This window comes from Eretmochelys imbricata, chromosome 1, assembly GCF_965152235.1.
Source record: "Eretmochelys imbricata isolate rEreImb1 chromosome 1, rEreImb1.hap1, whole genome shotgun sequence".
NCBI classification, from domain to species: Eukaryota; Metazoa; Chordata; order Testudines; family Cheloniidae; genus Eretmochelys; species Eretmochelys imbricata.
In genome coordinates, this window is record NC_135572.1 from 225047759 (window position 1) to 225111612 (window position 63854).

At 49.4% G+C, this 63854-nt stretch overlaps 1 protein-coding gene across 1 annotated transcript; it reads right to left on the reverse strand.

Moving 5' to 3' along the window:
- Window positions 1–11635: 11635 nt before the first annotated feature.
- Window positions 11636–48929, reverse strand: A2ML1 (alpha-2-macroglobulin like 1). Its single transcript, XM_077826412.1, has 35 exons — window positions 48862–48929; window positions 47194–47377; window positions 43154–43316; window positions 41587–41639; window positions 37927–37947; window positions 36889–37048; window positions 36523–36607; window positions 35194–35317; window positions 34705–34819; window positions 34037–34146; window positions 33543–33710; window positions 29779–30009; window positions 28842–28902; window positions 28514–28659; window positions 28093–28242; window positions 27701–27886; window positions 26304–26358; window positions 25914–26058; window positions 25230–25458; window positions 24652–24778; window positions 24081–24202; window positions 22928–22979; window positions 22285–22368; window positions 21552–21728; window positions 21234–21315; window positions 20887–21043; window positions 18992–19066; window positions 18601–18763; window positions 17027–17241; window positions 16495–16710; window positions 16080–16207; window positions 15845–15935; window positions 15353–15421; window positions 12898–13000; window positions 11636–11676 (listed from the first exon to the last, which is right to left on the reverse strand). The coding sequence occupies exons 1-35, from the start codon at window positions 48927–48929 to the stop codon at window positions 11636–11638; spliced, it is 4356 nt and encodes a 1451-aa protein (XP_077682538.1).
- Between the last annotated feature and the right edge of the window lie 14925 nt (window positions 48930–63854).

Genomic DNA, 63854 nt, shown 5'->3' on the forward strand with positions numbered 1-63854 from the left:
TCCTGGCATCCCAGCCATGTTTCCCTTGCCCAGATGCATCCAGGGTAGGTGATCCCTGCAGATCAGAGCGAGCCACATTGCTTGGCAGTGTGGGTGCTGGGTGGAGAAGTTTGTCTGTGCTGAACTTGTTCTGGGAATACACTGAGTGCTTTGGTCTCTAGTGGCTGTTGATCCACCAGCTGCTAAAATTCACTCATGAAAGTGAGAGAGAAAAAATTATGAAGAAAAGATGTTCGGGAAGCTAGACTCAGGCCTGGCCCTCTGTGGACTGCCCAGCAGAGACTCTGCCTCTGGGTCTACAGTGAAGTGGAGGGAACGCAACTGGACAAACAAAGCAGCAGGGACAGAGAGCTGCCTTGGGAACAGAGGCAATCCACTCTGTTCCCTGCATGTGTTTTAGGTGGCACGGACACCGGCACTGGCAGCTCTCATGGGTCGCTCCCAGCCTTTACATATTTGTTGGTGATAGACCAGTGCCCGGGCTTCCCGCTGCAAAACTACCAGTGAAAAGAGATATTTACCAGCTGGACACCATGGTTCCCTCTGATCTTCCTGCATCCACAACTGCCCACTTGTCCCTGAGCCACTTGCTCTTGCTCTGATGCCTACGGCTGTCTTACTGGGCTGTGGAGCTGGGGCCAGTTCCTGTTCATTAATACTACCACACATTTGGAGCTAGGTCTTTAAAACTCCCAAGGTCAGAGATGGCCAGTCCCTTGTTTTGGTTCAGACAGAAGCCAGCTGTAGTTTGAGAGTCAGGTCTGAACTCTGAACTCCTGAACTTCCAGGTGTTTGGAATCGACCCAATGGTCGGTGGGCCAGTGGGAGATCTCTTGGGTTTGCAGAGTCAGAGGCTTGGAAAGCTCAGGCAAGAACCAGGCTTTTCCTCCCAAGCTGGGCTGTGGAGGCTGAATTCCCCCGTAGTCCCTAGTGTTGGGCTGCTCCGGGGTAGGGCTGAGACACACTGGCAATGGGTAGCACATGGGGCGGAGCAGAGTTTGCACTTCTGCTGCCTTTGTTTTGGGTGAAGATTTCACTGTACAGTCTGAGCTCTGGGTCTGCTGTCTGAGTTTGGGGATGAAGGCTGAGGCTCATTCTCATCCAGTCCAAATCATTTCTCTCTGCATCCGTAGACACTACATCATGAAGACAAAGTTACGTTCTCTTGGGGAGGACACATTCTCCAGATTCCATCCCTTCATAGAAAAGGGACCTCTTACATTCTGAGGGCCAGGCACTGTTAGACCCACTTGAAACCTGCCCCTTTGCCTGAGGTCATGATTCTCCCATGAAAACTGCCAGTGTGGCTTGGTCATGAGCTAATAAATGACAGCTCATGGGGAGCACCAGGGGCCAGCACGGGTGTGAGTACATGAATAGAGTGAGGCTGGACATGCACCTGCGAGAGCTCTCTGACCTGCCCATTCCTGCTCCTGCTGCTTTGTTTGCCCAGCTGTGTTCTCTATTCATTCTCTACCCAGTGTTCTGAACCAGTGACCAAGCACAGCTCTCAGTTACAGCGGTGTAAATCTGGAGGTGCTCCAGCGAAGTCAGTGACTGAATGAATTATAGCAGCGTCACTGAGAGCTTCAGTGCAGCCACTACCTACACCAATGGGAGGGGTTCTCCCATCAGCATAGGTAATCCAGCTACCTGAGAGTTGGTAGCTAGGTCAAGAAAGAATTCTCCTGTCAACCTAGCGCCATCAACACTGGGGGTTAGGTTGGCTTAACTACAAGGCTCTGGGGTGTGAATTTTTCACACCCCTGAGTGACGTAAGCTGGGCTGACCTAACTTTTTACTGTAGACTTGGCCTAAGACCTCAATGTGGCTGGAGACTCAGAACTGGATGGAAACAAGCAAAGATGCATGTGACTCATGTCTATGTCATTTCTTTCTACGACTGTGTTTAGCAGATTTCTTCCGTGTGAAAGTTGCTGGATAGACAGCCCTGGGGAGTGAAGGCTGCAATTCCCCATCAAGAATGTGAGCAAAATAAATACACACAAACTCAAATGAACATTTTAATTTAAAAATGAAAAGGCAGAAGAAGAGGAGATTCAAAGTTGAGGTCATATGTAAATATGAAGGGCATCATTTTATGGTCCAAATTTAAGACTGGGAGTCCGGGAATGTTGGCAAATCAGTTCACATCTCTATGCTTTAGTTCTCTGTGGTTAAAGTGGGGATAGCATCACTGAACTACCCCATCAAGGGCATTGTGTTTGTAAAGATGGAATATGCCAGAGAAAGGCAAATTATTACTATTTTTTAAGAACCAAACAAATATCAGAGAGTCTGAAAGTGCAGAGTAAAAGTCACTAAACAACCAGAGCAATTTTAATTGTCTCTCATACCCTCAACACATCCTTATGATGGCATGTGGAGGTTATCCACCCTTGTCTCCTTTGCCCGTCTCTCCCACCACAAATCCATCCTACTAACCTCCAACACCTGTTGTTCCTTCCTAAATCTCTTCCCACTTCACCATCCTCTTCCCCCTCTGTGAAAGACCTTGCCAACTTCATCAAAGAGGAAATCAACATGATCTTCCCTTCCTCCCTGAACTCCCTTGTTTTGCTTAATATTAAGTGGAAACAACACAAATAATTTTTAAGAAACAGATTCATGATATTCTGGGGTGTATTATTGATTTTCTAATATGGTATTTTTCTCTAGCAGTGAAGTATTCATGTACTTTAAACTAATGTTGGAATCCGTACACAGTTTATACTATCTGCAGGATCCATAAAGTTTCACAGTCCACAATCTGGTAATTATAACTATGCAAATGTCTCCATTTCTCCACAGCCCCCAGAGACAGCACTGGTACAATCCCATTCATATTATTAACCCTCACATATGTGCCTCACCCAGGCATTCTCCTCTAGCACGAAGATAGGCATTCAGTATACATGACCAATTCAATCCTTGACCTCTCAGCTAAAACTGCCAGTGAGGGCGGGGGGGAGGAGGTGCTGACTAACCACAGCCTGATTAATTTACAAACACAGTAGGTGTTTCACTGGTCCCCAGTTGGCTCAGAGTTTGTGTAGCCCCAAGTAGCTTAAAATCACCTCTGCTCCCTCTCCTTTGGTCTGTGCTTTTTGTGCTGCACCTCTTAGACATGCAATGTAGAATATGTCTGTTTATCACCTCTGACTCACTCTCCTCCCTAAATGGCTCCTGGGTGATCTGCCCCTCTCCTCTGTTCCAGCACACAGGGAGGAGGAGGTCAGATGGAAGTCGTGCTCCCAGCAGCAGGCCCTGCCCCCGTTCAGCAGGATTCCTGAGTTGTCCTTGCTGGGCTGAGGGACAAGGGATGCCCCAACAGCCCCACCTGTGAGGGTTTGGGTTATCAGCACTGGGTGGGTGGGTGATGTCCAAAGGGTGCATGTTGGATTGCAGGGCTAGGTGCAGGCTGAGCTAACGCTTCTTGCCCCAGTAGCCATTTCCTGGTGAATTTTTGGGGTGTCTGATTATTTTTGATCATTTGAATCTGGGAATTTTCCTGAGTGTGAAAAGAATGAAAATAAAGGGGAAAATCATGGACCTGGGTGCTGTGGTATTTGACTGGGCTCCAGAACAACTGTCACCCCAGAGGAGATTTGGGGGAAACTTTCCCATGGGGGACAGTGTGGCTGATGCTACTGGTGTGACACCAACATTCACCTCCCCTTCACTCGGCACCTCCAGCCCCAAACATTGAGTGGTTCTGTAAGAGTAATAATGTGCCCTTCTCTGGCCCCTTCCATCCATGGGTCTCAAAACACTTTGCAAACATGAATAACTTATACCCACCCCACCCCCCTGTCTGGTTACTATCTCTGCTTCTAATATGGGGAAACTATGGCACAGAGAAAAGGGATTTGCTCAAGGTCCCTTTTCACTCAAAGTTGGGGGCAGAGCCGGGATTAGATGTTGGTCTCTTGCCTCTCAGTCATGTGCTTTAATCACAAATGTTGAAATGCGTCCTGCACTTTGACTCTCCTGGTTTGCTGACTTTTTAATTTTTGTAACTAGAATATTCATTCAAGAGTTTGTACGTACTTATATTGTTCTCATTACTGATATGTCTTTGCTCCAGTTTAACAAAGATTCTTTTTAACAGGGATGCACAGGGCCCTTCACTCCCCATGACTGTTGCTCCAGGAACATTCACAAGGAAGGAATTCACTAAAAACATTCCTAGAAAGACAGACATGACACTGACAGGGGCCCTGCTGGGCTCCTGCCCTGACAGTCTGGCTACACTGAGACGACAGTGCCACTTATGTAACTCAGTCAGGCCCTGATTTCAGTGGAGCTCCTACTGCTTTATGCTGCTGTAATGGAGCACACCGTCTCTGAAAGCCAAGTAAAGGGTGGAGAACATGCTAGGAAAACAAAGCAGCAGGAGCAGGAACAGGCAGGTCAGAGAGTTCTCTCAGCTGTAGGCCCAGCCTCCCTCTGTTCATGGCTGGCACTCTTCAGCTGTTGTTTATTGGCTCATGGCAGACCTATGCTGGTGGTTTTCATGGGAGAATCACAGATTTCAGGCAAAGGGGAAGGTTTAAAGTGGGGCTACTGGCATCCATCCCTCAGAGCATAAGATCTCTTTTATGGAGAGAGAGCAGCTGGAAAATGTGTCTCACTTCCTCCGCCGCCTCACGTGAAAGTAACTTTGTCTTCATGATAGAGTCCCCAGGGATCGAGTGAGAGAGAGTTTGGACTGAATGAGAACACATCTCAGTTCTCACTCCCTAAACTCAGACAATGGCCCCACAGCTCAGACTGAACAATGAAACCTTAACCTGAAACATAGGCAACATCAGTGTAAACTCCCCACATCCCTTGCCAAAGAGTCTTCGCCATGACCTGGAGCTAGAGAGGAGTTCAGTCTATGTCTACACTGCAGTTAGACAATTGTGGCTTGCCTGTGCCAGCTGACTTGGGTTCTCGGGCCAGCTGTTCTTGGGTTATCATAACCCTCCCACACCGCAGGATCCTAAAGTCCAGGCTCCAGCCCGAGCCTGAACATCTACACCTCAAATAAACAGCCCCTCAGCCTGAGCCCTGTGAGCTAGAGTCAGCTGACCCAGGCCAGTTGTGGGTTTTTAATTGCAGTGTAGACATACCTTCTGTGGCCCATTAATCCTTGGTTCTCTACTGAGTCCACACACAAAGAAGCTGAAACCTGAAACCAACTCAGAAACCTTCATCAAAATTGAACTCAGTTGTGGTGGGGCAGTGTTTCTGCCCAGTCTGCAAAGAGCTGAAAATCACTAACAGACTGATGTACAGAGGTCATAGCAAAAAGGCAGCAGAAGGTAACTGACAGTCAGCTGTTGAACGAGCGGCTGGTGAGGCAGGGAGGAACCGTGGCTGGCGGGACGGCCAGCAGAGAGGAGCAGCAGCTGGCGGGGTGGCTAGGTAGCGAGAAGCAGAGGCTGGCAGGGCAGTGAGGAGCAGTGGCTGACGGGGTGGCCAGCCAAAGAAAGTGCTCTGATGGCAGAGCAAGCAAGATGCCTTCTTCCCTGAGTGGGAGGTGAACTCACACAGATGCGCCTCTGAACCCTGGGTCCTCACTGACCAAGGACAATCACTGTGAGTGGGGTGTGGTGAGTCAACAGAGAGGGGCACAGAAAAGGAACCTTTGGTTGTAGAACTCAAGAACATGAGGCGGAAGTCACTGCCCCATGCATGCTGGGGTGGGTGTCCTGCTCACAGTTTTATGATTAAGAATCCTGCTTGTGGCATTTTCCCTAATTAACATCAGGTGATTTCCCTCCTTTCATTAAAAGTTTCTTTTCTACGCTCAGACTCTGTGTTTGTGAATGGGGAAGTATTGTCTCTCAGAGGCGCCTAGGGGTGGTGCGTAATTTTCCCAGGTTACTGGGTGGTGGCTCAAGCCAGTTCTGTGTTATGTCAATGGAAAGAAACCCCTAGATATTGAACCCGGCCCTGGTTGCTGCCGGCTTCACCTGGCAGAAGGGTTACACACATCCCGAGGGTCCCTGTGAATTCTGTGTAGCCTGATTCTGGGACACAAACCTTATTATCTTCTGATCAGATTAATTGGTGATCCTATAACCCATATTATCTAAACAATATTATTCATCTCCCATAAAATCAGGCAACACTCTGAACCCTTCAACTGGAACTGCCCAAATCCCAGACAGGAAGCCCCAAATCTTCTGCCTAACTCAGCTGAAGTTTGGAAACCTTCACCCAAAAACTCAAAGCAAAGTCGAAAACCAGCCACCCAATCCCTGGAATCTTTGTCCCAAGCTTGAATGTGAATACCTAAACTTTAAACCCAAACCTTTGCTACCAACCCCACTTTGTCATACTGCTGTGATCCCAAACCCCGTCCACCACATTACGTTCCCATTTCCACAGCTGCCTCTGCACTGCCCGGGACTGGAAATCCAAAAATATCAGAAGGAAAAAGCCTATTCCTCAAGGGCCTCCCCCCTGCAGCTGGAGCATATCTTGTGAGGAAGAATCCTTGTTCCGGGTTGAGATTTCCAGAACTTGAACTTGTTGATCTGAGAGATTCTGACCAACACCTCAACAGCTGCAGGCTTCTCTGAACCAAGCCTCCCAGCTGTGAGCCACAAGATTCAGAGCTGGATATTAAACAGCTGAAGGCTCTGCAGAAGTTCAGATCTAGATCCAGCCTGTGAAACTGGTATAACAGGCTAACTCAAAAACACTGGATCTGGACACCCCTGAACTTGGGGATGCTGAAGACCTACATCCAAATCTGAATGTTGTGCCTTGGGACCAACCCTAGTACTAACGAAGAGGAACTGGAACCAGGTCCAGAAATCCATGGGAGAAGCAAAGCTTCTGCCCACATGCAGAGCACGTGGCACAAGGATAGTGGGGGCTCAGCTGTCAGTGGATGCATCGGTGAATTGATCAAGTGCACTGGGCTGTGTCCTATGTGAGATCTGTGGTTCTGGGGAAGCCATGTGTGCAGATCAATCAAATAAGTTACAGCTAGGAGTGGCTGCTACACAGATGGCACCATTTACCAGGGAAAGCATATATGTGGGGAACAGACTGAGCCTGGCTCTGCTCCCAAGCCTGTTCCTGCTCCTTTGTGTGTCTAGGTGCATTCCCCTCATGCCACTGTTGATCCAGAGGCTGAGATTCTGATAGACGTAGGTCTTAGGAGAACCAGCTGAACTGGGGCAGATGCAACCGTTGTGGCTACCCATCAGCACTGGGGAAGAAACCATTCTAGAGGGTGCCAGTTCAATCAGATCTAAGCTGAAGGCCTGATCCCAGGCACTAAAACCAATTGGTAGAACCAACACTTGTAAAAAGCCTGGGATGGCTGATGTGTGTGGACACAAGGCGATGTACAGGCTTTACAAAGTCAAGACATTCCTAGCAACAGCTTGTTGCAATGCTTTTTCAGCTGGTATAGACAGTGCCTGGAGATGAGAGAGGAGTCCAGTTCATGGTGCCCATTCCACCATTGGTTTCTTTCCGAAGGACTGCCAACAAAGGGGCCTACTTGAACCACTAGGAATTCGATCAAAACCCACACATTCACAAAGGCAAGAGAACTGTGGTAAGAAAAGGGAAACATTTAGTTACCGCTGTGAGGAGTTTGACTAGACCCTGGCTCCTATAGGTGACCCCTACCCCATTCCCCAGGATCCAGGAACCATCCAGTCCCTGCACTAAATTGCATGACATATCTGCCATCTTTATCCCAAGCACTCACAGCAGGGGACACAAGGGGCAATTCATCAGCAGCCAGAACGAAGGGACAAGTCACCACTGGTGGGGACCAGGCCTGGGTCACTGAGCAGCAAAGGCCTAGAAGTTGTTTAAGAAAAGCCAGCTTGGCCATTGTAGCAGGGTGCTGGTGCAGAAGCACCTAATTAGCCCCTGCCCGGTCAGCTCCAGTCAAGGGAAACAGATTGGGGCTGATGGAAAAGGCCTGATGCCGGCCTAAGGATTGGCAACACCTGCTGGCCTGACAAGCCACGGGCAATAAAGGCTGAGAGGGAGCCAGAAAGAGGGAGGGCAGCAAGGGAGAAGTCAGTCAGGGAGGGAGCTGAAGGCTGACTCTGCCTGTCAGGGAAGTAACCAAACCTGTAAAGCTTGTATATAGATGGACACTGGTGGTGGGACAACCTTAAGTAAATAAAGACTCGGGTTTTGCACAACCCTGAGGCCTCTCTGAGCCTGCTTGTGGAAGACAAATGGGGTGGAACCCTGTTACACCATTTATAGGACTGTTGCAAGTCAATTGGTGGATGGAATCCAGGACAGCTGTCATTGGCTAATTCTGCAGGATATGCCCTCCCCCCACCCCCCAGCAAACATGAGGAGATGGATGAGGAGAGAGACCAAGGGGATTCTCTCCCAGAAAAGGCAGCACATAGGAGTTACAGGTGTCAAAGGAACTAGAGTGATCACCCCTCCTTTCTCACCCTCCCTTCCTCAGACCCTCCACCAGTACGCTGCTCCCTCTGCTGAGCTGTAGGGGTAGACATCTAGCCCCACTAAAGCGAACAGGCTCAGGAGAGGGGAATCAAGATTCCCCAGCAGTTGAAGGGGGAGTAACTGTCAGTCAGGGTAGCCTCCGGGCCAGGGCAGGAGCTGAAGAGTAGCACGCTTGACAAGGGCTCTAGCATGTGTTGTTTTTAAAGAAACCCATTTCTCTGAGTTCAACGTTTATCCATTTAAGAGTTTCTTTTTCATTTTGTCTCCTCACTGTATTGAGCTCCGAGGGTGTGCTCCCCAGCTGAGGCACTCGCTAGTCCAGATAGCATTTGAACCTGGGGGGGGATTGTGCACACGAGCGTGCAGCTCCATTACACAATAGCTCATCTGTGAGGACATGATCCCAACATTGAGCAGATGGGGTGAGACTTCAATCAAATTGAAATCAACACCCCCAGTTCCCCATCCTAGGCATGTTGTGCCCACCTGGAGCTCTGCCACCTCCTGACAACACTTATGGGATTGAATTAATGTCTCACTCAGGGATATTTATTGGTAGCCCATCTAGCTGTGTTGGTGGGTACCCAGCAAAGTGTATAACTCCTGGGTATTTATACAGTAAGCTGTGGCATTACCTAGAATAGGTGAAGCTATGAGAGTTTTACTGAGTAACATGGGTGGTTCTGTCCATTTCCCTAACGGTTTGATATTTGCTGTTCAACCCTACTCCCCACCTACACCCTCGACGAGCCGAGTTGTGGGCCCGCTCGTCAGGAAGCGGAAGGCAAGTCGATCAGGCTCCTGTGGTACATCATCCCCAGTTGGCACCCTCCTGTCCAGCTCTTTTCCGTTTGCCTACAGGAATCGCAGTGCAGCAGGCAGTCCTCCTCCTCCTCCTTCCTCTTTCCCTCTAGTCAAAAGACCCAGGAGAAGATGAAGGACAAGGAGAAGAAAAAGGGAGACCTAGATAGGAGCCTTTAGGGAGAGGAGAAACAGGGAGGAAAACAACATGGGCATAGGGAGAGCTACTTCTTCCCCTTCCTACCTCCTCCTGAGCCCCAGCAATCCAGAGACAGCAGCCCATTATCTGCCATTGCAGGCCTCGGCTTTCATCCTGGGGACAGTTCCCACCACCATGTGGCCATTTGATGGGTATTTGTGCCCCTGCCCTTTTGCTAAGGGGCCTCTCCCACCCCACAGGCAAGACTTAGCCCCTTGTCAAGTCTCCCAACCCTGCCTCAGCAGCAGTAATGTCCAGCCTTCAGGAAGTGTCCAACTCCCAGCTGGAACTGGCTCCGTTGTCCAGTTCTAGGCCTGCATGGCAACCAACCTACTCTCCCTTCTGAAGACAGCAGGGCCCGTCATTACTCCAACCTTGGGATTGGTGCTTCATTTGCTCCCCCTGGGGATGGGTGCTGGACAGAAGTGAACAACAGCAGTGAGGAAGAGTCTGCCCTCTTGGTATCACTGGTCCAACTGAGAACACCAGAAGTCACACCTCGTTCTCAGCATAGAATTCCCAGCAGACTCCAGAGAAGCACCATCACCACCTGCAGGGATTCCACAGCTGCAGCCCATCCAGCCCAGCCGTGTCCTGCGGGGGACCCCGCTCCGCATCCCTGAACAGGACTGTGGGACAACCTTAGAAGAGGTTGCCCTGGGCAATCCACCACAGGCTTTACACGGAGGGCAGTGCAGGCTGGACCAGGATTTGGTCAGTCCTGTAGGCATACCCATACTGCGGACATAATCCACAATGCTCACAGCCATATACTTCATTGATGCTCAGTGCCTTGATTTGAGGAGGCAACAAAGGTGCTGCCAGTTCTGGGGAGACTGCAGACAAGGGGGTAACAAGTGAGCACAGACATATCCCAACCCTGGCTGCCCTCACAGGAACAACAGGATTAGGGTCAGCACCAGACATATATGCCAAAAGACATCCAAAACTGCAATTTATTAACAACTCTCAATATGTAAATCGATTATATGAACATAGTCCCATGATGTGAGATTGACCCCTCCTAGCAAACTAACCCTACATCCATCACACTCTAATTCTCAGTAGGTATTTTCTAGCCCTCCCAGTAGCTCCATCAACCCAGTACCCAAACATTAACTGCCCTGCATTCTCCCTTTGAGTGCATCCCCCAGATTCCTCTTTTTGTAGCTTCCTACCCCTCTCTCTAGGAGAATGTTAAAGGGGGTTACCTAGCTCTCAACTGGCCCAGGCCCCCTGTGTATTCCCTTGAGATTGCCTTCTGTGTGGCACTCAGTTCTTCTCCTTTTCTTTCTATACAGAGAGGAATGAAGGTTTCTTCTATTCACCCTATAACCTCTTCCTTCCCCACCCCCTTACTGGATCGATGAGAGGTTTAATTGATGCATTCTGGAGCTGCATGTGAGAAGTGTAGATAGAGATTCTCTTCCCCCTTGGCTCAGAAGTTAAGTGCAATGGAAGAACCAGGAATTCCTGTGAATTACACCAGGGACAAGGTGTGTCTATCTCATCCCCTGAAAAAGAGGGGGGAAAAGTAAGTTTACACACATTTCCCTAGTGCCTTTCATTCTGAAGGGTCTTAAAGCACTTTACACTCAGGGGCTGGATGCAGCCACTTCTGGGGTGGAATGTGGCAGCTGTTTAGTAAAACTGCACAACAGTCTAGGAGATGAAAGGAGTTGCCTGTTCTTGTACATAGTACCATGGGATCTTTTATTGACCACAGCCAGTCAGTTTTTCATCTCATCTCACAGACAGCACTTCCATCAGCACAGCTGCCCTTGGCATCATGCTGGGGCACCAGGGTAGGTACAGACTCGGGAGGAGACCACCCTCTACTACATCCCACACACCACTCTCTGTAGCACAGCGCCCTTAGCATCACATCGGGGCATTGGGCTAGGTTCTAACTCAGAGGGGAGAGCGCCCCTCCTGAGCCACCCACAGCACCCCCTGCAGCACTGTGCCCCCTATCACACACTGGAGCCCTCGGGTCAGTAGTGACTCAGATGGGAGAGGACCTCCCTACTGAGACATCCATACCGCTGCCTGCAGCACAGAGCCTCCCGGGATTGGGATCAGCACTGACTCAGAGGGAAGTGCTTCTTTTCTTCACCTCATGCCTGTGCTTATATTAGGTTGCACAATAATGATGCATACTACTCCATGAAAGCCATGCTCACCTCACTGGCATGGATCTGAGTATTCCACCGTCGCCTGCTCGTCTGTAACCGAAGAAAAGAGACAATTACTTTCAGCACCAGACACAAGCTGGGGGAAAAGAAGAGAAGCCCGATTCCCAGATGAACTACAACCCTCCCCCAGGTCACCGAAGGTACAGCTATGCTCTGGATGGCTGAACTTTCCAACATCTTCAGACTGTACCATTGGTTGAGCAAAGTAAGGAACAGGGGGAGGAGACTCAATAATAGTTTAAAATTAATATGAGCAAATAAATGTTCGTGTGGTGGGGAGATTTTACTGGCATGCATTTGGGATGGATGCATCATGCAGGTTGTCTCAAAAGACTGTCAATTAAATCTTTATTCCTAACATCACCATGAGGTATTGTCTACGTGCCAGATGTGAGAAAAATCTACTTTTGAAATGGTCCGAGAATTTCTGAAAGTATGACTGGCTGTAAATCAAAGTGTCTTAGATATCTTGAGTCACAATGGGGTGGGGGTGGGGGGGTGGGAGAGAGACCGACTAAAAACCAAACAGGACCTAAAAGAGCTTTTCTGTAGGAGATCTCAGGACCTCCTAGAGCCAAGGGTGCACTAGGTTCCACTGAGAAACTGTGAATCTTTGTGAGGCTCCCATTTTTAGTGCTGCTCAGCTGTGACATCCTGGACTTTAAAGTGATGACATTTTTATAGCCAAAAACCTGCCCCTGGGCAAGGACTGAATTTGACTCTCCAAGTTTTCTGCAATTTACTTGTATTTGTATTTTGGAGGGGAATTAATTCCACATGTTGCAGGGGGAGGAGGAGAAGGAAGCAGCATTTTGATGGCAAGGTTATTTTATGTTAAAGGGGGCTCTACAGTGCATATGGAACAAATAAATAATAATCCCTAGAGGTGCATGAAATATTCACAGTAGAGGTGAAACTACTTCGTTTGTGAGACTTTTCGCATTTTGTCACCCATTCAAAACTGGGCCCATTCTGCTGAGAAATACATTGTGATTTTCTGAATACTTTTGCCCTGAAACGGGTCTTTTTCACAATGGAAAAGAGCTCCTTTCAAGCAAAAGGGAATTTACATTTTCCGGTTTTGTTTTTTCATTTTGGGGGGAAATAGTTGTTTTACTGAATTTCACACACACACAAAATCTGAAAATCAAAAGGGTGTGAAATCACCTGAAATGAAATAGCTAAAATCTGCAAGCAACGTTTCCTCGGCAAAATTGCCAGTAATTTGACACAAATCAGATCCTAACCCACCTGGCTGGTAGTAATCATAGACTTTGACTGCAGCTGGCTTCAGATCCTTCACTGGAATGTATTGGCTCATGGTGAAGGAGTATGTCTGAGTCTCCTTATTCAGCTGTGAGAGAGAGAAAGAAAATAAGAGACAGAGGGACAAACAAGGTCTGGTTTGAGCATGCACTAAGGAAGCTCCCCCACACCCCAACTCTGCCAATGTCACTCAGTCCTGCACTGTAGCCCCCGGCCCACCCTGCTATTCCAGTCCTGGGCTCCCCACACAGCTCTGCCAATGCCCCTTTGTCCTGCCCTAGAGCCCCACCCCTGCTGTTCAAATCCTGGGCTCCACACACAGCTTTTGCAGATGAACTTCCTATTGATGCACCTGGAGGGCCCCCTGCTGTTACATTACCAACAAGACATGAGCAGAGACGTGTGTGCTGAATATCAGGGATGTTTTGGTTTTTTAACGATAGACGGAACTGGCTATTGAGGCAGTGGTAAGATTTTAACTCAGGATTTCAATAATGTTTATCTAGCTATCTATGAATGTTTGTTAGATACCATGGTATTTATCTGAGCCCAGAGTATGGACTGTAGAAAGAGCAGGATCCGTCCTGAAGTGACAGGCACATTCTCTGCCCTGCTCTTTTATCTAAACATTGCTACTATGTTGGAGCCCATTGCTCTTGTTTATTAGCTCTGGTTCTTTCAGGGATGTTTTCCAAGAAAAGTGAGTCTTCTAGCATGATCTGATGTAGCTTTTCTGATCCCTGTGGGAGGGTGTTCCAAAGCCTGGAGGTTATTCTTGAAAAGGCTCTTTCTGATTCTCGATTATACACATTGATTCAGTTAGCGGTCATGTCGAGGAGCGTAGCTGCCATGGTCATTCCCTGAAGAATGGAAGGATCTTGATGTAACAAAGCTATTAAGGGGACAAGACCAGGTCAAGTCAGCATTAGAAGCTTGAAATGGATCCTGTATCAAACAGACTGCCAGCATAACAGACTTCTCAGTTCATCCTGCTCAGAGACGGGCTTGCTGTGTTACGCACCAGCTCTGGCTTCCTTGAGAAATGTCTGTCTAGATTCACACACGAGTGACCTTTTGAAGATGGGCTGGATTATTGCATGCTTCTGAGTGATAGGTAAAGTGCCTTCTCTGAAGGAGGCTCAGCAGTGGGCCAAGCATTTTCCCACCAGCTTTGACCAGATGAGAGACAAAGGAGGAGATCACAGGTGATAGCATAGTTCTCTCTCAGGTGCCTTCTAGTGTCCTAGACAGAGACACGAACTCAGTTCTGACACAGTGAGAAGGACGCTGTACTTGCTGCTCCAGCATATATAATGCTTGGCCCCCCGCAGGCTGTCATGGCCTCAACTCCATCTTCTCAGCAAAGCAGGAGGAGGATTCTTCAGAGCTAGAGGCACAATCCCCATGCTTGCACCCTGAGGGGTGCGGTTTGAAGCAGTGGTGAAGAGGAGCCAGCCTGTGTTTATGAAGCAGCTCTGAATCAGCACATTTACCTCAGATGGGATCTGATGAAGGTGATGGTTCCGGAGAACAATTTTGTTTACTGCAGTCACCACTGTGACATCAATACAAGTGTTTTCATTAGACTGCAACTGGTAATTCGGTATGATTTGGAGCAGGTACCCTCCCTCCCCACACTGGCACTCCAGCCACCAGCCCTTGGTGTCAATTCATCTAAGAACCATGATGGCCAATGTGGGCAGCATGGTAGTGGCAGGGAACATTTGGATGCCAGTGGGTCAATTGTCACAGCTGGTAGGTAGTCATAGTGTTCTGTCAGATCACTGACCGTTGCTGCTGGCGCGCGGGGGTGGTGGGGGGGACAATGCTGTTCCTTGAGGGTGGGGGCGGGGTGTTCGAAATATAAGTGTGTGACCAACTGAATATGTGGAATTGGGGAGTGCTTGGAGAATGAGGTTCTGAACAAAATTATTGAGGAGAAGGGATGAAATCCCAGAGTTTAGGAGACTCCAGCAGCTGGCATGACACTCAGTCTCTCTCATACAGTAGGTAGCTGTCAGGGGGTCTGTAGACCGTACTGGAGTTGTCCCAGATTAGCATGCTAAGGGAATGCACACAAAAACTTTTGTTTTAGGGGGTGAACCTTGCTTGAGTCAGAGGCTTGATGCAGTTAGTACAGTCATTCCTCCTGCTCCTCGTTTGCCAGTCCTGGGAATATAATGAGCTGGGTAGCCAGCTGGGTGAGCTGAGAGAGTAAAGGGTTGGCAGTGTCTCAGAGATGCACAGGAGGATGGGACTCTTGTCGGAGATCAGGTCACATCCTCCAGTTTAAACTCCCATATAAACTGCCTGGGACCCTCAAAACTAACTCAGGTCCACTGGGACCCAACACTCTCACCTGCTGGTATGAGACCTACAATGTAGGTGTTAATTAGTTTGTGTAGACGCAACAAAGCTACTACCTTGTTCCAGCACTGACCTGGTCCAGATAGATGGTGAGATCCTCAGGCCCAGTCTCCACTCTCTTCACAAATGGCTGCTGCTGGAGCTGGGGACGGGGAACTGCAGCATTAGAGTCTCACCCCAAAACACCCCAGCTCATTCTCCCAAGAGTCTCACCCATGGAAGACACGTTCTAGGGATTGGGGTGTGTGAAAAGTGTCCCCTACCTCTTGACCAGCATCTCCTCCAATAGCCCAGCTCATTCCCAGGGAGTCTCACCCACACAGGAGTGAATGGGAAACAACCCATAGAGTCGGGGGGGGGGGGGGGGTTTAAAGTTTTATGGGGTCAGGGAGCAGTAGAAAGTACCCCCAGGAACTGACTTTCACCCCAGTGACAGAGCCAATGGTAAGTGCCCGCACTGAGACCATCGTCTGCGCTCCCTGGCTGTTGGTTGAGCTGGCTTCCATGCAACACATGTATCTGGTCACCAGGGACAACGGGCCAATGGTTATGGGAAGCGACTTACAAAGTAGTTGGTGCCCCGGACAGGCGTGAATCCAGACAGGTTCTTCACCTTGATAATGACCATGTTGGAGGTGCCACGGCTCCCCACATAACTGGAGATGAAAGGCAGGAGGTCATGTAGGTTACATCCACCTTAACTTTGCCCTTTCCCCGATCTTGCTGCCTCTTTTCCTTCTGCCCTCCTCCATGTCACCCTGCCCCCTCCATTCCCTTCCTCTCTAGCTCCTCACTCTCACCTGACGCTGATGTTGAGGGACAGGAAGCGAGGGAGTGTTTGCTTCTCACACTTGTTCTCTCCTACTCCCACGCTCAGGGTGAAGGTCTCTGCATTCTTTGAGGGAGGCACATTATACCTCAGAACTGTCTGATGGGAGAGACACAGAAAAGTACTCAACAAATAGAGTCACGCAAGCCTGCAAGAGACTATATCCTTGCCACTGCCTCCAAGAGGATCCTGAGCTAGCCAGTGCTGACCTGATGCCCTAGAGGTGAAAGGATCCATACCCCATTCTGCAATCCCTCCAGCCCTCCGATCTGAGGCTCCATTAGAAGTGAAAGGCTGCATATCCCATTCCCTCATGACCCTGAGCCAGGCAGTGCCCCCTTCCATGACATCCTCCTGGCCTCTCTCATAAGAGAGCCACCACTCACCTGCACATACACACAGCCTGTGCCAGCTGCTTGTATGGTGTAATTTCCAGGAATGTCAGGGAGAGGCTGCTGCTGCAGCACCAGTCGGTTGGTGGCCTCCACATGGAAGGACTGCTGGAAGTTCTTTCCTGATTTCACTGTCACAGAGACGTTTCCGGATTTGATGAATGTCACTGCTCCATATCTAGCAAGAGCTTGGAGAGCAACCACAGTGTCCTGGGAAAGGAAAGGCAATCTCATCACTGAGTGCAGATCCACTCCTCAGGGCGCTGGCACATGGATCCCCACCCCCTCCATCAGAGCTCAAGAACCATGGGATCCTTTCCCCGGGACATTAACAGTGGGATTCAAGCTCCCAGCCCCACAGTGCGGTGGGTTCTGTTCCTCAGGGCACCAGAAGCTGGATTCTCACAGACAGCCTCTGAGCATAGTAAGAGTCTAGCACAGAGATTCAGGCCTCAGTGGACATCCCAGCCTGTTGCTCTCCCTGACTAGACATGGTGTCTGGCTCTGAGAGAAGCTGGTTTGTTACCTGGGTAGAGGCAAAGCCCCCATAGGCATTCTGCTGCCTGGCCAGCCATGCCACAATGCCAGTGGCAGAAGCAATCTCTTCCTTGGACACTTTTTCTGTAGCGAGCAGAGCCAGTAACACATAGGCGGTTAACTCCACATCCACAGACTTGGGCTCGGACCAGCTGTACTCAGTGGGAGGCTGGGCTGGTTTCCTGCTCCAGTGTATCTGCCCTCCTGGAGGAGGATAAACAAGAACCTGAGGCTCAGAACAGGACTTGCTTGGGTCCAGGACTGCAATCCAGGTTGAATTTCATGGTTATATCCCACCTCATGTGCGACATTGAAAAAAGCCCATACCCGAAATCTGGGTGGGGAAATCCTCACGGGAATGCTATTGTGTCAGTGTACTGAGTGATTAAGTAGTATTCATGATAGAGATGCCACATCACATCACTGCCATGATCAAAAGAGAGGGATCACCCATGCCTTCCAGCAGGGAGTGTGATGCAAACAGGTCCCATCATGATGCAACATCAGTAAAGCCAGTTGATGGATGGGAACGAGCAGAATTTAACACAATAAGACTAAACTGGGATAAATCAACAAGGGGGAATCATCCCAAATACAGATACTCTCTGGGGACAGAACCAGTCTGGCAGGGACAATAGACAGCAAATTAGATATGAGTTTGCAGAGTGACAGGCTTAATAAAGCTAAGGGGGGGAGGGATAGCTCAATGGTTTGAGCATTGGCCTGCTAAACCCAGGGTTGTGGGTTCAATCCTTGAGGGGGCCATTTAGGGATTTGGGGCAAAAAAATTGGGGATTGGTCCTGCTTTGAGCAGGGGGTGGGACTAGATGACCTCCTGAGGTCCCTTCCAACCCTGATATTCTATGATTCTATGAAAAAGGCCAGTACAGTTTTGGATAGCACATTCACATTCCGGAGCAGAGCAGAAAAATGATAGTTCCCCTACGCAGGGGGGACTGAATCTAGACTATTCCTGCTTTGGGCACCACATTATAGGAGAACTATATTGACAAACAAGCAACAGATTATCGGGGGCTGGAGGGAGGGATTGATGAGGAAAGAGCCAAGACCTACATTTTCAAGAGCAGCCACTGATTTTGGCTGTCTCAACGTTTTGATGCCTGACTTGAGACACCTGAAACTTAGAGGCCACTTTTGAAAATGTAGGAGTAAGCCTGTATCACTTCGCTAAGAAATGATGAAGGGGATGCAGGGACTTGGTACTAGTTGCAGTGCACTTAGGAGGAGAGGAATTACTTAGTGTGGTGCAAGGGGATATGACTGAGGAGGATGAAATGGAAAGAAGAAAGAAAAACTGTATTGTAACGGAGGCAGGAAAAAGCACATCAGTCGCTCAAGGGAAGGGGCAAAAGCCCCAGGGACAGGACAAAATGCTAGAACATGTGCTGCAAGGACCAATCTTGCCTGAGCTCATAGGGCTTTTCCACCAATAATGTTCTTGGTTCTGTGGAAAGCATCCTGGCCCTAAGCATTGGTGGAATTTTTGTTATAGTCACGGGAGTCCTAGTGCTTTGAGTCAGGCAGCTTCTTGCCCCATGGTACCTGACTTGATGGCCTGCTGGTCCAGCTTAGTGAGCAGTAATTGCCTTGTCACGGTGTCTCCAGCCAGTGAGTAGACATACGCCAGCAGTGCCTGGGTGTAGAGATCAGTGGCTTTGGAGGAAGCATTTCTGAGGCACTGCAAACTGTTCTTCACCATTGGGTCCTGGAACAGGAAGAAACATGGAGTTCACCTAACATAGGAGATGGAGCAGAGAAAAATGGAGACAGCTCCATAGTGACCAAATCCTGACATGGTCATGAAGATTGGGTACGTTTCGGCTATAACTATCCGCTGTGCATGACAGAGGAACAGGTGGGCCCATGGAAGCACTAGAACTAAGACAAGAGGAGAGGAGTGAGCGAGGCCGTGTGTAGGCAGCACTGTACTCACATTGAGTGGCTTTCCTGCCTCCAGCAGTGCACCAGTGATGTAAGCAGCCAGAGAGATGTCGTCATTTATCCCACCCTGCAGATCAGTGAGAGAAAGAGGTTGGTGGGGAAATGAACCTCCCAAATGGTAGCTGCTATGTGGCACCTTGTGATAGAAGGTACCCATGACCACATTCCACACACTATTGTAATAATCTTTGTACGATGTATGCCTTGTGAGGTACCATTTGAAAACTCATAATTCGCAGCTCATTATTGCCCTAGTAAAATACATATGGCAACATTGTATGTGAAGTTAGAAGATTTCCCGAGATGACATTATTAACCCATGTGCCAAACCCACAGCCCTACCGATGCTGAAGTTGGGCGGGGGGAGGGGGGAGGGAACGGTCTGTCCTAAACAAAGGAATGTGTGATCTGCTTAATTTGCATTTAAGCAGTAAACAGAGTCATCAAGCAGGAAGGGGAGAAAGGAAGCTCAAGCAGGTGACAAAAAAGCAGCATGGAATATCTTTCCTCATAGACTTTTTATCTCCTGGTACCCAGCTGGAAATGTTTTTCAAAAGGCGGGCTGAAACTATAAAAAGGAAGGGCAAACACCCCAAGACACACCCGCTCTTTCTGTCCATTGCGTTCATGGCACCTGAAGCGACAAAGCAAGCATTTGTTGGTTTCTGGGAGAAGGGATTCTGACCTCAGAAGTTTGGTCAGTGAGACTGGTGAGAAAACTTTGCTTTGAATTTAACGTAATTTGTTACGTTAAGCACCAGTTGTGTTTCATCTTTATTTTCTTGTAACCATTTCTGACCTATGCCTCATTACTTGTAACTTACTTAAAATCCGTCTCTATGTAATTAATGAACTTGATTATTGTTTTGTCTAATCCAGTGGGTTTAAATTGAAGTGTTTGGGAAATGCCATTTGGGGTGGCAAGTTGTGTGCTATTATTTCTATTAAAGAAATAAACGGACTTTATATAAACTTGTATTGTCCAGAAGAGGACTGGGCAGTACAGGACATAGACTTCTGACGGGGGAGGGAGAGGGGGGGAAATCTAGGCCTGGGGGTGAGCTGGGGTCACCCTGCAATATAACCTAGTGTGGTAAGAGCAAGGTGTGGCTGGCTGAAGCACGCACGCATGCACACACACCTGGGATGCTGGAGGCTGTTGGTGAGCAGTCTAGGCTGGAGGCTACAGCAGCAAGCTTAGGTGCTGGAACTAGGGGTGCAGAAGCACTCCCTGGCATGAAGTGGTTTCCATCAGACACAGGGTTTACAGTTTGGTTCAATGGCTCTCCGCTCCCCCACTATACAAATTGTTCCAGCCCCCTTGGCAGCAAGGCACTGTAAAGGGCACCCCAAGTTACAGGGCTGGCGGTCACACAGTTACTTATTAGTCTGGATTGTACCTTTGGTATGTCACACAGCTAATGTGGCATTACCAGAGGGTAAGGTGGGACAGAACATTCTCCTCCATCTGTGAGAGTGAGCCTCAAACATGGGAGAGATCATTAAAGTGCTGGGGGAAGGGGAGTTTATTGGAGAGCCCTAGATGGAATAGCCCATTCTCCTCCGTGGTGGGGGAGGAGGTGCTGGGGAAGTGGACTAGGAGAAGGTGGGAACAGTTGTGGGGAGGGGCTTCTGGTTATTTAGGATCACACCGCTAGCACTAAAAAGGGGATTATCTGGACACAACAGCCATTTCCTTCCCACCTAACTCTGAAGAGGTGAGAACAAAAGAGGAGTCACGCCAGTAGGCCCTACATTAGAGTCAAGGGTAGGACCATTGGCCTTCCATCAGGGTCCAGGTAGTGTCACCGGGCCACTCCCTTAGAGTTAATGACAGCCCCACTAGGAGGGATTACTGAATGAGGGCCAGGCCTTGCTGGCTGTTACCTTCATTGCCGTGTGGAGGAGTTTCCCCACGTTGGCGTAGCAGCCATTGGCCTGCTGGTTCCCTGCTATCCACTTCAGAGCATCCTCAACGTTCTTGTCATCTAGGAAGATGTGCTGCTTGGCTTGAATGAAGCATTTGGTCACGAATGCGGTCAGCCTGGGGGAGAGGAGGAGTAGAAGTCAGTGAGAGGAGGGAGAGTCAGTGCCAGGGCGGGTGGGTATGCGTAGTGGGATACTGACAGAGTGAGGGCTGCGGGGGGGGGGGGGTGCTGGGTGTCGACAAAGGTAGTACCAGCATTGTGGGAGGCAATTCATTACTGTACTATTGAGAAAGGCTAAGTATTCACCATGTGTTGCCTTCTCCATCGCTCTCTCCAAAGGCACTGTAGGAACCATCTCTGTGTTTGTATTGAAGTTGCCTCTGGTACCCTGAGCAGGAGAGAAAGACAACTGGAGACATCTGAGTCAAAAATCACCCAGGCCTGCCCCTTCCACAGAAACTGACCAGCCATGGAACTGGCTCACTCAGAACCAGGGGAAAGCCACAGAGTTCACAGTACCTCTCCTGCCCCAATCCATCTGCCCACTGTTTGGGGACATCTACTGAGCACAGAGGCTGAGATGGACACCATGCATTAGGGAGAGGAGCAAGAAAACTAACTGACCTGTTTGCAGGAAACCCACAGCTCTTGTCTTCAACTCCTCACTCAGCTGCCCTGTCTTCTCCAAATACTGCAGCACGTAGATGATAGGGGCGAACAGCACCATGTTCTGCTCTCCGCAGCCGCTGGGCATCTGCACCAGCTGGTCCAGGTTCTGCAGCGCCGTCCCCATGATGTCACCTGGATAAACAAACATATGTGCACAATGGTGATCCCCCTGAACTGTGCATCTATGTCTGATTAAATATAGTCCCTCCCCCCCCCACATATCAGGCTGCTCCACACATTATACCATTACTCAACCCATAACACTGCCGGCCTGACACCTCTCCAACCCCACACTTGCAGCCACCCAACCATTCATACCTCTCCTGCGCCACCCTGTCTGCATCCTCCTACTCCATGCTTCCTTCTGCATCTGTCTACACCCACTCACCCCATACGTCCCTTCCCACTGCTTACACCCATCCCACCATCAGCCTGTCCACTTATGAACCCTCCCATCCATACACCCATCCAAAGGCACAAATTGTACATACCTACCTGTGTACAAGCCCTCATTCCTCCACACACTCCTGCTACATCATTTGCCCTTCATCAGCACTCTATCCTCCTTTTCCCCCACACACATGCCACCAACCCATGCAGCCACCAAAACACGTCCAGTCTGCTTACACCCTCATACATGCCCCCCACCCTGCTCTACACTAAATCACTCGCCAGACTGATTCCTTACCCAGCACGGACACTTGGGCCCTGGCTGAATCCGGCACCATGTCCTCAGGGAGCTGCAGGGAGACGGAGTCTGAGGCAGAATTCCCTGACAATTATAACAGAGAAAGGAGTGAGCCAACACAGGAGAGGGTGTAAGAGAGACCCCCACAGCTAGAAACACAATAAGCCACTCTCAGCAGTAATGGATCTCCAAGACACTGAGAGCTCCTGGCATATGGACCAACAACTCCAGCAGCAGCAGGAAGAGAGGAAGGAGGGCAAGTCCTTACGGGCACATACTGACTTTCAAGTGTCCATTCCAAGAAGAATGAGGACAAGACACAAGAATCCAGTTCTCGTTTTTTCACCTCCTCTCAGGGTCTTTGCACCCAGAATCCACTGCAGGAGGCAGCAATTGCAGGGGGTAGACACACATTCAGGAAGTACAGGTCCTCATGCATATATTCCAATGGGAAAAATCCCACCTTTCTATTCCCTGCTGGAATCACAGGGCTCAGTGAGCCAAAGACCTACTCTCTTGGTAAGTGCTGTCCAGCCAGTGCTCTCCCTCCCCATATGTCTATGCGTAGGTGACACTCTCTCTCCCCAAACCCAAGAGAACGTGGCCACTGTGATCCCTTCTCATGGTCCAATGCAACCCATACCTTCTGGGCAGAGCAGGGAACTGTGAGACTTCTCCATCAGGACGCCCTCCGGCTGTCAGTAGAAACACAGAGAAACTGATTAAAGACAACACATGTCCAGTCTTCAGATTTATGCGACCTCATGACTTTGGGCTGCATGCTCTGGGGCATTAAGTCACAGAGCAAGAAGTGATACAAGGGTGAAGAGAGAGGGGCAGAGGCCACTCCTGGACTCCTTAAGTCAACTCTGGGCACTTTGGGACCACAGTGGTCACATCTTGGAGCAAGGAAGGAATATGCTATATGGTATATGGATCTGCCTTGGAATAATGGGTTCAGTCCTTGTCCCAGACACCTCAGAGCCAGAAAGAGGCCAATCAACTGGAGGGAATTCAGAAGAGGGCTACAAATGATTAAGGGGCTCTAGATTGACTGATTTAAGAGGGAAGATTAAATGAACTGGATCTATATAACTCAGCCAAATGGCAACTGAGGATGGATAGCCACTTGTCAATGGTTGTGAGAGATATAAACTCTAACACAGAAGAGGAACTGGGGATGAGAGGACAAATAAGAATATAGAATAACATTGAGCACAAGGTGCATGTTTCTGGCTGGATGCTGAGGAAACATTTCCTAACAGGGAGAGATCTAGTGAGATGTGGAAGGGTCTCCCCAAGGGATGGGGTGGAACATCCATTGCTCAGGATATGTAAAACTAGACTGGGCAAAACCCTGGAGAACAGACTGTAGGAAACCATCCTGCACTGGTCCCAGGGGAATGGAAATGGTGACCTAGTAGAGCTTTCTCCAACTATGAGGCTGTGTCTATACTAGATGTACTACAGCGGAGAGCTCTCCCGTCAGCTTAATTACTCCACCTTCTATGAGAGGCAGTAGCTGTGTTGGAGAAAGAAGCTCGCCTGCCGACATAGCGCAGTCTATGCCGGCACTTAGGTGGGTAGAACCTATGTCATTTGGGGGTGTGGATTATTCACACCGTGAGCGACATAAATTACACCAAAGTTCTAGAATTCAGACCTCGTCTACACTAGAAGTCTATGAAATTCAGGACAGCAGATGGATGGAACTGCTGGCAAAAGCATTGGTGATAACAGTGTGGTATCTTCTTGTTCTGCCCCCACCCCCACGTTCTCTGGATTGGCAGGCTTACCCGGACGAGGAGAGGCTTGATCAAGGTGTCACTGCGGCCCTTATTTGGCACCGTCACTTTCCTACCACCACAGAGCTCTCTGCTGGGCAGTGCCACTGTGGTGACGGTGAAGTTCACCTCACCTGGCAAAGAAAAAAAAAGAAAAAAAGAATAAGCTCTTCAGAGCTTCCATTTTAAACCTGCCCATCCAGGCAAAATGGTTCAGTGCACAGGAAACTGATGACATCTGTAGTTCTGTGCAAGCCAAGACAATTATGTGAGAGGAACGCGCTCTCACACCTAAGGGTTCAAAGTGATCTGTATTTCCCAACTCCAGGCACGGTTTTGCACTAACAGTCCTGTGCACTATGAGAACCGGGGTATTGGACCATCATATTCTGAAATATCAGGGATAACAATGGAGTTCTACAGGTGGGACAGTGGTTTCATCCAGTATGGCAGGAGGATACTGGATTAGTTAGATGTCTGGTCTAGGTACAACAGCAAGGTGGGAATCTGATTATTTGGAGCAATGGTCTGAGCTGGTACAGCAATTCCTGTGTTCTCTCCCCTTCTTCTCTGCTCTCCTTACCCAGTTTGGTGGCTGTTACGTTCCAGTAATAGGTCCTGGCTTCATCAGCACACAGACAGCTGGTGTATTCACAGCCCTTATATGACTTCACCTGGTACTCCTCTGACTTGGCCAGCATAATCTGGATCTGCACAAGAGATAGGGAAAGGGTTGAGCAGTCAGGGACATGAGTGGAAAATTAGACAGAGAAGCAGCACAGGGGCAAGGGAGAAAATGGGGGACAGACTTGAGCTTGCTAAAATTCCCTATAAAAGAAACTGAGTAACAGGTGAAAAGTACTGGATCAGCAGAGCAAGCTTCACACACACACACCCACACACAAACAAACAAACACAGAGCAAGCAATCCAATCCCATGGATGTATCTAAGCACCATTCTGGCTTCCTGGTAACGGAGGTAAAACCTGCTCTGGATCTCATGGGATTAGCTCCCATTCCCTGGGGAATATGTAAGGGTAAAATCCACGTGGCTCTCTTGATACTGATTCGGGATCCATTGCGGGCAGTGGGAAGGATTTACAGGCACGCAGGTAAAGCCTGACCCAGATGAGGCTAAATGGAGTGTGAGTGCTTCCTCACCCTTATGCACTGTTTCAGGTAGTTGAAGACAGTGGCAGTCAGTGTAAATGATTCCCCGCGGATCACAGAGTAGGGTAAGGTCAGGTCCACGAAGAAAGGTTTGAAGGCCGTCAGCCCCACTGTAGGTGAGATCCCAAAGCCGCTGCTCTCCGAGGTACAGAACATGCTGGCTTTCCATTCTGTGATGGTGTCAGGGAGAGTGACTGGGACCTGCTTGTTACCTGAACTTCTGCAGAGAAATCAGATCATGATATCGGGGAAGGGAGATCCCCAAGGGACAGGAAAAATTCTGACAATAACTAATGATACTATGATTATCTCCAGTATCTCTCATCCCAGAATCTTATAGAGCTTTCCAGGCATTAATCCACCCAACACCCCCTGGGAGGCAGTGTAGGTCGTTATCCCCACATTACAAATGCAGAAACTGATGCACAGGGAGGGGAAGCGACTCACCCAAGGTCACCCAGTGAGTCAGTACCAGGAAAAGAACCCACAGATCCCTTCTTCTAACCCCTAGATCCCACAGCCCTTCCTAAAACCCAGCAGATTTGTTCTCTAGAATATGAAACATAGCCCAGTCTCAAAGGCCTGTGAGGTTTGGTTCAGAGAAGCACCTCCAAACACTGCCCACACAAAGCCTTGCATTTCTCCCCACCATCCCTGGGATTAAACATCACTTACTCAATGGGATACAGCTCCCAGATCCAGGTCTCAGGGAAAAACTCACGGACTTGGGACGCACTGGATTTCTCCACTGATGGCGGCTGAAACTCCGCTGTAGGGACACGTCCTGAATCCTCCATAATAGGGCGTGGCCTGGGTGCCCCTGGAAGTCAGACAATACCTGCTCTTTGGCTGCTTACTCACAGAAAAGGCTGGCACTGGGATAATAGAGTCCAGTAGGGGCAGTGGAGGAACTCAGGTGGAGATTAACCCTTTATTCCCAGACAGTAATTACATGGATTAAGAGAGCAGAAAGGAAATTTAATAGACCAGGACAATCAAATAAAAAGATAAGGAATTCCTTACCCATTATATTATGTTCCGTGTCATACCAGATGGGATAGGGACGACAATCCAGGGGTCTCTTTATTTTGCCATTTGATAAAATTTTCAGTCCCATCTCCTGTGTTAAATCAGAGATGAAAGAAACAAAATGTGAAAAAGGAAGGGTTTAACGTTTGCTTAGTGTCTCTGCCTGTGTGTCAATATAACTAGTCAACTGCATCACATTGTCCCCCCTGCTTGTCTCTGATCCCCATCTCTCCCCTCTTCCCTTGTCTCTCTCTGCACTGCTCTACAATAAGCTAGGACACTTGGCAGGCATAGGCGCCAACTCCATGGGTGCTCCAGGGATCGACCACCCACGGGGAAAAATTTGTGGGTGCTCTGCACCCACCGGCAGCCAAGCTCCCCACAGCCCCCACCCTACTTCCTCCTCCCCCCCACCCCAAGTGCACCGTGTCCCCACTCCTCTGCCTACCTCACAGCGTTTTCCACCCAGTCGCCGCCAAACAGTTGTTTGGCAGCGTTAGCACGCTCCAGGGAGGGAGGGAGGAGCGGGAACGTGGCACGCTCAGGGGAGGATGTGGGGAAGAGGCGGGGCCAGGGCAGGGATTTGGGGAAGGAGTTGGAATAGGGGCAGGGAGGGGGCGGAGACTTTGGGGAAGGGGTTGGAATGGGGCGAGGAAGAGGTGGAATGGGGGCGGGGGGCGCGTCAAGCACCCACAGGAAAGGGGGGAAGTCGGCGCCTATGTTGGCAGGCACACTGATTTTGTGAGCTCCTCGGTCATCTCGCTCGTCCCTGCCTGGGTCAGCAGCAGCAGAATTGCTGTTAACCAGTTTGGCTGACCAAGACACAGTAGTGCCTTTACCCTAGCACAGCCATGATTGTATTGTGGAACTCATGAGGCAACAATTCTATTCCACCCAGCTATAAATCTGGTGATTTTCAAGAGTTCAGCTTCAACAGCTCTTGTTTAATCTAGCTCCGAGTTCAGGGAGAGTGAAAAACTCCACACACATACTCATCTCTTTTTGCAACTGAATGACTCAAAACTCACCACATACCGATCCCACCTGCTTTTACTCAGAGACTTTTAGATTCAAACACAACCCTAAGTGTCACTCCACTAACTTGAAGAGCAATGTGCCAGGGATTAATTTGACGCACACACCTAGGACAAAATGTGGCCCCTGCAGATCTTTATTACTGCTGATGATGCATGAGAAGGAAAGAACCAGCCTGACTCTGCTTTTATTTCTACATAGAGTAAAACTGTTTTGGAGTCACAGAGATGGAACGACAGGGTGAAATTTTAATAGAGACAACATACAGAGCAGACCTGCACTTCCGGGTACATTGCTGTATCTAATATAGTTCTCTTGAGCCCAGGCTCTCAGAATGGAGGCTATGCATCTTCTCCTCAAGGTAAGGAGAGGCTGGTGATGAGTATAAAGGCACGCACCTTTAGGAAGCTAAAGAAGTCAGCCCCTTGGTCAAACCAAGGTCTCGGTCTGATGAAACGTCTTCTGCGGTCTACTGGCACAGGGTTGAGGACAGGCACTGGAAATGGCCTTGTTATATAGCAGTCATCGTACTCATCAACTTGATAGGGGTAACCTCCATTTGAGAAATCGAGCATCCCATACACCTGCAGAACCACACATGGGCCCAAGGAAGGAAACAAACAAAGGGCTGATAGCAAAGACAGAGACACAGACACCTGCCATTCATCCCTCACCCCAGCTCCTACCGCCAACCCCCTCCCACACACAGATGCCCCCCTTTCACCCCAGAGCCCCAGCTTCCACCATTTCTCCATCATTCTGCCCCATCCCGTCACAGTGAGCCACTCACACTGCTGTTGGAGAGCTCCCTCTCTGGCCTCAGGAGTAGGACGCTCTGGTCCACAGCTCGGATGGCACACAGCGAGTTGGGAGCTGCCCTCAGCTGGAGATTCACAGTTGCCCCTGGCAGGTCTTGCTGCTGCGAGAACTCCAGGTTGACCTGGACAGATGGATCCCAAGATGGGGAGAGCCCGTAACATGGGAGCAAAGAGGCAGGAAAGAGGAAGGGCAAGAAAAGGGATGAATTAGAGAAAAATGATTCCTCTGTTCAAGGGGAAAGATAAGGGTTTAGTCATGGCTCCCCTCAGCACCTAAGCTGCATTTTCTGTTGGCGCACATGCCATGCACTGAAATGGCTTAATCTCTATGGTACCCACCACCCCTCTTCCTGCACCTGTGCCAACCCCAGCCTCCTCAAGCCGGAGCCTCACCTCGTTCTTGAAGCACATGGAGACTGTGAACTGGACTTTGTCAGCAACGACTCCCCCATCAGGGAACATGGCATAAACCACCAAAGAGGGGTTAGGAGCAAAGTGGGAGGTGAAGGTGAGAGGGATGGAGAAAGAGCCCATCAGACCTGGGAGGAGAGAGAAGGAGGAGAGATTCTGTCAGTAGATCTAATATGGTCTCCTCCTGCCCATCTCAGTCCCTCCCACCCCTCTCCATGCTGCCTCCTTCAGGGCTAGATTTGTCACTAGAGCCCATCACTGGAGGGGTTTTACTCCCCCATTTTAGGAGAGGAGGCTGTGGATTTACCACCATTCTTCTTGATGTCGACACGTTTCTGACCATCCCCGATGAGCTTCTGCTTCCCCACCACCTAGGGAAGGAGAAGGAGAGAGATCTTAGAAGGTGTTCAGGTCAGGTACCTTCTCCCATCTCCTCTCATGTCCCCCCCAAACACCACAGATCAAAGGTTACCAGCCATAGGACGGGTGAAGTCACATGGGGGACACTAGACCTGAGAGAGGGAGGGTTTCAGACAGGAAAGGAGGCAGGTTGTCGGAGAGTTTTGACAGCAGGGAAGGGGCTTGCATGTCCAGGGAACAGAGAGAAGAGGCCTGTCCTATGGGGACTGCACATTTTGTAGGGCGAGGGAGATTGGGGATGGTTTCTAGCAGTGGGGAAGTGAGCTGCACTGGGCATGCTGGTTCAGGAACTAACAGGAGGGAAAGGCAGATCATGGGGAAGTGTCCTAGGAGATTGGGAAAGGGGGTTCATATGGGAGGGCATGTCCAGACACAGGGAAGGGAATCCAGCACTGCAAGAGGCATATCAGGTAGCAACAGCATATCTGGGGAGATTGGGATGGCTTCTAGAAGGAAGGAAGGTGGGTTCACCAGGAGCAGATGTTTGTGAGGGTGAGGGCAAGATTTGGTGGGGAGCAGGCAAAGAGGAGTGAACGTGAGCAGAGAATTGCAAAGAAGGTATGAGGGGGGTTCGCTGTCCTGTTGCAGGGGAGAGGGAGGGATCAGCAGCTAGGAGGGGCTGGGCTGTCTGGAGGAGCTGTGAGAGAGGAGGGCAGAACAGGAGAAGAGGAGTTGAAGGAAAAGCATGTGCCTCTTGGTGTTTCAAGGGTTAAGTCACAATTGATGAGAGCTACAGCCATGCATATCTTCCCCCTGCTCCCCAAGACCCTTCCTTGGAACGTTCCACAAGATCTGTCCCCCGTCCCCTAGCCTGCCTGGGCACTCACATAGAAGGAGAAGAGGATTTCTCTGGCTTTGCCTCCCAGATCTATTCGATCAATGCTGTAATCCACCCAGACAACCTGCTTCTGGCCGCAGGGCAGCACCCCTGGCAGCCGCTGGATTTTGAGATAGCTCTTGGTGGTGCTGTAGTATGGCTTCAGGTGGAGGAAAGCATTCAGGTAATACTGACTGATCCTTGTAGAGTCAGATACCAGATCCGGAAGCCTGAACCTTCCCTGGAAGAGAAATAAAGATAATAATTATGACTGCATTTCTCCAGAGCGCTGTAAATGTTCTGGCCAGAACATGTGTATATACACTGCCCTCTGCTGGATGGAATCAGTACAGCTCAATCAGAAGCTGTAATACTTGTACATCTAAACAGCATTTTCCTCTGGTTTAAGCACTAGAGGCCAGTGCTTTAAGAGCAGAAGGGCCCCCGTTCTGTTCTGGGGCCTTCACGCATCTGTTACAATCCCACAGTGCTTTACACCAAGTGGACTGGATTCCAAAAGACATGATTGTATTAGACATGAAAAGGGACCATACGCATCTAAAATGGCATGTATTATCATTACACATTATAATATAGCAGGGGTGGCCAACCTGTGGCTCCGGAGCCGCATGCGGCTCTTCAGAGGTTAATATTCGACTCCTTACCTAGGCACCGATTCCAGGGCTGAAGCTATAGATGCTAACTTTCCAGTGTGCTGGGGGGTGCTCACTGCTCAACCCCCTGCTCTGCTCCAAGCCCTGCCCCCACTCCACCCCTTCCCCCAAGGCCCCTGCCCCTTCCCCTGAGCCTGCCATACCCTCGCTCCTCTCCCCTCCCCGCCATAGCCTCCTGCGCAGGTGAAACAGCTGAATGTGGTGGGTGGGGGGGGAGGGGGCAGTAGGTGCTGATTGGTGGGGGCTGCCAGCAGGCAGGAGGCACTGGGGAGCAGATGGGGGGCTGCTGATGTATTATTGTGGCTCTGGCTCTTAGGCTAAGGTTGGCCACCCCTGTAATATATAATTGTTATCTATGTAAGGGGACTGTTGCCCCCTTACTAACATTCATTGGGGGTGTTTTAGTTGCTAGCTCCCAGTACTAAAAAGGGGGAAGGGTCGATGGGAATCAGGACCCTGAGACTGACAGCCCCCAGGAACAATGGGGAGAGGCCAATGCTCCAGGTCAGCCTGAATGACGGGGCGGGCAGGCTAATCAGGGAGTCAGGAGGCCAGGGAGGTCCCATCCTCCCTGTGAGCTGGATTTGCCTGGGTCAGACAGAGTGGGGCCAAGCTAAGGAGAAAGCAGGGGCCTGAGCTGAGCTGGGGAACGGAACTGTGCCAGACCCAGAGGGACCAGAAAAGCAGGCCAGAGAGAGCAGACCCTGTCCTGGGAGCAGAGCTGCAGCCCCAAAGCCAGAGGCACAGCACAGACAGAGCAGACCTGTCCTGGGAGCAGAGCTGCAGCAACCGGAGCCAGAGGGGCCAGAAAAGCAGCCCACGAAGCACGTCAGTGCTGGGAGCAGAGTCACAGAAGCAGCCTGCAGAGCAGACCTGTCCTGGGAGCAGAGCTGCAGCAACCAGAGGCAGAGGGGCCAAAGAAGCAGCCCAGGGAGCTGGAGGCAGAGCAGCAGAGACAGAGTGGTGGAGCTGGGACTGGAGCAGTCTGGAGCTGGGTGCGGTGAGTAGCTGGGGAGAGTGAGGGGGACCCTGGGCAGTGGGCCCAGCACAGGGAGACGCTTCAGCCAAGAGGCTCTGCAGGCCAGGCTTGGATCGTAACCCCGACAGGGCGGGGGCGACGCTGGGAAGAAGGGTCCTACCACTTAGAACCTGAGAGCGTGTGGCCACCACCAGAGCAAGTGCCCAATCCACAGCATCCCTGCAGCACAGCCAGGGCCTGAGAAGAAGGCCTGGGACTTACAAGGAACAGTCTGTGAACTGCCCTGACTTTCCAGAGACACTGTTTGTGATGTTTCCTGCCACAGAGCGGGTTGATGTGTTTCCTTTCACCTTTCCCATTTTTCCATATTCTTTTTAAAATTAATTGTTGATTAAATAACTTGCATTTGCTTTAACTTGTGTGTAATGGTCAGTGGGCCAGAGAAGTGCCCAGTACAGAGTACCTAGGAGTGGGGACACCCTAGCCCCTGTCCTAGGTGACTGCAGCAGGGTTGGGGGTTGAGCCCCCCAGGAATCCTGGGCCCAGCCTTGTTGGGGTTACGAGGACTCTGCCAGACAGGAGAGTGGAAGGGGAGTCCTCAAGGGCAGAGAAGCCACTGGGTAAAGGAAGAGGGAGCGAGGACTCAGATCCTTTCACTAGCCCACTTCACCGGGGTAGTGCAGAAGCCAGGAAAGTTCCCCACAAAAGTGGGACTATTCCCCCGCTTACATCTATAACAAATGTATGTCATTTATAGATACAAAATGGCTTATAGCCTGAAGCCAATCAACTGCCTGGAATTATGAAGAAACCTCCACAGTGGACAGTTAGTGCATAGCTGTCTGTTACTGAGTAGCAGCCGTGTTAGTCTGTATTCGCAAAAAGAAAAGGAGTACTTGTGGCACCTTAGAGACTAACCAATTTATTTGAGCATAAGTTTTCGTGAGCTACAGCTCCCTTCATCGGATGCATAAAGTGGAAAATACAGTGAGGAGATTTATATACACACAGACCATGAAAAAATGGGTGTTTATCATACACATTGTAAGGAGAGTGATCACTTAAGATGAGCTATTACCAGCAGGAGAGTGCGCCCACCCCACTCTCCTGCTGGTAATAGCTCATCTTAAGTGATCACTCTCCTTACAATGTGTATGATAAACACCCATTTTTTCATGGTGTGTGTATATAAATCTCCTCACTGTATTTTCCACTTTATGCATCCGATGAAGTGAGCTGTAGCTCACGAAAGCTTATGCTCAAATAAATTGGTTAGTCTCTAAGGTGCCACAAGTACTCCTTTTCTGTCTGTTACTGGATTTCTTGCTTCCACTCAAGTGTGTGGTGTTAGCCACTGTCGCAAACAGGATACTGGACTAGATGATGAATCACAGCACTGATCTGGTTTGGAAAGTCCCCTGTCCTCCATGTATCCACTTAGGCACTTATCAGATGTGTGAGATATGCCAATAAGAAAATTTAGCAGGGAGCAGACTAGCTTACTGGATGTCTAAAAACATGGATGTCTATCAACAGACAACTGGCTTCAACAGGAGCCATTAATCCTCACAGCTGGCATTTGTTTATCTGTAGATGGGGGGAGAGACCTAACAAGGCCAGTTTTCAGTGCACAGAGGTAGTTCTTATCTGAGGAAAATTCAGCAGTATCTTTGATTACACTTAGAGCAGGTCCTTAGGCTGGATGTTAGATGACCAGACAGGAATCTTTGAAAAACTGGGCTTTTTATATCCTAGAGTCACTCACCCACTATTGAAATGTAGCTGCCTGTGGGAAGGAGGGAGCCATTCTGCACCAGCAACACTATACAACATGACCACAGGAGGGGAAGGGAATAAAGTCTCCTCCACTTGAAACAGCAGACTTTAGGATGGCAGAATGTACAGAGTTAAGGGACTCACACCTACCTCAGATAAACTCTGTATTATATGGCAACAGCCCTAGTGATGAGAATTACTCTCAGATCAAGGGCCTGAGAGATACAGAGAAGAGAATCTCTAGGGCCTACACAAAGGGGAATTGTGTGGAGCCTTGCTGGTGCCCGATGTCTTTGTCAGCTCCTGGATGCAGCACTGGAATGCACTGTTCTTAATTTGACTCACCTCCAGAGAGACCTCACTTCTATTCCACGTAGCTGTGTCTAAAGTGAAAGTAGCCACCCCAGTGCTATCGGTGGTGAGATTTTGGTGGGACTGGGTGTTCCCAGCATTAATAACCAAGAAAACGGGCTGCTTCTTCAGTATGGAGCCTTCTCGGTCCAGGGCTTTGATCTGCAGGGAGAAGCAGGGAGAGAATCATGCACACATTCAACCAGCAAAATCTGCTCTTGAGGAGAGACTGACCGGAATGGGGAATCTCTATGAGAGACACTCAGTGGGGCCGAGAAAGCTCAGAGCAGGCTGGCCCCTTCTAAAGAGAGGGGTAGGGCTGAGAACTAGACAGAGGTAATCTCTAGGGAAAATTAAAAGTGGGAATTTCTCTGAGACGATGCCACAGGCGCCCGTGTTTTTTTCACCTGCTAGAGGCATTATGTAAAGCACCGTACTTCGGCTGCCCTGGAAGACCACTCAGCAGCTCCACCCCATATTGATTTTACCTTCCCGCTGTAGGGGTACCCCGGGTGGTAGTAATTGTCTGAATCCTCAAAGCTCATTGACCCAGCTTTCTCAGACATAAACGCAACATGGGTAGCGTTTGCCTCCACGCCTATGGGAGAAAGACAAGATGCACAGTGAGCCAATGAACACACGCAGTGGTTTGCCATACTCTGCTACATCAGGTTACAACAGAAACGTTTTGGGACCACCCCTCCCATCTAGCCATAAAGCAAGGGAGGAAGGCCATGACCTCCCCCACCCCGACCTGTTTGCGATCCCCATGTTGACAACCTGTGAATGAGCACCATGGCTAAAGACTCCACTCTGATTGGCAGAACAGTCTCCTGCCTGCTGGTGACCAACCCACTTGTTACAAAAGACAGTTTCAGGGTCCATTAGTGGCCAGTGGAACAGTACACAATCCGAACAGCGTATACGTAATGGGAAATGGCCCAAGCTGTAGTGGACAATGGGGCAGGCCAAGCATGTGCCCACACACACCACAAAAACACTAAGTGTTGGGGTCATTCAGTCCATTTCAGAGATCGCTCTGGGTCAACATTTCCTTCTTTCAGCCCCACGAGAGCTATATTATAAGGAAGAGAGAAGCAATAAACACCCTCACTCTCACGCGCACACACACTATTTTGCAGATGCTAGGGTTTACCTGTTCCAGCTTCCACCAAAGTGGCTACCACATTTATACTGTGGCTGTACCGAGGGCTGACAAGGCTGAAGAATGCCAAGTCCACGGAGGCTGAGAAACAACCGGTTTTATCAGTCTGGAAAAGAGGCAATGAGAATTGCTGACACTTGCTGACCACATACTCAAGGAACAAGAGGAAAGGAACAGCCACCCTGTGATCTCGTTAGAGATCAGAAGCGAAGCAGTGGCAGGCTCTGTCAGAGCACAGAGGGGAGACATGCAAACACCGCAGGGAGTAGAGGAGCGTATGAGTCATCAGGAGGCACTACTGTCCCCAAGTCAGCAGTACTAAGCTAAATGCTCCAGTGCGGTGCGAGGGATACTGTGCAGAAGTGCCCACTGCTCCTGGTTAGAATTTCTCCCTCTCTACCTCGTTCTTTTGCCCTGCCATTCCTCTTTCCCTAGATGCTCCTACATCTCCATTAGACCATTTCCCAGTTCCCTCCTCACCTGGCCTGTGACATTCTGGCAGATGTCTGTGGGCTCTGACTCTGTCCTGTCCATGTACCAGGTATATGCTGTCCGACACAAAGAGACTTGGACTGTACCCTGGACAGACTTTCCGTAGGTGTACCTAGCAGAGAAGGGAAACAGGGGAAAAAAAACATCTGCCACTGATGTTCTTAGTCCACTTCTGCCTTCTTCCTTTGCACCATGGTGTATGTGCCTGCTATTCCAGTCCTGGGCTCCCCACCCAGCGCTGCCAATGCCCCTCAGTCCTGCCCTGCAGCCCCCCTGCTATTCCAGTCCTGGGCTCCCCACCCAGCGCTGCCAATGCCCCTCAGTCCTGCCCTGCAGCCCCCCTGCTATTCCAGTCCTGGGCTCCCCACCCAGCGCTGCCAATGCCCCTCAGTCCTGCCCTGCAGCCCCCCTGCTATTCCAGTCCTGGGCTCCCCACACAGCTCTGCCAATGCCCCTCAGTCCTGCCCTGCAGCCCCCCTGCTATTCCAGTCCTGGGCTCCCCTCACAGCGCTGCCAATGCCCCTCAGTCCTGCCCTGCAGCCCCCTGCTATTCCAGTCCTGGGCTCCCCACCCAGCTCTGCCAATGCCCCTCAGTCCTGCCCTGCAGCCCCCCTGCTATTCCAGTCCTTGGTTCCCCACACAGCTCTGCCAATGCCCCTCAGTCCTGCCCTGCAGCCCCCCTGCTATTCCAGTCCTGGGCTCCCCTCACAGCGCTGCCAATGCCCCTCAGTCCTGCCCTGCAGCCCCCCTGCTATTCCAGTCCTGGGCTCCCCACCCAGCGCTGCCAATGCCCCTCAGTCCTGCCCTGCAGCCCCCCTGCTATTCCAGTCCTTGGTTCCCCACACAGCTCTGCCAATGCCCCTCAGTCCTGCCCTGCAGCCCCCCTGCTATTCCAGTCCTGGGCTCCCCACACAGCGCTGCCAATGCCCCTCAGTCCTGCCCTGCAGCCCCCCTGCTATTCCAGTCCTTGGTTCCCCACACAGCTCTGCTGATATACTCCTATTTCACACACACACACACAAAAAAACACCCCCCCTTCCTACTCCATCCCTGCACTTTAACTGGGCGGGACACTTCATGGTTAATTTTAAAAAAAAAAAAAAGTGTTCTGGGGAAGCTGCAGAATGTATAGACTTCCACATGGAAGAAGAGTTGAGAGCCACTGTAAATGCTTTCACCTTTTCCCTGAAAATCCTTACTACAACTCAGACCCCCTGAGAAACCCAAAGCTAATCCCTTACATCCACTGAGCAAGATGAGCCAATACATTTGCCCGTTAACTGTGCCCTCCCATCGCAAGAGCCCTGTGAAACATACTTGCCACAAACTTTCAGTGGAAAAGATGTATCCGATGTGAAGATCCGAGTTGGCTCAGTCACAACCACTTTGAATTTGGGCAGCACTGGGGAGGGAGAAATTGGATGCAAGAAGTTAAGAAAGGAACATGGTTGGCTCACTGTCACCCAGCTCAGGGAGCAGTGTGTATCTGCATGTTGTGGGGGTGCAGCACGCCCAGAGACAGAATTCCCCTGGAGAGAAGGGCGGGGGGCGTCCTCTCTAAGGCAAGCGTTCACTTGCAGAGTCAGAATCAGGGTTGGATAGGGAGAGGGCTTCCCCTGGGACTGTCAGAGAGTGGAGTGATACTGCTGCCTCCTGGACTGCATGCTGCGCTCCCCTCCGTACCATACTCCTCCACGCTGAAGGTGCTGTAGGCCTTCCCACTGTCCACAGTGATGGTGTACGTTCCCAGGGGCGGTTCGGCTGCCAGCTGGAAGGACAACTGCACGATGCCTCGCACTGGTTTCACATTAAGCCACTGGCCAATCCGGTTATTCTCAGGATCCTGATGCCATGGGCAGAAACAGGATTAAAATGGAGCCCGTTTTCCCTGTTTTACTCCCCATGCAGCCCAGCCCTTGGGTGGACAGGGGCTCGGAGTGCTACAGAGGCTGGGCCCAGCACCCCCTGTAGCTTGGTGGTGCTCTGCATGACCATGCAGGAGACCAGGGTTCCAGGCCTGGTCTCTTGCTCTTCAGGGGCCAGCACAGGCTGCGAGCGCTCCAGAGGCTGAACTCTGTGCCCTAGGGGTAGTGCCCTGCACTGCTGGGCGGGAGACCTGGCTCCCACTCCCTGGCTTGGGCTAGACTTGCTGCTGACAGTTGGCTCGGGGCGCCCTAGAGTTCGCACTGTTCTTCGCTGTTGGTGACCTGAGGCTCTCCAAGGGCTGGTAGGGACTGAGGACGGTGCGGAGGCTGGGCTAGACAACCCCAGCAGATTAGCGCTCTGCACTGCAGGGTGGGAGAGGGAGGCTGGATTGTCAGCCCCCAGTTTGGGAATTCCCCCTGGGCAGCAGGAGCCGCTGCTGGAGAAGCCAGGATCCCCCAGGAGCCGTTTCCCTAGAGATTAGCAATCTCTGCCGCTGTGCGGGAGACCCGGTTTCTAGTCTGTCGGCACTGGTGGGAAGATTGGAATAGAGAGGGGCGTCCAGTCTGGCACCCCCTGCAGGTTGCTACTGTGTATTGCCGCGCAGAAACCCACAGTTCCAATGGTTGCTTCTCACAGCCGAGAGCTGCAGGAACAGGGCCAGCTGCCCTCCAGGGGTGGGTGCTTAGGGCTGCCATGCAGGAGACCTGAGTGAGTCACAGTCTTGCTTGTGTGTGAGTGTGAAGGGAAAGGAATGGAAAACAGAGGCATCTCAGTATGCATATGGGGGCCACTGACCTTCAGCTCCACCAGCAGATACTGAAAGAGAAAACCAGAGAGAATTTCCATTAGCGATCTCTGTACTATTGCAGGGAACAGAACCTGCTGCATGGGCTGGGCCCTCCTCCACCCTGAGAGCTGAGGCCAGATCCAGCCCTACTCTTAACTCCATCAGATTGTGCCCAGGGGCCTGGGCATTCACAGCAGGAGCATCCAAGTTCTAGCCCTGCTGTTGCCATGAACTTCTGAGTTACCACAGTGTGCAACGGTGTTATAGCAACAATAGGACCCTCCAAGCATAGGCACTAACTATGTGGGTGCTCCGGGGTGGAGCACCCTATGGAAAAAAAAACAACAGTGGGTGCTCAGCACCCACCGGCAGCCCCCCGATCGGCTCCTCCCTGCCCAGTGCCTCCTGCCTGCTGGTGGCCCTGCCAATCAGTGCCTCCCCCACCCCCTCCCCCCAGCACCTCCCTCACGCCACTGATCAGCTGTTCAGCGGCATGCAGGAGGCGCTGGGGCCGGGGAGGAGAAAAGAGCAGGGGAGGGGTGGAACAGGGCAGGAAGAGGCAGGGCTGGGGTGGGAAGAAGCCTGGGGCAGTGTGGGGTGCTGGCACATTAGGAAGCGAGTGGCTGTGCCTCCCAGCAATGTGAGCTCAGATCAACCCTTCTTGTTCCTTACAAGGCTTGAAAATATGCAGCTAATGATCCCCACCCACTTTTCAAAACTTCCAAAGTTGCCTCAACACCTCCCACAGCAGAGGCTGCAGGTGGAAGAGTCCCATTTGGCAGCAACAGAGGCGCCTCGTGTGCCTTCCTCAGCTTGGTTGGGCGCTTTTCCCTGTTTTAGTTTAATGCTAATAGCTCTTTAACAATTTCCTAGGCAGCTTCAGGGAAAGTGGTTGGGTCACAGCTCAGAGCAGCTTCCCCTGTTCCCCCTCTGTGGTCCAGCAAGGGCACCTACCCTAGGCTTCCGGCTCCCTGGCTGTCACCTCTCTTGGGTGGAGACACTTCTTTCTCTCTTGCTCCTGACCAGGTTGTTTCCAGGATGAACAGTTCCCTTCCTACACTGTGATATCTCCAGCAAAATCAGACTGCCTAACCAGGCCTGTTTTACCTTCTCTTTAGAGCAGAGGTGGGCAAACTATGGCCTGCGGGACCGTCCTGCCCGGCCCCTGAGCTCCCGGCCGGGGAGGCTAGTCCCCAGCCCTCCCCTGCTGTTCCCCCTCCTCCACAGCCTCAGCGTGCTGCGCCACCAGTGCTCAGGCCTGCTGCTCCTGCCGGGCAGTGCGGTGACGTGGCTGGCTCAGGCGTGGTAAGGGGGTAGGGAGTGGGAGGTCCCAGGGGGGCAGTCGGGGACAGGGAGCAAGGGGAAGTTGGATGGGGCACGGGTTCTGTGGAGGGCGGTCAGGGAACGGGGGGCCTGGATAGGGAGCGGGGGTGTGGATAGGTGTTGGAGAAGTCAGGGGACAGAGAGAAGGGGCGGTTGGAGAGGGGGTGGGGTTCCGGGGGGGGCAATTAGGGGTGGAGCTCCGGGAGGGGGCGGTCAGGGGATAAGGAGCAGGGGGGGTTGGATGCGTCGGGAATTCTGAGGGGGACAGTCAGGGGGCGGGAAGTGGGAGGGGGCAGATAGGGGGTGGGGGTCAGGCTGTTTGGGGGAGCACAGCCTTCCGTACCTGGCCCTCCATATAGTTTTGCAACCCCGATGTGGCCCTCGGGCCAAAGAGTTTGCGCACCCCTGCTTTAGGGTGTAATTACTACAGTTAATCTACTACACAGTTTTTGCTAAGCAAGCACATTTTATACTGAATGCATTACAGAGAAAACATATTGAAAACCACAGAAAACCCTACCTGCATGTTAATAAACTAACCAGAGTTCACCCCCAACTCCAACAAGGGCTCTGGCAGGAGACCAGTAGCTTTTCCTGTAGTTTCAAGTTCCTAACACCCTTTGCTCAGCACAAGAACCCAGTCTTATGGGGGAGTTAGGGGACAAGAGCTGAGGAAGCATTGCTCTAATGGCCCTACTCTACTTGTGCTACAATGACGACATCTTCATCATCTGGATCCATGGGAAGGAGGCCTTTGAGGAATTCCACCAGGATTTCAACGATTTCCACCCCACTACCAATCTCAGCATGGACCATTCCACACAAGAGATCCACTTCCTAGACACTACAGTGCAAATAAGCGATGGTCACATAACCACCACCCTATACTGGAAACTTACTGATTGCTATACTTACCTACATGCCTCCAGCTTTTATCCAGACCACATCACATGATCCATTGGCTACAGCCAAGCTCTAAGATACAACCGCATTTTCTCCAATCCCTCAGATGGAGGCAAACACCTACAGGATCTCTATCAAGCATTCTTAAAACTACAATACCCACCTGGTGAAGTGAAGAAACAGATTGACAGAGCCAGAAGGGTACCCAAAAGTCACCTACTGCAGGACAGGCCCAACAAAGAAAGTAACAGAACACCACTAGCAGTCACCTACAGCCCCCAACTAAAACCTCTCCAGTGCATCATCAAGGATCTACAACCTATCATGAAGGACGATCCCTCACTCTCACAGACCTTGGGAGACAGGCCAGTCCTCGCTTACAGACAGCCCCCCAACCTGAAGCAAATACTCACCAGCAACCACACACCACACAACAGAAACACTAACCCAGGAACCAAACCCTGCAACAAACCCCGTTGCCAACTCTGTCCACATATCTATTCAAGGGACACCATCATAGGACCTAACCACATCAGCCACACCATCAGGGGATCATTCACCTGCACATCTACCAATGCCATATATGAGCTCATGTGCCAGCAATGCTCCTCTGCCACGTACACTGGCCAAACCGGACAGTCTCTACGCAAAAGAATAAATGGACACAAATCAGACGTCAAGAATTATAACATTCTAAAACCAGTCGGAGAACACTTCAATCTCTTTGGTCACTCAGTAACAGACTTAAAAGTGGCAGTTCTTCAAAAAACTTCAAAAACAGACTCCAACGAGAAACTGCAGAACTGGAATTAATTTGCAAACTGGACACCATCAAATGAGGCCTGAATAAAGACTGGAAGTGGATGGGTCACTACAAAAACTAATTTTCCCCTACTGATACTCACACCTTCTTGTTAACTGTTTGAAATGGGCCACCTTGATTACATTGGCCTCATTAGCATTACAAAAGTGATTTCTACCCCTTCTTGTCAACTGTTGAGAATAACCCACTTCCACCTTAATTGAATTGGCTCACTAGCACTGACTCCCCACTTGGTAAGGCAACTCCCATCTTTTCATATGCTGTGTATTTATACCTCTCTACTGTATGTTCCACTCCATGCATCTGATGAAGTGGGTTTTAGCCCACGAAAGCTTATGCCCACATAAATTTGTTAGTCTCTAAGGTGCCACAAGGACTCCTTGTTGTTTTTGCTGATACAGACTAACACAGCTACCACTCTGAAACAGGAAGGGAGTTTGCAGAAGGGAGCTGGGATTTCCCCTTTGGTTAAATTCAAACTCTTGCAGCTGCTGAGAGATCCCAGATTGGTACTCTGGAGGTATAAAGCCCTCTGCCCCCAGGGCAGAAGCAAAGAAAGGCTCTCCCCACACGCTACCTTCTATCTCCATCTCTCCTCTTCCCCTGCCACATTTCTCACCTTGTCATTCAGTGGGATGAAATTGCTGTTCAGAGTGACAATTCGAAACCTCACTGCAATGGGAAAAAACAAATAAAATGCCTTTAGACTAACCTTCATGTGACAATCTAAGCCTATTTCCCCAATCCCGGCTGTATACACAGGTTCGAGGCATCATTTCAACATGTTCCCTGAAGCCACATAGTTTCTGAGGCATTAAGTATTTGAGGGCTTGACAGGCTTTGAAGACAAGGATGGGGGGCGGGAATATGTAGCAAGGAGAAAAAGAACTCAGGAGGTATTTTGGGGAAGTGCGGTGTGGAGGTGGGTCTAGCATTGGTTCTCAACCAGGGTCTATGACCAGGTTCCATTGAGTCCACCAAGGACCAAGCTTCAGCCTCAGGTGTCAGGGCTCAGGGTCAAGCTCCAACTTCACGCGATGGGGCTCGAGGAGGGAGTGCCACCTCCACCCCCCTGACTCACCTCAGTGGGCCACTCAGCCTGTCTGGATGGGGGGTGCAACCCAAAATTGCAGCATCACTGCAGAAGAGAGATCTCCCCCTGCCATCAGAAGGGGTTGCCTCACAACCACTGACTCCATGAGTAGGCAGCAGCTAGCCAAGGAGGCACACCACTCCTCTGCCCTGCTACATCAGCACTGCAGGGAGCACAGCCAATGGAAGGCAGAAATCGGGGGGTGACCCTCTGGGCTCCCCCCCACATCACCTCTGGTTGGGGGTCTGCAGGTTTGTCTATTTAAGTTTAGGAGTCCCTGGGTTTAAAAAAAAAAAAAAAAAGTTGAGAACCACTGGTCTGGTGTTTCCACTTCATCTGCTTTACGTGGTTCTGAAGAGATGAAGCTGAAAGGCAACAAGTGTTTTCTGCGTGAAATGGGACAAGTTTATTTTGGCTGTGTGGGTGGAACCTGTGAAACCTTTTAAGAAAAATAATCCGTTTGTCAGGGGTTGTGAAATGCGAGAGAAAAAAACCCCTCTCCTTAAACAGGCCGTATCTCTGCCGATAGCTGCTCAGCTTCTCAGGAAGCTCCCTGGAAAGGGAGAATGCTAGACCAGCAGATACATTGGCATTGGGTTACTCACGCCAACATCTGTGAACGAACCCCTCTCCAGACATGTGTACACTTGCAAATTCACATATGCACACTGGTGCAGAAACACACACAGCCCTTCGGCTACCATGCACTCGCACACTTGCAGAGCTCTGCACACGCCAACCTCTCGGCATGAATAGATCTGCAGACATGTACTCACCTGAGGATAAACACGGCTTATGTACCAGCTTGTAGCCAAATACCTCGCCATATGCACCTGAAGTGTACACGTATACATCTGCAAACTCACATGCACCAAAAACCACTTGCCCATGCACACGCACCGGCGAATATGAGTGCAAACAAACACATGCAAACACAACACAACAGTCTCATCTGCAAGCTGTGCTCATTTTCACTAATGCAAAGAAAAAACACTCACAACTGCACCTCTCTAGGAATATATGCACACACCCAATGACACATCTGCATGCATACACAGAGAAAGGAAATCCCTCAGGGCAGATCCCTTCTTACCCAACTGTCCAGGCATATAGATGGGCTTGTCAGTCTGCACAAAAATGCTGTTGCTGGCCCTCTCGATCAGGACTTGTTTCTTCTCAGCTATCTTGCTCCTGCTCCCATATCCAGACAGCTGAATGGTAGCAACTTCCTCAGTGCCCCCTGAAGGAGGTGGGACCTGGGGTACACAGGAAACAACGTTAGGAGAGTTAGGCACAATCCTTGGAGGAGGAAATTAATGATCACATTGCCTACTAGTGAGTAATCCACAGAGGAGATAAGGAACCTACTTCTGCGGCCAGCTGAGGGACTTCTCCTTTAGCTGAAGAGGTCTGTGTTCTTGGAGCCCCTTCAACTCCAAGAACACACACAAGAGTGTGACTTATATGGTAGTTGTGTCTGCTAGGTACTGCAAATGGATTTGTTACTGTGGAAGGGTCAAGAAGCTGGTGAAAGTGGGCTCCAGCGCTCTCCCCCCAAGTTATTGCTGGGTGAAGAGTATTTATCAAATCAAAGATGTGCTGAGTTAGGGCTTCACCAGTGCCATTAGCTGCACAGAATTGGCCTTGGTCATCGTTCAATGGACAGGACAATTACCAGCCTGTGGCTCCTTCACCAAGCATCAAAATGAACACACACCTAGAGCAGTACCAAATACTAGGGCACGTGCTGGGAAGAGGAGGAAAACACAGAGAGAATCTATGGGCACTAATAATCAACACAATACCTACTTCATTACATGACCCAGGCAGCCCAGCTCCACCCTGCCAATGACATCAACATCACGTGCTGCCTTCCTCCCAGAAACCATTACACTTCAATTACTCTGTGTTAATGAGTGGGGGGGGATAAGAGATGGAGAGTAACAGCTCGCTTTTCAGTGATTGGCATAGCACAGAGCACAGTCTTGCACTACTGCAAACCAATACCATTTCTCTCTCTCTCTCGTTGTATTCATGTGGGGGGGGGAGGGGGTGTTAAAACAGAGCTGGCTCAATGGGTACGTGACCACGAGCCCATTGCCCAGCTTCCTTATTTATCATGTACCACCACCCAGAGTTTGTTTATAATAAAACACTTTGCAGAACATGTGAATTGCAGTGGGAAGCGTCTAAGGGCTGTGACGTGTGTTGACATTGGCACAACATAGCTTGAGGCAGGAAGCGCTTCTTGCTACTGTGCCACAAAAACCTTTCCCAGGGGCCTTATTATTACTGGACTTGCTCATTAACCACACCTGTTAGTGCACGTGTGTGCACAGCCTGTCAGTGCACTACTCTGTACCACTAGTGAGGATCCTGGTTTCAGGCTTCTAGAACTGAATTCTGGGGCCTGTCTTTGGGCAAAAGGAAAACATATACACACGCATAAGAAAAGAATATGTTTTCATTTGCCTTTCTCATTGCCCCGCATACATGAAGTGGGTGTATATCAAGTGGGGTCCACTGGGATCAGTCCTGGGTCCGGTTCTCCTCAATATCTTCATTAATGATTTAGCTAATGGCATAGAGAGTACACTTATAGAGTTTGTGGACTATACCAATCCGGGAGGGGGTTGCAAGCGCTTTGGAGGATAGGATTAAAATTCAAAATGATCTGGACACATTGGAGAAATGGTCTGAAGTACTCCACTTAAGAAGGAACAATCAGTTGCAGACATCCGAAATGGGAAATGACTGCTTAGGAAGGAGTACTGCAGAAAGGGATCTGGTGGCCACACCGGATCACAAGCTAAATATGAGTCAACAGTAACAATGTTGCAAAAAAAAAAAAAAAAAAAAAAAAAAAGCAAACATCATTCTGGGATGTATTAGCAGGAGTGTTGTGAGCAAGTCACGAGAAGTAATTCTTCCGCTCTACTCTGCTCTTCTTATTAGGCCTCAACTGGAGTGGCACGGGACACAATACATTTCAGGAAAAATGTGGACAAATTGGAGGATGTCCCAAGAAGAGCAACAAAAATGATTAAACGTCTAGAAAGCATGACCTATGAGAGAAGATTGAAAATATTGGGTTTGTTCAGTGTGGAGAAAGAAGACTGAGGGGGACATGATAACAGTTTACAAGTACATAAAAGGTTATAACAAGGAGGAAGGAGAAACATTGTCCTCGTTAACCTCTGAGGATAAGACAAGAGGCAATGGACTTAAATTGCATAAAGGGTGGTTTAGGTTGGACATTAGGAAAAACTTCTTAACTGTCAGGGTGGTTAAGCACTGGAACAAATTGCCAAGGAGATTGTGGAATCTCCGTCACTGGAGATTTTTAAGAGCAGGTTAGACAAACACCTGTCAGGGATGGTCTAGAGAATACTTGGTCCTACCATGAGTGCAGGGGACTGGACTAGATGACCCCTCGAGTTCTCTTCCAGTCCTACGATTCTATACTTGTTACGTAAATTAAATTACCAACAAGACATGGTGTTTTCAGGACCCCTTATCATACCATTTTGCAGCCTAACAAACAGCTGCATACTTATGGTGGGCTTTTCAAGTTGCCACATAGCTGTGATCCAGAATCTCAGCCTTCCTTAAAAACATTAAGCCTCCAGCCCTCATGGTTGTGAAGAACACCTTCCAAACACGAACAGAGTTGCAAACAACCTTCTCATTTACCCAGCATCCCACTGCTTTTCCTCCCTCTCCATCCCACTCCTTTTCCTCCCGTCACTGCAATGGAGTAAGTGAAGAATGACCAGAATTTACCTGCCTGCTCCTTTTTCTCTGGCTCCTACTCCCTCCCAGCAAACTAGACAAAGGCTCAACAGAGATGGCTTGGAGCTCTCAGCATAGGTGACATGAATGTACCCCTGTATTCACACCCTACACACTATTGTAATAATCTTTGTATAAAGTATGCCTTGTAAAGTATTGTTTAAAACCCCAAATTACTGATCAGTATTGTCCTGATAAAATATGCGTGGCAATATTGTATATTAACGCCATACAGTGGAATCTTATAACTTATTAACACATGTTCCAAACTGTGGCTGGCAAACAACTATGTCTCAGACAAAGGAATGTGTGCTCTCCTTAATTTGCATTTAAGCAGTAAACAGAGTCAAGCAGGAAGGGACACAAAGGAAGCTCTAACAGGTGAAAGAAAAAAGCAGGGAACATCCTTCCCCCATAGACTTTTTGTCTCCTGGTAACCAGCTGGAAATGTTTTTCAAGAAAGAAACTGAAATTACAAAAAGGAGGGACAACACCCCATGGCACCCCCATCCTTTTCCATTGCTTCATTGCACCTGAAGCAATAAACAACATAGCTGTTGGACTAGGGGGAGTGGTCCTGACCTCACAAGTTTGGTCAGTAAGACTGCTGAAAGCATGTGATGAAAAAACTTTGCTTTGATTTTAACGTAATTTGTTAAGTTAGGCACCTGTTGCATTTTATCTTTCTTGTAACCATTTCTGACTTTTATGCCTCACAACTTGTACTCACTTAAAATCTCTATGTAATTAATTAACTTGTTTTATCTACTCCAGAATGTTTAAATTGAAGTGTTTTGGAAACTCCAGTTGGAGTGGCAAGTTGTGTGCATATTATTCCTTTTAAAGAAATAACAGACCTAATATAGCTTGTATAGTCCAGGAGAGAGCTGGGCAGTACACGACATACATTTCTGGGGGGAAACCTAAGACTGGGGGTGTGTTAGGGGTACCCTGCAGGGTCACCCCTTCCTGGGGATCTACAAGGCTGGTGAGAGCCAAAGTGTAACCCAAGTGTGGCTGGCAGGCTGCATACACACAGACACTCAGGGTGCAGCTTGTATGATGGAAGGCTCTTTCTGAATGACTCAGGTGGGAGCTACTGCTGCAAAGTATTGCAAAGCACCCAAGGTTGCAGAGGGCAGGGTTACGGAGCTGCACAGAAGTCTGGATTGTACTCTGATACGTCACAACAAGTATTTGAATACCAAGGCATGCCCTTCTATACCAGTCACACCAGTAAACATCTTCACACAGGTGCATTAGCCAAGCCAAGCAGTGAGGAAGCTCCACAAGCACACCCGCATCCAACCCCCATGATTTGAAAGTCCCGCAGACACTTACAGGGAAGCTGAAGCATTTGAGCTGTCTCCTCTCCCAGATGAACCCATCCACCAGCTTGTAGGTCTTGATCTTTGTCTCCAGGGTGATAGTGAGCAGCATGGAGCTCTTCACATTACTCAAGTCCATGCAGACCTTCTCCATGGAGGGATAGCTCAGCCGCGCTGGCACCACAACCACGTAATTCCTTGAGCAGGGAGAGAGAAAGAACCAGAGGGAAGGATTTAACCATGTGTGTTTCTTTTAAAACGTTCCCAGGGAATCAAGTTCTCTGACTGGCTGATAAACTGCACCAACCTAGCTGGCTGCTTGTGAACTTAAAGTTGCTTTATGCAGAAGCTTCCTTCCCTGGCAGGGGAGACAGGCTGAGTTTCTCTCCCCCACCATGCTCCCTCGGTTTCACCCCTTCCTGGGGATCTACAGGAGGTGGTGAGGTGCACCACAGCAAACATCTTCTGGCAGCCTCCACAGGGAGACACACCCATCCCTCATTGGGGGAGGCTTGGAAATTCTCTACTATCTCTAAATGGGGGGGGGGGGTTTGAGGCTGCCTTTATCAGTCTTGGCTTTCCAATCAAAGCAGCCCTTTACCAGATTCTGTTTTCCTCTGTGACATCACAATAGTCTCCCTGACTACTGGTGGTAATGTTGCACTGCATGACAACATGCCTTATAGGGCTGCTGTACCTTGGTCAGCTATCTCTGTGCAACCATCTTCCATTATCACAGTCCTTCTTAGTGAAGAAACACGAGGACTGGACAGAGGGAGCGATATGGGAAACCAAACATGAGGAAAACGATCTCCAGCTGGGACTCACTCCCACACCCTGCAATTCTTTGCCTAAGAAATTGCTGGTCCTTTGTGACTCCCTAACTATCTCCCTAGCAACAGCCAGTGGTATCACAGAGGATGATATCATCTCCTAAAGAGACAGATGGGGAGCGAGAGGGGATGGTGTCAATATGAAAATTTCACCTCCACTTTGGAGGTGTAAAGAACAAGGGAAGGGAGAGAAATGCCAGGAATCAAGGAGAAAGAGACCCCAGACCTGGTCTTATAACTCAACTGATTTCATCAGGGAGTCTCCACCCAGCACTGACACCAGACTTCTGACAGCTTTCTCTGTCCCCCACATGCTGAACCATAAAAAAAGCTCCAGCTTCTGCTCTCTCCTGCCTAGTCCGATCTTACTCCACTTAGGGGTCTTGGAAAACCTGCCTTGATTTCCCCACTCCCTACGGACTCCCTCACAGCATTCACAACTGCTCATGCACACCCCCAGCCACTGGTCCCTTCCTCCAACAAGCTGTCCCTCCTCCATCTACCTGTTCCCTCTCTCCAACCAACTACAATTCCTGGTCCCTCATACCTAACCATGTGCCTGCTTCCCTGACTGTCAATTAATATTCCCTCTTTCCCATCTGCCAACCATTATCATCACACCCACCCCTAACCATCACCCTCAAATATTTGTCCCAACCTCCTTGCTCCCACTTTTCATCCCCTCCCCAACAGTCTGCCCCCTCAATCCAGCCTGGGCATTTGTAATGCCTCTAGCCACCAAAGTGCTCTCCACTCCCCCCAACAGCAACTTGCTTCTCCCTCCCAGCCCCTTGCCCTCTTCCTCCTCCTCCTCGCTGGAGCCAGTCCCTAACCCCACAGTGACTTACGGGACAGGGTCATCCGTGACAGCAGATTGGAGGAGTCGGGCCAGGGTGCTGAAGAGAAGGAGCCACATCTCTGTGGGGACCTGCCACAAGCGCCGCCCCAAAGTGAGCTACCTGGAAGCCTCTGAGCTAGGATTCAAGTTGGGGAGCAGGAAGAGAGAGAGAGAGGAGCAGAAACTAAGCTGCTTTCTCTCTGGCTCTCAGTTTCTGTGGTGCCGGTCTTATATCCTCATTCTGTCAGGGGTGTGACTCTAAAGATTACTCCTTGCCCAGTCACCTATGGGAGACAATCCACAAATCAAGGGCTGTAGGAGGGAGGGTGCAGAGTTCAGATTTAACCCGTGAAGGGAACTTACTCTGGAATGGAGATGAACGAGTTCTGGAAAGCTGGAAAAGCCACTTAAACTCAGGCCCTTTCTCTCTGAATTTGCCAGGACCAAAGAATATATACATTATGTGTGTAAGTACAGTATGTGTAGTGTGTGTGAGAGAGTGAAAGAGAGCTTATATGTACATAGAGCAACACTGGCTGCAGAGAACTAGCTAAGGTCCCACTCCTAATCAACATACAGAAAAGAATACGCAACTTTGTCAATGCAGCAAACACTCCCTGCACTAGGGGATTAAAAATTAAATGCAAATGAAAACATGAGCCACCCAATATAACATCACTCCCAGATTATAGTTTCCTAACCAGTGATGCAAACAACCTCACCTCAAACCAAACAATGCTGAAGGTACTTAACCAACACCTAAAGCACCAATATATGAATCACCTGAAAGAACAAATTAAGAACAGTTAAAAAGCCAGATTGCTACAGAGCCCTGCAGAGAATTATCATACCAAGGCTGCATTTACACTAGCAAACTTCATAGCCAGAATTCACTTCTAGTGCAGCTCAACCAATAGGAGGAACAACAGCTGCCAAAACCTGTATCATAGGCAGGACTCAGACATTTTTGCCCCGTCATCTAACACTGTTCTGAGCAGACATACAGTCGAGCTCTGTCTAGATGCCATATATCACAGTTCTGTCTGTATTACAGCTTCCATTCTATCATTGCTATTACTGGTGGAGCTGCACTGATAGAGAGTTATGGGTATGTTTGCTAGTATAGACAAGACTGAGCAGATTGCATGTAGCTCCTGTAGGCCCCATCCAGCTGACAGCTAGGACCCACTGTTTAGGAAGTACACGGCTGGCAGAAACTAGGCAAAGATACTAGAGCGCCTAAGGGACAACAGACTGTATTAAACCACATTTGGAGTTTCTAGGCCAAACCATTTTTGAGATAAGATGGGACATAAACTCTGGTGGAAAATAGCTATACAGTGAGATCATCCCAATATTAGCAGTCTAGTATTTCCCAAACACCTTAACTGATTTCCCTCAGACTTTCAAGGGAAAAAGATCAATCCCAGCCTAAGCTCATAATTGTGGCAAGCAGATCACAATTCTGGCATGGGTGCAGTTACAAGGTTGTAGGGAGAAAGCCTAATGGAAATCTTGCCTCTGCTTTATCTCTGTGGAAGCAACTAGTGTCTCTTCATAATACTGTATGGTAAGTGTGAGAAAGTGCTATGTGCCTGCTCTAAAATTAACATGCATACCTTGAGGAATAAGGAAGGGTAATATAATGGAAGACAGGATTATGTACACAGTACATTATGTACAGGATTATGTACACAGTATCTAGTTCTTGAGCAGCTGGACAGGTGACAAATCTAGCCAAGGGAAAGTACCAAGTGGAATGGCTCACGCCAAATGAGAGAAATTGCAAAAGAATTTGCATAGAGATGACATATGTACAGCTGAGAAATCCTTCCTCTGTTCTGAGTGATGTGTTTCTGCAGCTGATCTACAGAATAGAATATACGGCCTTCATTGCTTATTTAAGTTGAGGAGATAAAAATCAAATTATATTTTTATTACTGTATTCAGGTTAAATCTCCTGCATCCAGTGCATTGGCATGAAAGTTGGCTGCAATAGTCTGAAAATTGAAAGTTTCAGATTAACATGCTGTTGTTTGCATCCCTTAGTTTGTATACTTTCAATGTGTTTTTATATCCAGTCACACAGCTTCTCATGTTCTTTGGCCCAGGAAGCTTCTCGTTCAATACAGTTTGCTCACATCTAATGAACTCAATGAGATATGTGAATGGCTTCCAAAATTAAAATCCTACCTCTAAGCCTTGGGCATCCTCTGTCAGCAAAATCTTCTTTTCCTCCTCTCATCATGATGTAAAGGTTTTAGAGGAAGGGGAGGGAGGGGTCCTTGTGCTAAATCAAGATGTGGCAGGTTGCCAGTATTCTCACTGCATGTTCCAGCCAAGAGGAAGTCACAGTCCTCAAAGTAAAGCTGAAAATTCATGTGCCACACCTGCTGCTGAATAACACTCAGTTATAGCTGGGTTCCTGCACTCCAGAGAGGTAAAATGTGCAAGGGAGACAAGTGGATTCAGTGCATGTTAGAAAGGGTTCAGTTGTTACTGTTGTAAGGTACAACTTCTTCTGAAAGACTCCAATAACTCTCATGAGGTCCTGACACACTAGTCCAGTACTTGCAATGATCTCCCCTCCTTCATTATCTTGGCTTGTACATTCTTCTTCCTTCAGTATCCCTCTCTGTCCTTTCTTGAGCCAGAAATCAAAGGTTAACTCTCTTGACCCTTACAGCTAAAGTGCTCATCAGAAACTTGGCCTGCCTCAGTGTAACAGCCTCCCTTCTGAACCACTGCCGCAAAATGAAGGGTTTCATTTCCCCCGCTCTGAACAGCCTGAGCAATCCATCCTCCCAATCTGGGCCCCAGCTCAAACTGCCTGCACTAGTGGTGAAAATCGTGCCTCTCTATGTACATTGTTTGATTTCCCCTCCCAGATTAATATCTTCTGAAATTCTTAGCACAGTCTGCAAAAATACCGGGAAGGTCTGATTTAAGTGATTTCCTTTATTTCAATTTGTGTGCATGGATTTGGCATTCAGATTCCTAGAAAATGAAAGCTGCTTATGAAGTCACACATCCTTTCTGTCCCAGGAGTCCTATGAAGGATTGTTCCCTGTTCACCAGGGCTATGTTCAGTCCTAGTTTTATAATTTAAGCAATAGTGTTTCCACTATGTCCCTTGCAAAGACTATTCCACAACGTAACAGAGGGCAGGACAGAAGGGCATTGACAGAGCTGTGTGGGGAGCCCAGGGCTGGAATAGCAGGGAGCTGCAGGGCAGGATTGAGGGGCACAGGCAGGGCTGTGTGGGGAGAATATATAAAGCAATATTCTTAGCTCTCAGTTGAGCTATCAGTATCTTACTTTCACAAGAAATGTATGTTTCTCAAGAAGGGGAGATAGGAAAATGATCAAGTATATGAAAACTGCTAGCATTGAAGAGGGAGAGGAAATGTTTAGGGTGGAGGACTAGGTGAAACTGAGGAAAGGGGAGAAATTTCAAGATGGATCTCAGGATATCCTTGCTAATAGGAAGATTGCTTAGCTGTATTAGGCAGTAGAATCCTCTCCCCAAAGGAGAAACTCCATAGTTTGGGACATTTAAAACAAGGACTAGATGAAGCCCTGGAGAACAGTGTGGGGAACAAACCTGCATTGGCCAGGAGGGAAAGAAGTGGAGGGAGAAGAAGTGGTGATCTAATTCATTGTTTCCAGCTCTATAATTACTGCGAGTGTCACTTCTACCTCTAGATAGACAAGGTGGGCGAGGTAACATCTTTTATTAGACTAACTTCTGTTGGTGAAAGAGACAAACTTTCAAGCCACACAGAGCTCCTCTTCAGTGCACAGCCTTGAGGAGGTTACGGAGAAATGGCGGATCATGAGGAGCACTTCGAGGGCCAAATCTAGAAGAGACACAATGGCACCATGGCTGCTTATGGCAGGCCTGATTCACAAAAAACAGTGATAATGGAAGACCTGATAGGTGCAAAACCGTTGGCAGCACAAGATTTGCAAACCTGTTATTTTGAATTCTGAAAGACAGGATCTAGACTGAGTTCTTGAACCATGTTTTGCTTTAACTCCTCGCCTCCTCCCAAGGGAGGTTCCCTTATAAAATATTTTCTTCCTAAATGGAAGTCTCTGCTCTACATGAGCCATCTAGAACCCCCCAAACCTGACAAAAGCTACACTGATGCAAGTGGATGCCTTCGCCATTATTCTGCCATTAGAATTTCTCTTACCCTGCTACATTTTTCACCCTCCTTTTTCCAGTAGAATTTCTCCCTCTCCCACTCTGAAGTATGAAGCAGTCTTGGCTTTCCAGACAGTTTCCCTCTCTGCTCCTTTTCTCACAGTTGCTCCTAAGCAGAACATGAGCCCAATAAAATAACAATTAAAGACAAATTTTAAAACCCACAAAGCATGTTAGCCAATGCATTTAGGTTATATACACATACACACAAACCATATTAATAGGTATTATGCAGATGGTACTAATATAATATGTGTGTGTGAGTGTGCTGGCTAATCATGCTGAATTGCACTATGTTTATTCTTGCTCACTTATGCTAAGGCATATCCCCCACAACACCCAGGGACAAGTATAGGTCAGCAGCTTAGCTTAGGCATGGGAATAAGTATACAAGCCCTTAGAAAAATACAGAAGCTGTCAAAGGCTAGATGGATGAGTGTTATGAAACAAAGGTACAAGGTGGTAAGGAAATAATGTAAGTATATAAATACTTTGTATTTAGGAGTATCTTCATGCCCTTTAACATTTCGAATTTAATATTCAAAACAAAAGATGGGAAAGTACAGGGATGCACCAAAGACAAAACTGGCACAGAAACTGGCTAGTTAAACTTTAAGTCACATGAAATTGTTCTGTTACTTGTAAATTGCCATTAGATAAAAGATGGCTAATATAAGTGGCTCAAACTGCCATTTGAGAAGCACATCTTCTGCGTAAGGTGAACTAAAAACGTTGCAAAAATTCATTTCCTGGAAAGGATTGTTGACATATTGACTCCTTCTTTCCTGAACTGTATTGCTTTATCCTTCGACATTGCATTTGGCTGAGCTTGGTTATTTGGTCTCTTGAACATTCTTAACAATGAACTGCAACTGTAGTCAATTAGTTGGCTATACCTTTTCATCAATAAGTGGGTTCACAAATAGGCAAAAACTTACTTGACAAAGATACAACCAGACTAAAGATACACAAATTAAAGCTGTGCCATTAACCTTGAGGGCTGAGGTGACAGTTATAGGTAGTTTGTTTTCACACCCCAACTATTTCCTTGCTTGGGTGATGCAATGCTACATCTCTTACCTCTCTCTGGGCTGGATTGCATAATAAGGTTATCAGTATCTGGAGGGAGACTCAACCTCTGTGATGAAGGAGCTAGTCAAATTAGAGGAGCCAACTGACTAACAGGTTGGTTTGGTTTTCAGAGATGGCAGCTGGAGCATCATCCTAGTTTAACTGGTTTTACTATCTCCAACAGACGAGAGCTCACACAGCCCGAGATGTTCTGATCCTCCTAGATCTCCCCAGGAAATGCCAGAGGGAAAATGTTTTCCCTTGAGTTACCCAAAGAAATCTGAAAGTTAACCCAAGGATGGCCTAACACAGATGGGACAGAAGGGAGGTTGGTCTATGCTTCCTGTGAGAATAAATCCTTCCCCTCAGTACTGCCCTGAAGTGCCACTGTGGAGTACCCAGTGGAGATAAGCCAGAAAAGAGCTAGACTGGTGGTATTGGTTTAGATTGTTATCTTTGGCAGTCAGCTTCCTTCAAGCTAGAAGTCATTAGCCATTTGCTCAAGAAATCACATCCGCATGTCGATTATCCCATCACCCTATCACTAACTTTTTCTTTTGGAGAAGGTTATTGAGAAGTTGAGGCAAGACATCTTGAGTACTGTCTGAGGCTTCAGTCAGAATTTCATTGTGGGCATCTGTAAACCAGCAGGCAAACACCAACCTGAAAGGTAGAATAAAGTTCCCAACAACCATCTAATCCAAAGTCCTTTCTCAGGGCTGGCTTTAATTTAAAACAAGAATTCCAAAACCAAAGCAAATAAATTCCAACCAACCACCCAGGGCTTTCCCAACATCTGCCCACTGGGAGGGGTCAGGATACTCCCTTCCTGGCTAGTATAGCTGCACACTTTTCTGACCGTATGTCTCTCCTATTTGCTATCCTTGCCTAAAAGGCAGGAAGCCTTATAACTGGTTTGTTGAAGGTCACATGACTAGAAGCAAGCATTTGACCTGCAACTACAGCCCCCTATTTTAAATTGCTCAAGAGGCACACTGGGATGTGCTCATGTGCCCCAAGGTCCAGTGCTCTTTTATATGATGGCAGAGAGGTTGCAATGGTCTCTAGCTGCTAAGTTACAGATGAACAAGGAAGAACTCTCTTTGCCAATTTGATCTAATGTACCTATCTGGCCTCCACTACTGTATTTATCTGAGTGCCTCACAGTCTTTCACGTATTTATCCTTGTAACATCCCACAAAGACAGGGCAGTGCTATTACCCTTATTGCACAGATGGGGAACAGAGACATGATCTAGGGGGTTGCAGAAATATAAGTCCTGAAAAAAATAGCCATTTAAAAAAAGAACAGTTACCTATCTTTTTGTAATTGTTGTACTTTGAGATGTGCTGCTCATGTTGATTCCATTCTAGGTGTGTACGTGCCTACATGTACAGTTGTCTGAGATTTTTGCCTTAGCGGTATCCATAGGGCCGGCTGAGGTGCTCCCTTAAGTGCCATGCTCATGCGCTGGTATATTAGGTACCACCAACCTTACGCCCTCTCAATCCCTTCTAGCTGGCAACTCTGACAGAGGGGCAGGAGGGCGGGTAATGGATGGGAATGAGCAACACATCTCGAAGAACAACAGTTACGAAAGGGAGGTAACTGGATTTTCTTCTTCGAGTGCTTGCTCATGTCGATTCAGCCTCTGTCGATCCCCTGAATTGAACAGAAAATGTGGCATTTCCTGTTCTCCCTAGATGCGAACAGGTTCACCCGGGGAGCCCCCCACCTCTGGAAGATGATGCTGACCACTTCCAGATAGAGGGACCACTCGTGGCGAGATGAAAAGGTCCTGCTAAGGCGACCTGCCAAAGCGTTCCTGGCCCTGGGGAGTTGTGCGGCTATGAGATGGAAGTCGTATTGCATATAGAAGTCCCAGAGCCTGAGGGCTTCTTGGCAAAGGGCAGACGATCTGACTCCACCTTGCTTGTTGATATAGAACATAGCTGCTATATTGTCCGTCAGAACATGGACCACCCTGCTTCTTATGCAAGGTAGGAAGGCTTGTCAGGCCTGGCAAACTGCTCTGAGCTCCCTGACATTGATGTGTAGCGAGCGATCGTGACTTGACCAATGATCGCATGCTGAGATTGCCCAGGTGGGCTCCCCATCCCAGGTCTGAGGCACCGAAAGGGATGGAGCCGCAAAGGGAACTCCCTCCAACATCACTGCAGGATTCTGCTACCGTGTGAGTTACAACAGTATGTGGTGCAGGACCCTGACTACATGGTCCACACTGCGGCTGTTGGAAACATAGGCTGATGCCAGCCACACCTGCATGGGCCTGAGGAGGAGCTGCGCGAGCCAGACTATGAAGTGCAGGTCACCATGTAGCCCAACAATCGCAGGCACGTGTTAGCGGTGGTGAGAGGGTGGGCTTGCGTGCCCGAGATCAGGTCCACCATGGCTTGGAACAGGGCCTTGGGGAGGAAGGCTCTGGACTGACTAGAGTCGAGGATACTCCAGTGAACTGTATGCGTTGCACTGAAATTAAGGTTGACTTTTTCTTGTTTATTACAGCCCCAAGTCGCGACAGGTGGAGCAAACCAGATTGAGATGCCACCACACCTGATCCCAGGATCGGCCCTTTATTAGCCAGTTGTCAAGGTACGAGTAAATTTCAACACCCCAGCACCTCAGGTAGGAAGCCACTGGCACTATGGACTTTGTGAACACTCCCAGGGCTGACGAGAGACCAAAGGGCAGTGCCATGAATTGGAAATGGTGGTGGCCCAGCACAAAACGGAGGAAGCACTTGTGCCCTGGGAAAATGGAAATATGGAAATAGGCGTCTTCCAAGTCGAGGGTGGCGTACCAGTCTCCTGGATCCAGGAAAGGAATGATGGAGGCCAGGGAGACCATGCGAAACTTCAACTTCTTGAGAGACTTGTTGAGGGGACGCAGTTCCAGAATGGGTCTGAGTCCTCCTTTTGCTTTCAGGATTAGGAAGTAGTGGAAGTAGAACCCTTTTTCTTTCATGTCCCAAGGGACCTCTTCCACAACCCCCAGGAGTTCTGGACCTCTTGAACGAGAAGTTGCTGGTGAGAAGGGTCCCTGAAGAGGGACGGGGAATGGGGAAGGAGGTAGGGTCAGCCACGAACTGCAGGGTGGATCCCAAAGATATTACATCGAGCACCCAATGGTCTGAGGTCAGATGTGATCGGACTGACCGGAAGGGGTGCAGGTGGTTGAGGAAAGAGTGGGAAGGTGGATCCTGGGAAGTGACTGGGGCACCGCTCTCGGGCGCACCCTCAAAATGCCTGTTTCTGTCCTCCTTGGTTCCTGGAAGGGCCAGGCTGAACAGATAAACAGGAAGACGACAGGTGTCGCTGCTTAGACCGCTTAGATCTGTCCTTTTTCCTGTAGGTGCTCAGCCAGGGTGTCCCACAGGACCTAGACCGGGGAGCTGGAGGATGGAAAGGCTTCCTGGCCTGCTGAGGGGTATGAAGGCCCAAGGAACAGAGGGTGGCATGGGAGTCTTTAAGGCCGTGGAGCCCTGCCCCCTCAAACAGGAGGTTCTGAATGGTGGCCTACATCTCCTGGGATAACCGGGCGGACTGTAACCAGGAGCTGCGCCTCATCACCACTGCAGAAGCGACCACTCTGGCCGTCGAGTCCGTAGCATCCCAGGCCATCTGGAGGGCCCCTCTTGCCACCGCTGCACCTTCTTCCACTAAAGCAGCGAACTCCTGGGCTTGGTCCCATGGGAGCCTCATTGAATTTGCTAAGGGAGTCCCACTGATTGAAATTGTACCTGCCTAACAGGGCCTGGTGGTTAGACATCCGAAATTGCAGACTGGCCTTTGAATAAATTTTCCTGCCAAACAAATCCAGTCTCTTGGTGTCTTTGCTTTTCGGCATGCCACTGTCTTGGCCCTGCCTGTCCCTTTCATTAACAGTGGACACAGCCAGTGATGCCACTGGAGGGCGCGTACACAAATATTTGAACCCTTTTGCAGGGACGTAGTACTTCTTTTCCACCTTCTTAGAGGTAGGCGGAATGGAAGAGGGGGTCTGCCACACAGACTTGGCAATTTTAAGGACCCCCAGGTGGACGGGCAGTGCGAACCAGGCTGGGGTGGTGGAAGATATAATATTAAAGAGGTCATCGGACTCCTCCAAGAACGCCTCAATTTTCAAGTTCAAACTGGTAGCCACCCTTTTAAGGAGGGCCTGGTGCTTCTTGAAGTCATCAGGGGAACTACCCGCTTGGGAGGGGCCCGCCACTGCATCGTCCAGAGATGACGACGATGAATGTGCCACCAGGGGAGGGGTGGGTTCCCCTTCCCTCTCTAGGGAAGACTCAGTGGGTGTTGTAGCCTGATGAGTTGCCCCCGCATCGGATTCAGTACCGTGTTCTGACTCCGGTGCCGGAGGTGGTTTGTCCGAGGCGGCCAGGGAGGACTGGTGGGAATATGGAACCGGCATTACGGGCACGCCCCATGGATGCCAGTATGGCCACTGAGCAGGCCACTGGCCCTGCTGCCATGCCACCGCTACAGATGCCGTACTGATCTTGTGGCTCAATGGCAATTCACCCCTCCTCCGCGAGGGGCTGAACTCCTGGTCCGACTTGGACCATTGCCCTTCCAGTGGCCGGGGCGGAGCTGTGGAAGCCTGTGTCTGCCAACTGACCCTGGTCGGCAACTAGTGAGATGAGGGTGAGGATCGGTGCTTGCCCGTGAAATGGTACCAGGGAGGTGGAGATTGGTGCCATGATGAGGAGCGATCCTGCCATGGTGGGGACCAACATCTGGGAGACCGTCTAGGCAACAGTGACCTGCATCACGGCAATCTTTGGCGGGAAGCTTGCCAGTACCCGGGGTGCTGGGACCCAGTGTCTCAACTCCGGTGTCCCACATCTCATAGGGGGACAGCACAGCACTGGGGACCTGGGCCTTCTGACCAGAGGCCGAGGGCATGGTGCCGGAGTCCTAGGCCGTGGAGATGGGGATCTACCACACCTGTGGTCCGGGGACCGAGGATGCTCCACTGCTCTATGGGGTGGTCCCATGACTGGTTTGCCCTTAGGTGTTGAGGTCTTAGCCAAGACTGGGGTCTTAGCCTGGTCTGGGGTCTTAGCCTGGTCTGCCAGTGTCACAGATGGATCGATTGGTTAAGATGAAAATTAAATGTAGTCTTTGGGAGGAACTTAGTAAACAGACGTAATGAGACCTTATTGTTAAAGAACATGGTAAGGGGGGGGAAATCTGCCACTAAGGCTCCAATCTCCCTGATCCTATCGGTTGATGTGATGGCAACTCAAAAGGCCAACTTCATAGATGAATGAAGTAGGTAGTAGGTTGCCATTAGTTCGAATGGAGGTCTTGTGAGATGGTTGAGAACTAAGCTGAGGTAGCATGTCTGATGTAGGGAAGAGGTTATCCAGACCCTTAATAAATCTGGAAGATAACGGGGGATCAAAAATGGAGAATTCCTTGACCAGGGGATGAAAGGCTAATATGGCAACAGTTGTACCTTGATTGAACTGATGGATAACCTGGATGTCTTCAAATCCAGCAGGTAAGCTAGGATGAGGGAGAATGGAACAGATTCCAGTTGGAGGTAACAACGTCCATGCCAGTGGATGGATCTCTTCCATTTCTGCAGGTAAGTAGTGCAGGTTGATGTTTTTCTACTGTTTAATAATACCTGCCGCAGAGCAGGAAACCTCTTTTCCTTAGAACCCTCCTGAAGCCACGCCCTGAGGTGTTAGAACCACCAGGCTGGAGTGCAGCACATGACCTGCATCTTGAGACAAGACATGAAGAATGGTCAGGAGCTTGATTGACACTTGGACACAAAGTTGAAGCAGGTCAGGATACCAAACTTCTCTTGGCCAAGTAGGTACTAAGAGGATAACTCTGGCCTTGTCCCATATGATGTTGTTCAGCACCCCTAGAATTAGGGGCATTGGGGGAAAGGCATAGAACAGAGTCTTATTCCATGGAAGAAGGAAGATGTCCCCCAGGGAGCGGTGAGCCAGACCCCCACCTTGGCCAGAAGAGAGGACACTTCCTGTTCTCAGAGGTGGTGAAAAGATCAGGCCAGTCCCCATTTGTGGGCTATGACTTGGAGAATGAGAGTGTCTGGCTCCCATTTGTAGTCATGAGAGATATGTCTTTTGAGGACATTGACTGTGCAGTTCCAGATACCTGGAAGGTAAACTACTGAAATTCGTATATGGCTGGTTATGCACCAGTTCCAGAGCTTTATAGCTTCAGTGCACAAGGAGGGGGATCTTGCTCCTCCCTGCTTGTTAATGTAAAATGTGCAGGACATGTTTTCTGTCACGAACCTGATTGTTTTGCCCCAATGAGGGGCAGAAAATGGAGGCAAGAGTTCCCGACCACACTGAGCTCCAATAAGTTAATGTGGAAATTGGTTCCATAGACTGTCCATGAATCATGAGGGTGCCGAGATGGGCTCTTCATCTTAAGAGGGATGCATCATTAGAATCACTGATGGGTTTGGACGACAGAAGGGCTGTTTGTACAGATGTGGAGTTGCTCCATTCACCAGGTTAGGGAGTTCTTTATGTGCACAGGGACCCACCTGTCCATGGTGTCCTTGGTTGGAGAATGAGCAGTTCTTAGACAACTCTGGAAGCAACGAAGGCCCAGCCTTGTACGACTGGTCACAGAGGTGCAGGCTGCCATATGGCCCAGGAGTTGAAGAGAGTTCCTTATTGTGGTCCATGGGCTTCCCTAAATTGTCCCTACCTGTCTTGACAAGGTCACGAATCTATCTAAAGGGAGGTATACTCTGGCTCTCACTGAGTCCAAGTATGTCCCTGTAAACTGTATCCTTTGTACCAGTACTAGCATGGATTTCTTTACACTGAGTTGAAGGCCCAACTCTTGGAACAGATCAAGGGTCTTCTAAGTGGACGATTACACTGCCTCAAAGGAACAGCCTTTGAGTAGCCAGTTGTCAAGGTACGGGAAGACAAGGATTGCTTCTTGTCTAAGATAAGCCACCACTACCTCTAGAACATTTGAAAATATCCTTGAGACCGAGGATAGGCTGAAGGGGGCATTCAGTGCTGGAAATGATCTTGACCTACTGTGAATAGCAGATATTTCCTGCGATAGTTATGTGTAGCACTCTACTAAATTCACATCCATTTTGGATAATTTCACGGTCATAGGATTTTAAAAATCATAAATTTCATGATTTCAGATATTTAAATCTGAAATTTCATGGTGTTGTAACTGTAGGGGTCCTGGCCCAAAAGGGAATTGTGGGGGTGGAGGGTGGGATTTTGCAAGGTTATTGTAGGGGGAGGGGGGGTCACAGTTTTGCCACCCTTCTTTCTGCACCGCTGCTGGTGGCAGTGCTGCCTTCAGAGCTGGATGGCTGGAGAGTGGTGGCTGCTGGCTGGGAGCCCAGCTCTGAAGTCAGCGCTGCCAGTGGCAGCGGAGAAGTAAGGATGGCATGGTATGGTATTGTCATCTGTCCAGCAGCCGCCGCTCTCCGGCCATCCAGCTCTGAAGGCAGGTCAGAAGTAAGGGTGGCAATACCATAACCCCCTACAATAACCTTGCAAAAGACCAGATTTCATGGTCCATGATGCATTTTTCACAGCCGTGAATTTGGTAGGGCCCTAGTTATGTGGAAGTAGGTGACTTGTTGGCCAAGGGATGAAAAAACATTCCCTTCCTCTAGTGAAGGAATTATAGTTGCCAGAGTCTCCACCCTGAACTTTTGAGGCTTCACAAACTTGTTCAGCTGTCTTAGATCTAAGACCAGCTTCAACCTCCATCCTTCTTTGGTACTGGGGAGCATTTTGAGTAGTACTCCCTGCCCCTCGAAGGGGAAGGACCCGGTTCTATTGCTCCTAGCTGAAGGAGAACCCACCTCTTGCATCAGTAGAAGCTTATGAGGCAGAGAAGGGGGATTGAAGGGAGGGAGGGACAGGAAATGGATATTGTAGCCTGATATTATGCCCTCCCAGACCCATTGGTCCCTGGTGATCCATTCCCACACCTGGTGGAAATGGACAAGAAGGTCCCCAAGGGGAGGGAGGTAAGCTAACAGGTACAGCTGTAAATCCAGAGGAACAGGAGGATTCAAACCCTCATCCAACCATCAAAACTACTGTTTAGATGACACCTGAGTGAACGTGGAGGGCAGCTGAGTGGCCCTCTTCCTCTGAAACCTGTCTCTTTCTTGGGGGGTTCTGCCCATCTATGGTACCCTGAGAACTGAGCCAGGTGTAACCTCTGAGCAGTCTGCAACCTCCTAAAATGCTTCTTGCTCATAGATGTGTAAATGTTCAAGGAGCATAGGGTAGCCCTGGAGTCCTTCAACATGTGCAGGGAGTCATTCATGTTCTCCAGGAAAAGCGTATGACCCCCAGTGAGCTGTAGCTCACGAAAGCTTATGTTCAAATAAATTTGTTAGTCTCTAAGGTGCCACAAGTACTCCTTTTCTTTTTATAGTACTTATCATCTGGCTTTTTACATGTTGGTGGAGTAGTAGCTGGCATCTTCCATATTATCTTAGCCAGATCCAGGAACATCTCATTAATAGGTAGCAACACTCTGGAGGGTGTTGCCGACTGCAAAATGTCGAGCAGCTTGTGCTGAAGATCTTTAATCTCCTTCAAAGGAATCCGCAGAGTGTCAGTTACCCTTCTCATGAGGTTCTGAAACTGTCTGAAGTCATTGGTCCTGGAAGGTGGTTGAAACATAACTGCCTCAACCAGCAATGACAATGAAATGGGAGTCTCAGGGATGACTTCCTCATCTGCCCTTGCTTCCTGCTTTTGAAACATCTCCTCCTGCCATGGATGGGTAGAGGGAGGGTGTGAAACCCTGGTCTCCCTAAGGGACAGTACTGGTGGTCTGTTGAATTGCTGTCAGTAGGCAGCCCATGGGACCCAATGTGGCCATAAGGAAGAGTAGGTAGCATACAAGGTTGGTTCCACCATCCTTGGTGATCCACAAGGTCCTCCCTGCGTGAAGGTGGATTCCCAAAGAGGCACATAGAAAAACCCCTCACAGAAACTGAGGACACTGATTGGGAGTCTCTTCCTCCACATCCTCACATATGGGGTGGGGTGGGGGCAGCCAATGAAGACAGAGAAGAGTCCTGTGCCACAGAATGACCACACAGAGACCAAGGTCTCAGTACTGAGAGAGCAATGGGGATTCTGGTTCATCTGACACCGAGAGGTCCCTTGAGCATCAGAACTCCTGTGGTACTGGAAAGGACCACGGTACCGTCTCCACAGCTGAGGTTGCTGGAACTGGAGCTGACGGGACCAGCAATGATGGGAGTACTGGAGGCTTTACAGATGTCAGGTGCTGATGCTCGCTCAGTACTGAGGGTACTGCTGGTACTGGGACCCCCAGCTGAACTGCTTGCATTGGGTTAAGGAGCATGATGGCATCAATGGCTAAGCAGAGTGCTTCGGTGCCAAACTTGATGCTACCCTGTACTTACCCTCCTTACTGGGGAAGGGTACAGATGCCATATTGGAGCCATACTTCCTTTCCTTAGAGCTCTGGGGCTGTCAAGGCTGAATCCCCTCTCTGGCACCGAGTGCAGAAGGTGGGGGCAAGGATGGTAAAAATTAATACTTGCCACTCCAGGCTTGTATTAAACTCCCAAGGTTACAGCTTTTCTCTGACCTTGGCTTGGTAAACGCTGCCACCACCCAGATGCAAAAAAAAACCCTTGGACCCAGGAAGGAGCACTTGGGAATTCCT

What these genes read in the sequence shown, in the direction of transcription:
- A2ML1 (XM_077826412.1), bottom strand. Translation starts at nt 48,929, where the DNA reads ATGTGGCTCCTTCTCTTCAGCACCCTGGCCCGACTCCTCCAATCTGCT. An exon ending in GAAGTGAGGTCTCTCTGGAG is followed by an intron (nt 30,010 to 33,542) that starts GTGAGTCAAATT and finishes TTTCTCTTCCAG; the next exon opens with GGAAGGTTCAGGCTTCCGGA. An exon ending in TCCCTCAACATCAGCGTCAG is followed by an intron (nt 15,936 to 16,079) that starts GTGAGAGTGAGG and finishes TTTCATCTCCAG; the next exon opens with TTATGTGGGGAGCCGTGGCA.